Below are 72,089 nucleotides of genomic sequence, written 5' to 3'. Positions count from 1 at the left end.
ATTTTCAGAGAGCTTTTCTCTCCACCAAGGTTATCTGCTGCCCTCTGTTAGGTTCAGAGGAGAAAGGCACCTACCTATTAAATGTTCATACACATTACTCTATTTTTCCAGGAACTGACTTCTTGTATTTTATTCCGATCCCTGCATATTATTTTCTCCTTTCCTGTCAGCCTCATTAGATGAGTCCCATTTCAGCAGACATCAATTAGCGTGCTTTCTCTGAGTAGTTACAGATGCTGATGCTTGACGCCAATATCCAGAAATGGAGTAGGTGAGGACTGTGCGGAGATGAGGGTTTTGAACACCTGAGCACGGCACAGGCCATTTCCTGGAGAAGAAAAAGAGAAGGGACCACTGATGAGGTATATGGAACCAGGTCCTGCTTAGATGCTGACAGCCTGTAATCACTGGCTGGGAGCATCTGAAACGCTTTCATTGCATAGATCACATGAACACTGCAAAGGATGAAGATCGGAGTCTGTCTAGTTAGAGAGTGAACTCTTCTTTTTGTCATGTCAGATTCATTCTTTTGCTTCTGTGTTTTTTCCTTTGTGTAGAAGAATTAAATTATTCATTTTCTCCATTCTTTCTCACGTTCATTTTTTAAAAAGTCCTCATGCCAGCACTGAGATGACAGAGTTGAATAAAACCCAGTCCCCGCCCTCAGGAAGTACCCAGTTTTATGTGCACCCTTGCTGTTGACTGCAAAGCTGTCTCTTCCTTTTCAACCTCATTGGCTGGCCCTTCCTGCCATGTATGTGTGATAGTCAAAAGAGCACTAAGTAAAGAATCAAGAGTACTTTGTTCTAGAGATTGACTCCACCCATTTTTTCACAAATAAAACCTGCTATTTAGAGAAGTTTATGATTTACAAACTATGCTTTACAAAACCCTTGGTCAAAACTTGATTTCTTTCATCTTGACTAAACTGTGGGGCAGGTATTAATGTGTTTCTTTACTTAACCTCACTGAGGCTCATCTTATTCCTATCCCAGTGAGCTTTCTGATATGAGCTCTCTGGCTCATGACCTAACCCAAAAAAGCATTTCAAATACTCCTTAATTCACCAACCTAAGACTATTCTTCATACATCAAGCTCTAGGTGTGATGTTATAGATGAAATAAAAATAAATAAATCATTCAATGAAAAGGTCAGGGTATCTGTGCTCCTGCCTGGTTTGCAGGGATTCATCCCCTTCACCTGATTGTCCAGATCCAGTTTCTATCCCCCGATATTGCACATCCCGGAGGCCTCATACAGACGACATCACAGAGCGCTGTGCTCAGACGCTCCATCCAGACCCTGAAAATATCCCTTCCTCAGTCACTGGAGTATGGATTCTTCCTAACTGTCCCTTGCCTGATGGATTTAAATGATTAATTCACTGATTGACTTATTCCCACAAAACATATTTATTGAGCCTGTGATCTGTGTCTGGAATTTTTTTAGGTGATGTAGGCATAAAAATTCTAACTTCAAGTGCCTCAAGTCATTGGGGGACCATAATGTATTAAATGCTTTCCCATGGACCAATCTTTACATAAATGATTTTATATAATAGGCTCAGCAGTCTTATAAACAACATTTAACTACTCGTAGAACATCTATTTATTGCATACTTACGATGTGGTAGGCACTGGACATGCTTGTTTATAGGGTGAAAAACCATGAAGAAATGAGAACTTCAAAAACTTCCCTAAGACTTTCCAGTAGCCAGAGTTAATCCATATCTGCTTGACACCAGTCAGCTCCCTTTCACCAAAATAGATAGACACCCGTATGATCCAGCAATCCCACTCCTGGTTATATCCCCAGAGAAAACCATACTTATTTACTTATTTAAAAAACAGAAACAGACTCACGAACTTAGAAAACAAACATACGGTTGGTTACCAAAGGGGAAAGGTGTGTGGGGAGGGATAAATTAGGAGGTTGGGATTAACATATACACACTACCATATGTAAAACAGATAATCAGCAAGGACCTACTGGATAGCACAGGGAACTCTCCTCAGTATAATAACCTATAATGGAAAGAATGTGAAAAAGAACAGATATATGTATATGTATAACTAAATCACTTTGCTGTATCCCTGAAACTAACACTGCATTGTAAATCAGCTATTCTCCAATATAAAATAGAAATTAAAAAAAAATAAGACACCCAGAAGCTTTTGTGAAAGGGATACTTCAATCAAGCTTGTAGGATGTACAACAACTAAAATTGAGTTGAATTAATATTGAATGTCTACCAAATGCAGACAGTGGGCACCTTCTGCAGGCTGAGACCAGGGGGACAGTGGATAAGAGGTGAATATACAACAATGTGCTAAGAAATGGGGGAAGTTGGAACAAGACACTATGGGAGAAAGTTTTTTTAAAAACTCTTTAATTGGGATAGAATCAGGAAAGACTTTTCAGAAATAAGCTTCCTTATACTCAAAGAGGAAGGCAACAGAGCTGTGCAGGCAGAAGGAACTAAAGAAACTGGTGTCTGGAGATGGACAACTTGAGACTCATAAAATGATTCCACTGCATGTAACACTTATTATGTGAATGTGATGGAGAACATCAAAGATTTTATTGGAATAGAAAGCTCATGCCAACAAATGACTGAACTCATTAGACTAAAAAGCAGGGTTTTTGAAATTACAGCCTGCAGGTAAAATGAAGCTGACTCCTTGCTTTTGTGAATAAAGTTTTATTGGAACCCAGCCATACCCATGGCCCCTGTCACATTACAGCAGCAAAAGTGAGGTGTTGTAACAGAGACCATAATGCCCACAAAACCAAAAATATTTACTATCTGGCCCTTTACCGAAAAAGTTTGCTGACCCCTGCCTGGATTGGTATTTGACTCTCTTGACCTGGAGATCTAGGGAAAGTTTTTGATCATACCTCTTCTTTGTTGTTCTTACTGTATTTGTGTGTGTGTGTGTGTGTGGTGGATTCTTGGAGGACTGGACATGTGGAGGTCTGCGGGCTGACTTACAAAGGCAGATAAGATGGTAATCATCAGAAGAGATCAATTCAACCATCACTGAGAAAACAACTTTGCCTTGCTGGACTCGGGAGAACAAAGTTGACTAACGCTGGCTTTTTATCCTTATGGCCGTGTAGTGGCAAGGGTGATGATAATGCTGTAGCAAACAGAGTAAACACTGCACAGACAATAGTGTGGACTGTCTGTGGACTGTGGATTGTGCAATCAACAGTACAGAGCGATGCGTGCTATGGGTATTGTTTCCAAAAGGCAGGCTGAACATCAGAGCCAGCTTCCTGGAGGAGGTGGCCTTTTGAACTGAGGATGGAAGGACTGGTGGGGTTTCAACAAGAATAGATCTGGGAAAAAGCATTGCTTTATGAACAGAGTGAACTAGAAGCACATGTCCCACCTCTAAATGTTGCCTTCTGGACCTCAATGAAATGTATCAGCACAGTAGGAGCTTGAAGCCACCACCCAATTCCTTTTACACTTTGTTTCATTTCTTTCTGGCCTGGAGCCAATCTCCACGTTTTCATTTCTTTACATGTGCCGATATCTCATGAGTAATTCTCATAATGAAAGCAAAGGTAAAGGGATGATGAGGGAGCCATTTCATCCAATCCATGCTTCTTGGTCACCGCATTTGGTAACTTACCAAGTCAAATCTCAGACTAATTGGAGTTGTGTTGGATGCAGACAGAAAATTGAAAATGTATTTCTACTACATTAAGGAAACAGTCATTTTCAAAATGAATCTCTTTATGAGAAGCAATCAGAATTATATAAGGATGGAGAGCAAATGCCCACAGTACTTAGATGGTTGCGATATAAGGGTGATTAATTATCATCTTAAAATATCACAGGCAACACTTGCCTCATCTGTTTGCCTGAATTGATCTCTTCCGTACCCATTATGCTTCTCCTTGGTTGAAATGAGTTTTTAAATGGGCCTTGCACAAGCTGGTGCCCCACACGTTTGGCAGTGATGAATGGAACAGAGTGGATGGTGATGCTCCTGGTCTGTTGATTACTGTCACTATGGAAAGAAAGATGGTGGGCACTAGAGTCAGACCAGAATTAAAAACCTGGAAACTCACTTCTCTTTGCCTCATTTTTTTGGGTTGTTGTAACAGTTATTTCATTTGGTTGTCATAAGGACTAAAGGAGAAAATAAATACATTAAAAAGATATATTTTTAAAAAGTACCGTGTCTAACACACAGTCGTAACTCGATAAATGTTCATTTCTACCCTCCTTGTTTACACAAATCGATTTGCTTTTAGAAACAAAAACAGCAGTGACTTGGGAAAGGGGGGACCATTTTCCTTCCTGAGATAGTTGTAAATAAGCATCCAAAGAAAGAACAGAACTCTTATATGAGGTCCCTTTGACGATCATTAGAAACAATGGAATAAAGCCATTTTAAGTATTTACACTCTTTGTAGAGGTAATGAGAGTCATTTTCCTACAATAGTTCAATACTAGAGAGTAAAAAAATATGTTAATTGAGTGCATCACATAGGTCAGGTGCCATAATTCTGGCAAGGGCTTAATCCTCACAACAGCCTTAAGATAAAGGCACTATTACAAATAAGGAGAAAGAGAAACTGTCTTGTCTAGGCACCAGCAATCAGCAGACCATCAGCCCAAAGAACTAGGTCTCCTCCACTCTTTTCCAGTTTTGATGTAGGAAAAAAGGGAAGCAATTCATTGATGATAAAGGCATAGAAAATAACAAATAGGACTCAGAGCCTTAAAAACACAGTCATTATAGAGGAACAAAATGCTCAGCAAAATTAAACCTAACCATCATCTTCCATATATATTAACGACTACCAAAATAGCAGCAATCAAAATTCTCGACCAGCCCAAGACAGTACAGAAAACATACTTCAGGACAAAATTATGAGAATCCCAATTATCTCTGATTATGTATGCACAGTAGGAAAGTGGCAACATTGCACACAAAGCATTGCATGGCAACCACATTTTTTGTTCGAATACTAAATTAGAGTCTTCAGGAAATTCTAGTTACGCAGTAATTTTAGTTTAAAAATATTAAATATCAATCACCTTTAAAACTAATTTTGGGGCTTCCCTGGTGGCGCAGTGGTTGAGAGTCCGCCTGCCGATGCAGGGGACACGGGTTCGTGCCCCGGTCCGGGAGGATCCCTCGTGCCGCGGAGCGGCTGGGTCCGTGAGCCATGGCCGCTGAGCCTGCGCGTGCGGAGCCTGTGCTCCGCAACGGGAGAGGCCACAGCAGTGAGAGGTCTGCGTACCGCAAAAACAAAACAAACAAACAAACAAAAAAAACAAATTTTGGAAGGTTGCTAAAAATTTGACCATAAGCATGTTAAAATATTAGTTGCTGGAAATATGTGTTGTCTGCTGATAAGCGACACGGGTAAGGCACGCATTGTTGGATTTTTTTTTTGCAGTGCATAGGAGGATCTCATGGTCTATCAGTAGACGTTCATGACATCATTTATGCTCCTACTGCCAAAATCATGTTTTTTTTACGAGTCCAAGATCGCTCTGCTCGCCACACGACAGGCCAACGAATCAGAGAGGAGGTGCTGAGGCAGGGAAGGCGACTTTATTTGGGAAGCAGGCAGATGGAGAAGACGGCAGACCAGTGTCTCCGAAAACCCATCTCATCTGGGTCTGGGTGCCAGGTCCTGTTATAGAATCAGAGAGGGGGAGGAGACGAGGAAGTAAAGTAAAAAGACCATAAGTTTTGCAAATGTCCCCTGGAATGGCCAGCCTCAGGGAGGGGATGTGCTAATTTCTTCTTTCTTGCAGCCATCCACAGGTGGACAGGGTCCGGATGTTTCCCTGAATAAAGGCACTTTGGTTTAACGTTCAGGCAGAGAAGCAGGGTCCCCCGAGGCAGGCCATTGTGTATAGACGGTATCCTTTTAGTGAACAAAAGCAACGAGAAGCAAAGGTTAAAGTAAAGGAAACAGATCCAGCATGTAGTCTGAGAGACTTGTCTCTTCCCTGTTCCAGTTTTAGAGCAAACAGCGTATCTCTCTCATACCCTTCTTCATCTGATCTGATCTCACTTAGACAGAACTGGATTTCAGCTGGAACTCTCAGATTGGTTTCCAGATTGAGTACTGACCCCCTACCTGATGTCCACACAGTTTCTTAACAGCTATGCCCTTAAGTCACTTCAGCTTAGTCCTAGCCAGCTCCATTATCCAGCATTCCTGCTCTTTCCTGGAACAGACTGGAGGTCAGGTTCTTATACTGTATAAGCAAGGTGACCTTATGCTAGTTTCTTAATCTCTCTACCTCAGGATTCTTATCTGTAAAATCAGGAAAATGGCAATGACACCCAGTTCACAGTGTCCACAGGATTAAGTGACCTGCTGCACCGAGGAATGAGAAGGCTTCCAGCCAGTGTATGCAGGATGAATGTGAGTTCTGGAGGAGGAGAAAAGAAAGAACATTTCAGCAGTGAACAAAAGGTAGAGAGACATGGGGACACCTGTTCGAAATGTAGATCTCAATTTCATGAGGTGATCAATGGATGAGAGAAGACAAAATAACATGCTATATATAATATTCAATGATACTCCTGTTTGCTTGGTTCACATTTTTCAAGGGACATTCACAACTAGTTAAGTATAACTCACAGAACAATTTATTCTACCAAAGTTGGCAAGCAGGAATTATTTCCAAAACAAGCCTTGGAGAGGGGAATTAACTTGCCCAAGTTAAAAACAACAACAACAAAAACTCATCAGTAGTGATTCAGAAATCAAGCATGTTCAGATCCCAAATAATTGCTCAGTCTACCATGCCAATGTAAGTTATGTGGTTTGAATTAAAAAAAAATAGGCGGTGATGAAGAGATGACTATAATGTTTTTAAAATGATAAGGAAGGTACTAACCAGAATTTACAAGTGGCTAGACTGTGAACTGCATGGGAACAGCGACTACACGTTTCTCTCTAATAGTTACTTATTTAATGGTTTTTCATCACTAGACTTGAAGTCAAATGAAAGTCACACCCAAGCTTGATTATGCCATTGGGTTCCCAGCCTATAGTAGGTGTTCTATAAATGTGTTAAATTAATAAATGACAGAATAGATGTCCTAGTATAAGTACTAAATAAATGAATATTTAAATTGAGTTGATAATTTTATGTAAATTAGCAGGGAGGTAGGATATGAGATAAAGATGTAGCTTAAAGTTCAATGAAAATTATTGGATATATTCTAGATCTTGGTTTGGATGGTTGATGTAGGGGTGTTCATTTTGTTATCTTATAAAAATCATTTATATGTATACATTATATATAATCATATAATAAATAGCAATACACTATTATATCATTTTTAAAAGAGAGGAAGGTTGGAAAAGTGAACAACATCAAAGAAATCTACACTTGAACCAATGTAGTGTCATGAACCTGGAGTTTGATTAATGTGACTCTGAGTTTCAATAAAAAATACAGAATAGAAGAATGTGATATTCTATTTAAAAAAAACAAGTTTAACGTACCTTTGATGAACCTTACAGCATTAAACATTTCTGAGTCCTTATTATGTGTGAAAACATTCTGTGAGATCCAGATAACTAAATGTGATTATGTCACTAATTATAAAAATGTGGGAGGATTATACTGGCCATATGGCTAGAGAGCTACAGGGGCAACAAGAATTCGGTGAGTAAAATACAGCAGAGGTGAAAGGCAGAAGTAATTAGGAAACTTTTACATAGGACATTGCTGTATAATCTGGTTGACCAAGGGCTGTGTGTCATCTCCAAAGAAGGAGAAATTTTCCCACAATTCTCTTTTCCAGAATGAAAATGCATATATTAAATAATTCCTCTTTGTGTAATCTCAACCAACTTATCCTTGTAGATGGGACTTTCCCCTTCTCCATTGCAATACATTCTAAAATAAGTTCTCTTAGCTACTCAGTGTTGATTGATGGTCCGTGATCATTTCAGAGGCAGGTCTTTTTGGAACTCTCTCACAGTTATCCCTGAAGGCAAGAAGTCTTCTTTTAGATAATTTGGAAAGTCCATTTAATGTGAATTCTCATTATTGATTTATAAAAGTCTCTCTTGCTCGTATAAAAAATTAAAAAAAAACAAAAACAAAAAACTGGGAGTATATCTATAAAAACCTAACGACCATGAACCATCTCTACAGGTCATCCTTAGTAGCCATAATTTGGTTACTTCTCTAGATATGCCCTTAGAACTGTTATGAAAGTCATCTGGCATTTACCCTCAAAACTGGTAGCTCTTAATTTATTCACCCATTGAGCATGATTTACAAGACTGTTGATGATATCACTTGCTGTGTCCCTCCTGGCAGCCTATACACTCTGGTCAGAGAAACTGTCTCTAGGCTTCCGTTAAGGCTCTGTAAGGCTCTGTTAGGCTCTGTTAAGCACCCCAGCAAAGGTCCTTCTCCCTAGAATTCCCTTTCCAAGGTGACTGCTTGGAGGACACCTCTTCATCCTCCAAGACTGAGTGTAAGTACCACGTTCTTCCACATTCTTCTTCCATCCAGACTGACCTGATCTCTTCTGTGGTGGTCTGGGTTTGCTGAGTATTCATCCATCAAAACACTAAAACCTAGTTCATATTTAATTGTTTATAAGTCTCCATTCCCATCACTTGATATGTGAGCTGGAAAAGACCAATGAGCAATATCCTGTTTCTGAAGCAAGCTCAGAAACAAGAAACGAAAGTTAAAAAGTAGATGGATGGAGATTAAAATATTAACTTCATTACAAACAAAATCTCATTGGAGACCATGGTTTTGTCCCTGGGCCAGATTTACAAATATGTCAACTGGTATTGATTGAATGCATTCCTGATTTCAGACTTTCTTTGTCTTTCTAGAATATTCTTAGTGTTCCTGGGATTTTATTTTAAGTGCCATTTCTGCCTGGTAGCAGAGAATGCAGCCTAGGCATTTACACACAGAGTTAATCAAATAAAGTAGAATTTTGGTCACCTTCCCCATCCATGGGGTTATTGTAATTTCTGGGGAAGGCTTTATGAGTCCCCCAACATCCAGGACCCAGAGAGGGGTTCATCTGATCCTCACTAACTGAGATGTGATTTCACCCGCTTCAAAATCTTGGATGAATGATTTACTCTGCCTCCTCTGACATATCCGTTCCTCCTGATAATCTTTTTTTCATCCTATTGGTTATCTCCATCCCTCAACTAATTTTGAGCTCACAATGTCCCCTCCCTCCAAGCACGAGGGTCCATAGGAGGTATGGGCACTCACTCTCCTTTGCTATTCTGAGGCTGTGGAAAACACCTGGGACTGTATCCAGTCTTTCCTGCCTGGACATGTCACAATAGATATAAATCACCACCATTCTTCTTCTAAAGTTGCTGCAATAGGGGGACTTTCTTATGAAAATTGGCGTATATTTTAGCCTTCTTCAGGAAGCAATGGGCAAGTCCAACTTACACTTGGGTCCCTCAGTCTTTCCATCAGTTCAGCCCTGGGGTACATGGGGATGGGTGGAGATCCCAGATACTACATCTAAGTCTTCTGTGTTCTAAGCATTTTCAGTTGCTGCTCTGGCATAGGTGATTTTCTCTTCTCACTGTGGCAGTTTTTAAAAAAAGGATTTTATTGAACCCATTGTTTATGCCAGAAAACTGGACTATTGGAAGCCCAGAGCTCAGAATGAGAAATCTTGACTTGAAGCGTTTTTGTTCTCTACAACTGACAGCATTAATCCTCCCTTGTAACAATGTATGTCTGCTGACTAAATATCAATGGATACAGCTGGGGAAGATTCAAACCTTAGCTAATATCTAAAATTTTCATACTTCTTGAAATTGAGGGGAATAAATGTTTAATATAACATTGGGAAAAATCTATGAAACTGGAGAAATTGCTATATCCATAGTGTTAAACATATTGCATGGTCCAGTCCCTTCTTAAAATCCCTCAAAATCTGTCGTTACGTAGGAAGGAAATTCAATCTTCTCTTCATGGAACACAGACATTTTCTGGATCTGTTCTCTAGCTACTTATACCACTTCCATCTCATATGTGCCTGTCATAATGAACCACTGGACTCTCCCCCAGTTCCTCACCTCTTGAGCTTGGGCTCAAGTTTGGCTTTGCCTCTAGAATGATTTCCCCATCCTTGACTATATCTCCTCTATATATCCTGCAGGGCTGAACATAGAAAATACCACCCTAGAAATCTTTCTCTCTCCACCTCTCCATCACAAATGAGCAAACCCTCACCGGGTATCTGCAGGCCTGGAGCCTAATAGATGCTGCTCCTTACTCTCTTCTGTTCTATAATTACTTCTGTAACTGTAGTTGTAATACTTTATAACCTGTGTTCATTTTCTTATTAATTCTCCCAGTGGACTAAAAGCTGTTAAATATCATCCTTCTCATTTTTGTGTCCCCAAGCCCTAGCTTTGAACCTGGAAGAGTCTCAATCAACATTTTTTGAAGGCAGTTTTCATGATCATACCCCATATCGACTAATCAACACATGCAGTAAATTAACAAATAACACATTTTGCATAAGACTAATAAGTTGTAGGGAAACCCATTATTTTAATAATGGTTTATATCTGCATTAACAAAATACCAGCTTGCCAGTTTTTCATTGTGCTGTGCACTGCTATCTATAGAGCAAAAAAACCCTAATTGAACAACATCTCTTGATCTTTTCTGACTTGAAGAAACCTAATTGAACAGCATCTCTTGATCTTTTCTGACTTGAAGTTAATGAGAACTGCAATTAATGAGGACTATGTTAAAGATAAAAATTGTATATTTGAATCTGATATTCAGACTCTACTAAATTTACACGAGAAGAAAGTCTCCATAAGAAAAGGATCCAGATATAACATAGATCACAGACTTTAAACACGGAGGAGATAACACTGAAACTCTAGCTAGGAGCTCTGGACTTTAATATTTTTTGTTTTTTAAATTTCAACAATGTATTTTCTCTCTCTAGTTTTTGTTCACTCCCTCGATCATTTATTAGGTATACCTTTAATGAGTATACATCTACAATATACCAGGCATTGGGCTAGGAAAATACCAATAATGGAATTTGGATGAATGGATTTTATGGTATTAACACATCATAATTTACAGAAATAGCATTTTCAAAGTTTACCTTATGTAATAGTCATAGCACATCTATCAATTTATTGTTAATATTATTATCTGCACTTCCTCAAGGAGAAAACAGATTCAAAAGACTAAATGACTTTCCTGTTATCATGTTGTTGATTTCATGCCAGAGCTAGGGCTTGAACTCAAGTCTCATGAAGAATAATCCTATTGTTTTTTGGGTGTCTTGTGGATGCTTTCTAAAATCTTCGGTTGATACTTCATGTTATCTGGCCCCTTATTTCATCATTCATTCTTTTTCCCTCCTTCCCTTCCTTCCTACCCCTTCTAGAATATTTATTGAGCACCTACTTTATTGCAAAACCTCTTTTAGATGTCCATTATCATTTAATGACTCATTGGTTCTTGAGAATTAATAGGAACACTGCTGGCCCTCAGTTGTATAATATAAAAGATAACATAAGTTCAGAAAAAGTTAGAAAGCCATTTATCTCCCAGAATATTAAAAAAAAATAGACAGTATAAAGCAGCAGTCTGGGGGCAAAAAATAATGATTTAAAAAATGCTTTCATTCAAAATGTTAGTGCATAATAGAAGATGCTCCTGGGGAAGTAACTTGTACTGTGTTGCATTCCATTTTGAAAATAATGAGCAGTGATATGAAAGTTCTTATGTTTTTACTTTGCTACATGAGAAAAAATAGCAGGTGAATATGAAAAGGCAACATCAGTTCTCTGTTAGTTGTTTTTGATATTTTTACAAAAAATTTTATTAATTTTATTTGGTTTTGTTCTCCTACTCACACATAATATTACATATATGTTTTTAGAAATTTAGGTAAAATCAGAAAAGTACAAAGAAAGAAACAAAACTTCCTTTATACTTAAAGAACAGAACCAACTACTGATCATTCCCTGAGCTCTATACTTCTGTCATTTATCTCTGCATATGGTGGTTACAAATTTAATATCATGTCCTCTACCACTTCTAAATTGCTCTTTCCTACTAAATATTATGAGTTTTTAAAAATATATATTCTATGATTTATTTCAAAGTGAAAGTGAAATATTCTCCCTTATTTCAGTGAGATGGCTTTATCAGGCTCTGGTCTTCAGTTCTGGAAACTCATGCCTTGGTTTCAAGTCTTCCAGTGTGTGCGTTGCCCCGGGCAAGTCCGTTCATCTCTTTAGATACCTATCTCATCCTCTGTATAAGAAAGAGATTGGAATTGGATGATGTGGCATTCAAGTGCTAGTATTCTAGAATTTTCTAATTCTCCATCAGTGCAAAGCCTACCGTCCATGTCGCAGTGGAATCTGGGACCCTGTGGAGAAAAAGCAGGACTTTGTACATCCCGGTGATGTTTAAAGGTGCAAAAGGGCAACCTTGGCATGTCTGCTGCCAGAGTTTTGTGTTCTGTCCTGAGCATTCTCGGAATCTGCTCAGGCTCACCGACAGGGGGCGTTATGAGCCTGCTCACTGGAGTTGAACGCCTGGATCACAATTCAGCCAATCCCTAGCAACAAGTGAATTCTCTCTACCAGAATGGTTACCAATAGATTTAATCACCCTTCCATCTTTTGCTTTTATTTTTGAAGTGCCTACGACTATCTTCCTAAAGTCTTCTAAGAGGAACAAAAATCTCCATTTGGTGAGCTGCGACGATAAATGGCTTTTTTTCAAGTGCATATAAAGTTGCATACAGAAAAGCCCAAACTTAAATACTTTTCTACCGATGTCCCTGTGGCTTTGACAAATCGATTAACCACCAGAGGGGCAGTATCCTTCTAAGGGCAGAGCACAAGTTTGGAGTCCAATGGACATAGCAACTGTCTGGGTTTGAGAAATTCACTTAGCATCTATGAGCAGAATCATATCATATTATATTATAATAAAATATAATGTGTACTAAATGAATCATTATTATTATTTTACTAAAGTTGTCCTTGTATTATAGTGTCTTTTGGGCACTTTGTGATGTATCCTCACAACCTCTTTGACCCATCTTCTACCCGTCCCCCCGCCTCACTTTTTTTTTTAATATAAATCTATTATTTATTTATCTATCTATCTATCTATCTATCTATCTATCTTTGTTGCGTTGGGTGTTCATTGATGCGCGCGGGCTTTCTCTACTTGCGGCGAGTGGGGGCTACTCTTCGTTGTGGTGTGCATGCTTATCATTGCGGTGGCTTCTCTTGCGGAGCACGGGGTCTCTTCTATCTGCTCGCCATTCATCCCTGTCTTGTTATTCCTCACTCCCTCTGGCAAGATTGGTCTTTCCCCAGATCTACAGGGGCTTCTTACTTTTAACTCCTTGATTAATTATTATCTCCTCTGATACCCTCTGTACAGACACACTCTGTACCAGCGTATGTCACTCTTTCTCATGACTCACTAAATTTTTAAATCTTTGCACGTATCACTATTCAAAAATAGCTTCTGAAAAAAAAAAGCTTCCGACTCTAAATACATATGTCTGTTTCACTTATTTGTTTGCTGACCCTCTTCCCGCCCTCTAGACCAAAAGCTCTGTGAGAGCAGGAAACCCCTGTGCTATATTCCCCTCTGTATCCACTAAGCTCAGTGTGGTGCCTGGCACAAAGGAAATGCTCAAAAAAATACTTGGTGAATAAATGATTGAGGGAAGGAAGGATAACAAGAAGGAAGGAAGGAAACGAAAATTGGAGAAAGATTGGAAGGTGAGGATTAAACATTGTTTTTAAGAATGTGTAAACACTTTCCTGGTATTTCTCTCTGAAGCGTTCACCCAGGCTCCCAGCCTGTTGGGGTCCTCATGTTTCCTGAAGCAGCGGATGGCAAGCATGACCTTTTGTTTTGTTTTGAAAACCTTTCTTAAAAGTTAATTTCACTGTTGCATTATAATTATTTACACATCCATTTGTTGCAATATTTAAAAATACATTCACTTACCATCAATTACAGGATGCTTCAGGAAGATGCTCAGTGTCTGTTCTGTGGATGCCCCTTGTGACTCGAGTTCTCTGCTTGTTCCCCAGCTGGGGAAGATGATCTGCATGATGGAAGTCTACGAAGGTCTCCAGGCAGGGGTATTCTGTAAAGTGCATGACCAGAAATAAGCTTTTTCTGAATAACAATTGTGTTTGTGAAGAGGATGGATTGGAGGACAGAAAGATGATCCTGTGAATTGGATCTCTTCAACTACTATCTGCCAAATGTGCATAAACAGAGAAAAAGAAGGCTCACATAATATATCTCAGTTACTAAAGGATTTTTTTTTAAGTAAATGCTTCTTTTTACACGTAGGCTTAACGCTTACGTACTGTTAAAATTCTCTCACTAATTTGAAATATTTGAAGGAGGGTCTCCTGTATTTGTAAGTATGCCTAATCAGTCATTGAGACTTTTACCACTTAGTGCTTTAGAAAGAACCTGGATGACGAGTTAGGATGGCTGGTTCAGACCCCTGGCACGGACCCTATAAGAACCTCAGTTCCTACCCCCAAAAATACACATTTTGGCTCTGAGATTTTTAGTCTTCCTTCAAGCCTCAGTAATAAATATTTCTAAGGATTTCCTTACATAATTTCATAAACTGTCATCAGAGCAGAAAGGATTTTGTCATCCTGGCCAGGGGCTTAGAACTGGACTCCACTTTTCACTGGGCAATGTGACAGCATAAGGCCATGCCAGAGCACACGTTAGGTGTACAACAGTCTCCCAGCCTTTAAAATATGAACCAGGGCTTCCCTGGTGGCGCAGTGGTTGAGAGTCTGCCTGCCGATGCAGGGGACACGGGTTCGTGCCCCGGTCCGGGAAGATCCCACATGCAGCAGAGCGGCTGGGCCCGTGAGCCATGGCCACTGAGCCTGCGTGTCCAGTGTCTGTGCTCCGCAACAGGAGAGGCCACAACAGTGAGAGGTCCACGTACCGCAAAAAAAACCCCACAAAAACTAGTTCACCAGTGTTGGGAGCAGATTATGCTATATGGCTCCGGAAGGGAAGGCATCCACTACCAGTCAATTATATCCTGTCCAACCTCATGTAACCCATATCTACATAAACAAACATTAGAGCAACTAAAACTGAGGGACATTCTAGAAAATCATTGCCCTGTACTTTTATCCCCCACCCCAGAGAAAAAAAATCAAGGTCAAGAACAGAAAGATAAAGGGAAGGGTAGGAACAGCTCTGGATTAAAGTAAACTAAGTGAAATTGACACCTAAATGTATTGTGAGGTCCTGAACTGGATCCTGGACCAGAAAACACAGCTAAAAAAATTACTGGGACAACTGATGAAAATGAAAGAAGATAATAATATTGTATACATATTAAATTTCCTGATTTTGATCATTGTACTTTGGTTAAGAGAAGGTTCTTATTTTCTAAAACTATACAGAATAAAGTATTTAGTAGTAAAGGAGCACAGCCTTCAAATGATCTGTAAAGTTTAGAAAAAATATAAAACGTATATAAATTATATTATTGGGATAATTTATGAACTCTAATTTGGGTCATGGTTAGACAATGGTATTATGTCAATATTAAATTATTAGTTTCCTGATTTGGGGAGTTGTGCTTTTATGTATATTAGGCCCAGTGCCTCCATTTTGCTACGTTGTATGTTAACTCACCCGTTTTTTGACTTATTCACAACTGATTTGTTAGAAACATGGGTCTAGCAACTGGGTCTCCTGAAAATTGTTTCAACTATCCTATCTTGTTAAATAAACATTTAGAAACAAACAGTAACAACAATTTTAAAAAAAACAAACAGAAAGCACATACTGATGAGCACTGAGAATTATCTGCGTGATGTCTGGAGTCACATTGACTAGCTCTGCAATTTTCTGACCATGGAACACTGAGCCAGGTGCTTTCATTTTCTGTGCCTTAGTCACCCCATCTCTAAAATGGAAATAATAATAGCTACTGACTACAATTTTTAAAATTAGAGTTGATAATAAATGGAAAGGACAGAAAACCGTACTTTATGTTTCACATGGTTACTGTTTTTACCTTCTTGCGTTCTGCCCTGCATTCTCCACCTGCTCTTCTAGGTTAGCTTTCCATCCTGTTTCATGAACAACTTTAGGAATGCAGTCATGAGCTCACTTGCCCCTCAACTTCTGGGTAGATTCAGAATCAGCAAAGCAAAACACAGGTGTGAGCAGAAGGGCTGTTGGATACTTACCCTCTTCTTAAGAAGCCACCTTTTGGTTGTTTCTCCCTGTCTTAACCTAAGCTCCTGTCAGGCATCCCCCTTTTATAAGTTCTTGTGACTTTCCACTGACCTTTTCTAGGAGAGATAAATGGTCTCAATGTTACTTTCCCACAAGGTTTTACTAACTCATGCTGGTTTTCTCCAATTTTGCCCAGACTTCTGTCAATGCCCCTATTATTAACATTTCTTAATTAACTTAATTGAGGGTGGCATCTAGTTCTTGACACGATTCTGACTGACATACATTCCTTAAGTAAAGATTTTCCGTATTTATGCATTCATTTATTCATTCACCAAATATTTATTGAGCATCATCTGTGTCAGACTCTGTTATAGGTTCTGATTTTGACAGTAAATTCGCCCTCATCCTTTCTTTTTCCAAAGATGACATAATCCTAACAAATATTCTTCAAACAATATTTTTATACTGAATTCTACACAATAATTAATGCTATGTCTCAGGGAATAATATAAAGAGAGAAAGACAGATGTATAAATGGGAAATATTGATGCAGTGGATAAATGGCATGATGGAGGCATGGACAGGATATCATGGGGACAGCAGGACTGAGACTGATTGACTCTGGGGTTGAGAGGATGGGATAGAGATGAAAGAGCAGGATTTCATCAGACAGAGAAGAGAACAGATTCCTTTGCCAAAGGAGCAGCATGGAGCATATGGGAACGGTATATTCAGGAACTGGTAAGAAAATCACATGGCTGAAGAATACAGTGTGGGCAAGTGGGAAATCATGTGGGAATTTGTTGGGAAAAGACTGAGGACATTTCATAAACATTGCACTTTGCTTGAGTATCAGGAGCTAAATTAGGTGCCAGAGATGTAACAATGACAAGATAAATATGATCCCTGACCTCATGAAGCCTGTGGTCTAGGGGAAGATAGGAAACAAAATGACCAATGACAAAGAGTTAAACAAACAAACCAAGAAAAACAAACTATAATTGTAAAGTATAATTTTTCTATGAATGAAACAACTAGAACTAAGGTAAAGTTCAATGGGATGGTTTGGAGACATCTCTGAGGAAGGAGATACTTGCCCCATGATCTCTAAGAAGAAAGCATCATCCATGAAAATACCTGGGAGAGGATGCTTTCAGACAGAAGGGATGGGATTCTCATTGCTTTCTCGCCAGCTCATAGCACAGTCTGACACAGAGCAAGAGCCCGGCAAATACCTGCAAAATCTGGATTATTAGGTGACTATAACCTCTCTGGTACTCTGATTCAAACTTAATATCAAATAAGGGTGCTGGTTCCAAGTAAATAGGAATGCTCCTTCCTACACCCATTTGATATATTCATAATTTTATGAAACTGTACAGCCTTCAAAAACATCTATTGAATTCAATCAAATGTCCAAGGTTACTCATCTGTATTAGTTTCCTAGGGCTACCATGATGAAGCACCACCACACACCGGGTGGCTTAAACACCAGAATTTATTCTCTCACAATTCTGGAAGCCAGAAGTCTGAAATCAGGGAGTCAGCCAGGTTGGTTTCTACTGGAGGCTCTGAGGGAGAATTTGGTCCATGCTTTTCTAGCTTCTGGTGGGTGCTGGCAATCTTGGTCATTCCTTGGTTTGTAGGTCCATCAGTCCAGTCTGTGCCTCCATCTTCACATGGATTCTCCATGGTGTTTCCTCTATGTCCAAATTTCCCTCTTATAACGACAGCAGTCACTATATTAGCCCCACCCTAATGTAGTATGACCTTTCTTAACTTGATTACAACAGCAAGGGCCTTATTTCCAAGTAAGGTCACATTAACAAGTACCAGGGGTTAGGACTTCAACATATCTTTTTCTGGGGGGAACACAATTTAACCCATAGCATCATCCTTTCAAATGGCTCCAGAGTGGCTTGGGTGAAAACTTTGGTAATGAAAGACTACTTTTAGAAGATGTATTTTTTTTTCTCCTTTTCTTTTTTAATCCTCTTGAATGAAGACCATATCTCAGTCCCCTGGCCCCATGCTAACATTTTGCACAGATGGTCTTCATTAAAAATTCATCTCCTAAAAATAGCTCAAGAATTTTATTTGTGGAAAGAGCCTGTTCTGGTACCATAGTTAGAAATGCCAGTCTCTGTTCCCTGCCCGGAAGAACTGAATGGCCTCCCATAAGGAGAGTTCCTTAGGACATCAGGGTGCCCTGAGCTGATGGAGGGAAGTCCAGCATCAGGCTGGAGGCAGCAGTCAAAAGGACCCCCTGTGGCATTTAATCCTATTTCTCTCCTTCGTTATCACTAGACCCCAATCTGGTTAACTGGGGGGTCTCCTGTCTGCATTCTTTAGTAGATGCATTTTTAAAATCTCACTCCAACATAGCGCTTTATTATGCACATGAGCATTGTAGACTTTTGTTTGTTAGTTTCTGTTTCAGCTAAATGAAAGAATATTTTAGCAGGGGCTTCTTTCTTCCAGCAGTCATATGCTGCTGATTAATCACACATAATGGGCAGGCAGCACATGGGGTAAAGCAATTTCATACTAACCATGACCCATTATTTAAGATCATTTTGACACATTGCTTCACTTTATTATGATGTCCTTGGGGGTGGGAGGGGAGGAGAGACACATGGAGAAAGAGAGAGGGAAGTGAAAGGAAGGGGTATAGAGAAGGAAGAGAGGAAGAGACAGCAGAGAGGGAGACAGAAAAATAATGCAAAGTTAAAGGAATAAGAAGAAGTAGGGAGGATGTCACATGCATTTGGAGGAATAGGGTAATCAGATGACACCTTCATGCGATCATTCAACAAGTAGCACCACCCTGTGGAGTCCAGGTCTGTAAAGCCTGAAGCAAATGCATAGATGTGATAGAGGAGACAAATGAAGACAATGCATGAGGACCATTGATGTGATCCTTGGGAGCAGAGAAGGAGACTCCGTATCCGAGGATGCAGAGCTCAGGGGAAGCTTCCTGGCACAGGAGATGTTTGAAATACATTTCTGCTGGACAAGAAAGAAGCCACCTCTTTGCTGGCTAAGAAGAGCTCCCATGCATCCACGTTTACTGCGTTGGGCACTGAGCCCAGGGCATCTCTACATTGTCCAGTTTTCACAAACAACCATTTGAGGTTGGCAGTATCATCCCCAGATGAGACGCAGAGAGTTTAAGTAACTCATCCAAAGTCACACAGCTTATATGTCACAGTGCAACACAGGAGGAGTCCAGGTTTGGATGATTTCCAAAACTGGCTTCTTCATCAATGTTCTTTGTAGGGCCTTCTGTAGTTTATAATTAACTAAACTTTTTTGTGAAAAAGTCAGGTCAGTGGGCTGGCACTTGTTTTGGATTCAAACCACAGGCCCTGGGAGAGCAGGGCCCTCATGGAGTAAATGCACATGGAATCACCAATGACGGTGTGATGTCTGAAGCCCAAGACCTGCCCTTCCACAGCCTAACCCCAGTCTTGACACTAGTGCCAGTTACCACCCCAAGAAACTAGTTCAAATCTTGTTCATCACCATCCCCAAAACATCAAGTGCCTTGGAATTGGTGGGGTGGAGCTGGAGGAAAGGAATTTCCCAGTGTGACAGAGTATGACAGCTTTCACTAGTGGGTCTCCTTCATTTCATCCTGTCACTCTAATCCCTCTTCACTCCAGTCACTTTGAAAGTGCTCTGAGATTTCCCATCCCTGAGCTCACCTTTCCTCTCTCAGAATTATTTTTTCTGCCACTTTCTCCTACTAATGATCCTTGCCTTCTCTTTCAGCCTCATATCAGATGTCTCTTCCTTTTGGAGGCCTTTAATCTCTTGGGTGTTAGGATGGTGTCCAGTGGCCAGAGCAGAAGTGAAAGAGGAGGAAGAGGAGGAGGGAGAGCCGGGGGGGACAGGGGAAGAGGAGAAGCATCAGTAAAAGACTTGGATGAAAAGACAATGGCTTCATTAATTAGTATTTTGAATGTTTTATTTTGCTTTATATTTTTCTTCTCATAGCACGAGGAATTCTGAGCTAGAGAGTCCAGGCTTCATGATGGACCACCAGTCCATCCTGGACTCCGAATATTCTTTTTTTTTTTTTTTTTTTTTTTTGCGGTATGCGGGCCTCTCACTGTTGTGGCCTCCCCCGTTGCGGAGCACAGGCTCCGGATGCGCAGGCCCAGTGGCCATGGCTCACGGGCCCAGCCGCTCCGCGGCATATGGGATCCTCCCAGACCGGGGCACGAACCCGTATCCCCTGCATCGGCAGGCGGACTCTCAACCACTGCGCCACCAGGGAGGCCCCGAATATTCTTATGTTGTGTACTCACTATGCTCAACATGCAGCTTTGGCCTGCATAGGAATCCTTTGAAATATACATAGACCAATTCTCTGCTGGAAACCCTCCAAGGAAGCCCCACTGGCATCTATTCTCTGGAGGCCATGTGGTCTGCATCTCCTGTCCCCACGTCCCCAGCTCCTTGCTGCTGACCCCCACCTCCAGCTTCCCTGGCTGCTCCAGTCCAGAAGCACCTGCCTCTCACAGGACGACAGCCCTACTCTCGAATCTTCTATGGTCCAGCTTAATTCCTCTACTCTCACTCATTTCTCATCTAAGCTCCCACCGAAGTTAAATCTAACTTCTGTAATAACATTTAGTTGCCATCCTCACTGTCTCTCTAGAAATACAAACACAAGAACTAAGACATCCTTCATCCAAAGTATTTGAAGAGATGCATAAAATGTCATATCTAATCGTGTACTGTTCCAAAGAATATTGTCACTATTGGCACTGTCGGGGCCATGCTTTCTATTAAAAAACTTAAACCATGTAACGGTGCAAGGCCCATACAATGCTTTGTAATACTGGCCATAAGTCTGAGTTGTACCCCTTTCCTTACCAACCGTTCTTGAACTGAAAATTATTTACTTTTAAAATTTTATCTGTGAGTTCTTGTCTCACGTTAATGCCCACTATTTTATTTTTTTTTTCTTTTTTTTTTTTTTCTTTTTTTTTTTTTGCGGTATGCGGGCCTCTCACTGTTGTGGCCTCTCCCGTTGCGGAGCACAGGCTCCGGACGCGCAGGCCCAGCGGCCATGGCCCACGGGCCCAGCCGCTCCGCGGCATATGGGATCCTCCCAGACCGGGGCACGAACCCGTATCCCCTGCATTGGCAGGCGGACTCTCAACGACTGCGCCACCAGGGAGGCCCAATGCCCACTATTTTATTAATATGATTTTGAATTTTCCATTTTAGATAGGGATCACTATTTCTTATTCCTTTTTTTTTTCTCTCTCTCTCTTTTCTCTCTCTCTCCCTTTCCTTCCTTCCTTCCTTTCTTCCTGGCCTACAGTTTATGGGTTTGGCCATCCTGACATTAGATTTCAAAATCAATTCTACTAAACCTAGAAACTGTACATGGTTTTGTATAAATATTTGGCTGTCAGAGTCAGGCAAAGCCTCATTATGCTTTGCTAAGGACTATCGTCCTTTGAATTATTCAGCTTTCTGCATCAGTGTTTACTTGTCTTGGTTGAGTAATATTGTTATTTGCTATTTATTTGTCTTTTGTTTTTCTATTCTAGCCATGGTATGGGTGTTTTATTTCACACAAATATCTAAGGTCACAAAATCTGCATTAATGAAAGTCAGTCTTGAAGATTTATTGTGAAACACATAGGAGTAATAAAAATGTTATCTTTAAACTTAGTTTGTAAAAGCCAATTGCTTTCTACATTTGAAAAAACACCTTTTTTTAATAAAATCAAATACTAGACTTTTTGGCATGGTTGACAAATGGAAATTTTCTATCACTAATTTAAACCAGAATTACATTGTATTTTTTTAGAAACTCTCTCACACCATTAGAAAGGCGTGACAGCCATTTTCCAGGACCATGATCCATTAAAATCACAAAGTTCATGTTGTTTAATTTTTGTTGTCCAATCTGAGTATAAATTTCTTCAGTTTATAGTGAGAAAGCCAGTCTCATGATAAGAATTATTCTCTTTTACAGTCTCCTGGTTTTAATCAGTAATTAAATCTTCATTAAGAATCTGTAATATCCTGTACATGGATTTTATATGGCTCATACTTCATAGAAGTCTGCTCACTTTCATTGTTCTGAATTTCTTAAAAATTTAATGAGAATTCTGTGAGGATTTTATTTTTTCTTTTAAGCATTAATTTTCCTTTTCTCACAAGACTTTGGTATTTCTATTTTTATCAGGATCCAAATTTGTCCTCATTATTAACTATCTATGAGTCAAAAAATAAAATGTGTTTATATTAAAAGAATATAGATTTAAATATATTTATTTATTTATTTATTTATGGCTGCGTTGGGTCTTCGCTGCTGTGCATGGGCTTTCTCTAATTGTGGTGAGCGGGGGCTGCTCTTTGTTGTGGTGCATGAGCTTCTCATTGCAGTGGCTTCTCTTGTTGCAGAACACGGGCTCTAGGCATGCGGGCTTTAGTAGTTGTGGCATGCAGGCTCAGTAGTTGTAGTGCACGGGCTTTGTTGCTCCACGGCATGTGGGATCTTCCTGGACCAGGGATCGAACCTGTGTCCCCTGCATTGGCAGGTGGATTCTTAACTATTGCGCCACCAGGGAAGTCCCAAGGTTTGAATATATTCTCATTTAAAATTAAATCAAATAGAATAATTTAAAATGTAAATTTTAAATATATTTTTTCAAATTGTACTTTTAAAATATTCAAGACTACTAATATCACAATGCAAAATACAAATTATGCCAAATTAAAATAAAATTTTACACTTTCAATGTATTTTTAAGTTTTGAAGCAATCTCAAATTTACATAGGAGTTGCAAGTGCATGCGAATATTATTCTTTTTCTTAAACCTGATGCTTCATGATTCCAAATTCTTTAGCGTGTATTTTGTACAAACAAGGACATTCTCCTACATACACACAACACAACAATCAAAATCAGGAAAGTAGCACTGACCATTATACATCTAATTGACAAATTTAGTCTTTACATCCCATTAAATTTTTGCCAATCCTCCCAATGATGTTCTTTAAAGTAAAAGTTTCTAGTTCAGAAACACACTGTTAAACTAATACAATAAAACAGCCAGTTATTTTACCAGCCAAAACGGGTTTATTAGGGAGCAGTAAAGAATTACAATTTGGGACATGCAACTATAGCAAGTTATAAAACAAAAGAAAGGAAACTCTTTCATAGAAGAGAAGGGGAAGTTGTGAGGGGCTGTTATAAGCAAAAAGGCCATTGGAGGAAACTGAGAATTTGAAGTATAGTGGCTTTCCATTGGCTGAATTGTGACAGTCTCTCATTGGCTGAGCTGTTGCCAGGCAAAGGAAAGTTTTCTTCCTCCTGCAAAGGGTAGTAAAGTAGTGTCATGTCCTGCCAGAGCTGCAAAGTAGGTCTCTTTCTATTGAAACCGGTATAGACATGGGGTGGTACCTGCGTGAGAGCTCCCCCTTCTGGCCTCCTGACTCCGTTTTAGTGAGGTTCCTCTGTATTAATTTTCACAGCACAGAGCATTGTGTTGTCAGGTCATGTTTTAGCTTCCTTCAGTCTGGAAGAGTTTCTAATCTTTCTTTGACTTTAATGACTTTGACATTTCTGCAAATCGTAGGTCAGTTTTTTTGGAAGAGTGCTCCTCTAGTTGTGTTTGGGATTTTCTCATGTGTAGATTCAGTTTATGCATTTTTGCACAGGAATGTCACTGAAGTGAAGCTGAGTCCTACTCAGTGCATCCTATCACATGACATGTGATTTCGAGTTGTCCGGTGACAGAAGAGTTTCACACTGATCGCTTGATTTCGTGTGATGTCTGGCAGCCTTCATCATTGCATGATTACATGTTTCCCCTGTTTAGTTAGTAAGTATTTTGTGGGGAGGTACACTAATACTCTGTTCAAACCTCTTTCTTCTTCATACTTGTGATTTTATTCATCTACTTACTGGCATCAGTATGGACCCATGGCTTCCTATTTTATTCAGTGGGTTATAATCTATTATTGTCATTACTTTGATGGCTAACTTGACCCAATTTGACCAGGAGACACTCTTTCTCACCCTGCTCTGTTGAGGGTCCCCTTTTGGGGCTACAGCATCCTCAAATAGAAGCCCTCCTCACCCCACTTGGACTCTGACATCTTGCACTGGGACTTCCCATGTGACAAAGAACTGCTCACACTCGACTTTAACACCCCATAGTGGGCCACCCCTTCCTGGGGAGGTCCCCTCACCCCTTTCTTTCTCCAACACTCTGTGCCAGGCCACACACTCTTATGGCTTTTCCTGTACCCCATTGGGTTCCAGCACCCCATATTAAACAGCTCTGCTATGCAGATGCACCTTTACCTCGCTCAGGCTCCAGCACCCCATGCTTGGAAACCCTTGTTAGGGGGTGCCCTCCTCATCCTACTCAGACTTGGGCATTCAGCCCCAAGATGCTCCATGTGTGATGCCTTCTTCACCCTGCCCCCGGCCCAATGCTTCGTGTTCTGCCACTTGTCCGCCCTCCCCAATAAAGGTGCCTACTGTGCATAGTCCCATCTAATGGCTTTAGGGTGATGGAAGGGAAGGGAAATAAGAGGAAGAACATATATAATATTTTAAATAAAAATTATTAAATCTGACTTTTTGAAAAATGTACTTACATATCAGTTAATATTTTTGTTTAAAATCCATTAATAATGTTCAACCTCCAGCAATAAAAAGAATCAATGCCACAATTTATGGCTGCTATATCTATATATGTCAGTTATGTCTAATTCTGTAACATTGAATCAATTCACAGTACTCACTGCACATATTGTTCTTGAGTCTTCTGCTGTGAGTTGCAACTGATGAGTCTTCTAGAACCACACATAAGAACACAAACAGAAGAAGAAAATGGGCGCATGTGTGGCACTTCTGGAAAGTTTCACGTATAAGGAGCTGTTGCATTTGATACTGAAGCTATCTGATTTTTTTCCTATTTTGACACAAGTGTTCCTGCTGTTTCACCCTCTCTGATATCCAAAGCAGATCCATGTTCATTTTGGGCACCAACCACAGACATCATGACATTTGAATGCAGTCTTTCAAGGCAAGATATTGAAGCCATGTCTCCTTGGGTCCTGAATGATGTCAGTTACAAGAGCAGATACTTAGGGTCATGGGTTACATAGCAGGTGTCAGTGATGAGCACCAGTTCCTCAGTGACAAAAGTGGCCATGTGTTCTTGTAATATAATTTTTAACTCTTGGAGATTTTCACGTGTAGGGACCTCTAAATCATGGGCCCAGAGCGGAGGCCCCCTCTTGCTCAGGGCTAAGGCCAACACTGTTGCTATGGAACTTGAGCAATCAGAAATATAAATAGCTTCCATTATTGAACACTAACCATGTGCCAGGTCCTACGCTGAGTGCTTTTGTGAATTATTGTGTGTAATTTCTCCAGTTAGCCTGTGAGGTAGCTATGGGTAACCCCATTTTATATTAGAGGATACTGATGCTCAGATGAGAGAGGTGCCAGGGCTGGTAAATGAGGAACTGTAATTGGAACACGGGTCTTCTGACTATAGTGCCTGAGCTTGAACCACACTGTCAACTGTCCTCTGCAACAACCGCCTCAGAGTGTCTTTGGGAGGAATAAATGAGATTATACATGCAAAATACTGGGCAAACTTTAAGGTACACAAAAATTAATGATAGATTGGCAAAATAGACTACTGACCAATTTGCGTAACCTCATCTTTGATTAACCAAACCAATCATGTCACCCCCCAGCTTTCTACCATCAGTAGCCAAGATCCCTTCCAATAGTCATTTCTTTGAATAAAGCTTTGAAGACCAATTTTATTAATAAATGCAAATCTATTACTAGGGAGCCACCTGATGGCCATTCCTATATGTCAATGTGGATGCAAAGCAGGATGCAAAGGCAGAGGCCCAGGGTGGCAAAATTTTAAAGTGGAAGAAAGCTCTGGCACATTTCTGCCCCAAAGTACAGGATCCAGGAGCTTAGGAGACTATAGATCAAGCTTCAGTGGATGTATTTAGTCTGTTCCTGGGAAAAGAGTCGGGTATTTGCTATAGTTAGTCAAGGCAATTACTGGGCTGAACACTGATATTCACAGAATCATGTGTGTCTCCTTACTTCTTTCAGCATGATAATGTCTTCCCCTACAGACTGATTTATACATGAAGATAGATTAAATTGAGAATCCTGACCTCATTATTCCAGCTCAAGTCCTTTTATCCTTCTCTTTTTCTCACACTCCTCCTCCCAAACTACTCCCTATAAGTCAGAATGCTTTCCTTCAATTTATGGAGATTCTGAATCACAAATATAGAAAATACAGTTATAGTTATTTTCTAATATGATACTTCTGGAAAAACCATTCTATATGTCTAGAGAGATCCACTGCTGTTCACCACTGATTCTCCTCACTAAACTAACACTGATGAAGTACTCTCTAGTGATCCCATTCCTGTCCCCTCTTATGAGCACCAAGGCACCTGCAGTATGTGGTCCAGTGACCGGTACTTGAAAATATTTATTGAATTGATAATCCAGTGATTTTATACCTCACCAACCTTCACAAATATTCTTTGAGCCAACAAGTATTCTCATCTTTTTGTAGATTTGGAAACAGAAACTGAAAGAGGTCAAGTCATGAATACACCATATTGGAAATCATATCTTAGGATTCCATGTCCAAGACTCTCTTCATTACCCTGTGGTTTCCTTCCTGTTTTATTAATATGAAAGACAATGTTTTTAGCTTACTTAAAGAAAACAAAACAAAAACTCTACTTCTGAAGTTCCCTTCAAAACTGGGACACTTCAAGTTGACAATATAATGATTCACAAGCTCCCTCCCTCCCAGGGAAGGATCTATAATTTCTCATCAAGAGCTGCAGAGACAGACACTCCAAAAATGCATGGGGTGATGGGCAGAATAGATTACCTTGTAGCATCTATGAATGTGAGATTGCAATGTTTGACCTATTAGATTTTCTTCACCCTGATGAAATTTTGGATGGCAGCTTCACTTAGAAACTAAATTAACCAAAAACCTCCATCCTGTTCAGGAATAATTTAGATTCTGGATGGATTATTTACTTTTCTGCTTAGTCAGGCCTTTGGCATCAAAAAATGAATGGGGAAGGATCAGCTGCCTCATCGTTTTTAGAGTCCACCTGAACAAAGTATCAAAGTCTTATTTCACTCCCATGGTGAGAAAAATTCATTCATTCAGGCATTCATTATTTACTTTATTCACTAATTCATTTATTGAATCTCTTAATAAATTATTAGTGTGATAGAATGCAACGTTTAAAAATGCAGGGAATTATTATTTCCATACTCTACATGAACTTTTCGAGAAAAGGGGAAGAATGGGACCTGTGGTTTCTAGATGTTCATTTTTTGAAGCAATCCCCACTTCCAGTCCTCTTTAAAGCAGAAAATGTCCGGGTCATATTCACAGCAATGAACCCTACCCCAACCTTCCGCGATAGGAATGAATATGCATCAAGAATAAAGTGGAGGAATCTCAAGAAGTTCTTGCTGCATAGGTTTTCCAGGATCTGGGAAGACAACTCTGGTGACAAATGTGATTGGGTAATACAGGTACATCAGGCACTTCTTTCTTCTACTAGTGCCCCATTGGCAAGCTTAGGGGGCTGACTGTGTCTTTTGCCTGGGAGGTTACCCAATACTTAAAAGACAAAGAGGAAACACTGTGGGGTTCAGAAGAAAGGAAAATTATTGGGTTGATTTGGGATGAAATTTATCTGGATTTATTGGTTTAACATTTAATTTTATTTATTGTCAAACTATCACATGCAATAATAAACGTAATTTATGCTAAAGGCTTGTAACACAACAGATTCAAAAAATAGTGCAGTTTTTTTTTTCCATTCTCATTCCTATCCTTCTCCCAGAAGCAAACTCCTCCCTTACTTTTAGTTTCATTTTGCTTATACTGGCTTTATTTTTTTTTCCATCAGTTTATTTATCACTTTAGAATCTTAGCTCATTTATACTGCCTCTTTCACACCACCAATACCCCCATATATGTTTCTACAGCCTTAAATACGTGCTTGCTGATTTCAGTATTCTATGAAAATATTTTCTGCTGAGTCAAGTAGTATACCATCATTAAGTTTCTCTTCTTGTACAACTATTGCATTATCTCTGAAGATAATAATCGCTTTACTTTTTTGATCTTAGATTTATTTGCCATCTAAGCCTTTCGACATACTCCAGAAACTTATAAAACATCTCTTCAATCCATTTCCCCTCCAGTCTAAACTGTCAGATATTTTAACGTTCCATTTTCCCCCCTAAATACATAATTTCCAGAAACTTCCAACATACTCCAGAAACTTATAAAACATCTCTTCAATCCATTTCCCCTCCAGTCTAAACTGTCAGATATTTTAACGTTCCATTTTCCCCCCTAAATACATAATTTCCAGAACCTTCCAACTTGTTAGACTGGGTGGTCTTGGGATCTGCTTTGCAGTTATAATTAAGACAATCTTTTAAAATATCATCCTGGGAATTAATTTGTTTTACTTCTATACTGTGTTGACTTTCATTGTCTTGAATTCTGTATCCCCACCTCCACCCTTTTGTTTGTTTGTTTATAGCATATATTAAAAACCTCATAAGTGATAATATGAGTTGGTTTAAAATTCCAGATTGAAAAATATATTTAGAGTTTGGATGAAGGAAGAGAATTAACTAATGTCACTGATAATAAATTACCAGAGAGGCAGGAGAAAATACTGAGAGCATCCCAGACCAATGAAGACAGTGTCTCATCCAAAAAAAAAAAATTGTGATTATTTGTGTAGAATGCTTTCTAGAATTCAAATAAAAATTCACAAGCCCACACACAGCTCTCTAGATCCATGCTTCTATAGATGAGTCTTTTCTACATCCCCCTAATTAGTAATGACTAATCTCATTCTTCAATATTAACTCGTGTATACTTTAAAATATTCTTTATTCATTTTATCCTGCATGTACATAAAAAGTGTTCTGGATCAGAGACGGATTTCTTATTAATAGGGTAATTAATAAGCGCATTGGTTCCCCTTGCCCCAAACCTTATACCAGAGATGAGGAGATAAAAGCCAAATGAAAATATCTTCTGCAAGGGTGTCTGGATACCCCTAAGGGGGATGTAAAGAATAGCGTATTTTCCCCTTTTACATGCAGGGGAAAGATAGCTGCCCGCTCATCTCCATAAAGGAGAGAAAAAAAAAACTTGGTTTATTAAGGCAATGGCAGGGACTGTGGGTTCACCCTTTGCCCAAATGTTTTGGAATGTAAGCCTGTCTTTCCAAGATCCAGGTAAACCCAGGGGTCTCTGTCTCTTAAGACCTAAAGGTATCTCCTAGATGTGAGCTTCATACTTTTTTGAGCTGCAAACATCTGGAGAAATAGCACTTCAATCCTTCTGGCACCTCAGGGCTTAACCTAGGGACCTAGTCTGGACTGTAACTAGTTAGCCCTCTGTGATCAGAGCAATTAACTAGAGAAATGGCTACAGAGCTCAGTCTCATGGTAGATAAGGGAGTAAAGTGCTTCTGGGAGAAGTAAAAGCAAATGCCATCTTTCTATCATATACATTTCCAAGTCTCCAGAAGCTAGGGCTTTTTACAGGAAAACAAGGAATTCCAAAGAAGTTTTATTTTCCCACACAGGCAGCTCACTACCTTACAAGGCAGTTAATTTCATTTTTGAAATGCTCTTGTTGAAAATAATGGAGATAGTAGTCACCCTAACCACCATTTATGGACTGTTCACTGATGGCCCAGGAATTGTGCTGACTGCTTCATAGACATTTGATCTCCAGACAACCCTATGGGACAGAAACCACTATTACCCAATTTTAGAGATATATAAACTGAGATGCACATTGATTATGAAATTTTTCTGAGATCTAGCGCTAATATGTCCTTGGACTCCCTTCTCCCTTACTCCCAAGTGGCTGTATCCTGTACCCTCTCTGAAGCTGGTTCTAGCACACTTCTTCCCCCAGGGCTGAACACTATTTCTGTAACTTTCTTTCATCCAATTTCCAGACCCTCAGTTCTTTATAACATTTATCCTTTCAGGATTTGAAGACCCTCTATCAAACTTGTCACTGTCCTCTAAATGTACTTTTGTTTGTCAAAGTCCTTTTTGAAAGGAAGTGTTCTGAATTGGATCCAAGTGCTTTTGGGTTCAGATAAGGAGCTGCATTTTCTCTCTTAAAAGTGATTGAGAGACTTTGAAGGGTAGTACAATACGCAGATTTGCATTGTATAAGGTCACTTTCACAATACAATGGAAACTGGCCTGGAGGGGATCCAGGCAGTGCAAGGAAAGGACCAGTTTGATAGTCATTGAATCAATATTGACTAGAGATGATGGCAATTTAAAAAAAGATCTTGGCAATGGAGATTTCCCTCTCTGTTAAATGGGTCTTAATCTGCTCACTCTAACTATCTTAGACTGATTTTTTACCTTTTGATAACTAGGGTCTTATTAATTCTTGGCATTCAGACTATTAATGCCTGGATCTCTCATTTAATATGAACTAATACAAACAAAAATGACAAAGGGAGTCATGGAAGGAAATCCCCCAAGACTAGGAGTGGTGTTGTTTGGGAGCTGATGAATCTAATATATCTTGGTAATATTACCTCCACCTTGTTATTCAACACAGATGGGGATGAAATCTGAAGACCATAAAAATGCTATTCTGGGGGAGAGGGGTTCTTCTGGTCTATGTAAATCTGAGTCACAGATCTTCAGTTTTGGCTACTCTTCTTCCTGTCACCGTTGTAGAAGCTTCTCCAGTAGCTCAATACCCAACGGAGGGAAAAAGATTCATCACCCTTCATTTTCTCTAATAAAAATGCACACACACATCGATCTAGACACATAACATATGGAGTCTATTGTATCCATACATAGAAATACTCAGTGTCTGCTCAGACATACTTCTACACACAAGCACACAATAATATGTATATCCCTATATATTCCTTTGACACAATGTAGCCTTTGTGGAGAATTGAGGGGTGTCTACAAGGCTTTTCCCTTGGCCCTCCAAGGATGAGATCATTTTAATGATTTCAGGGCAAGGACAAGTCTGGCTACAAAGTTTTCAAGTTGAAGAATAGGGTTTATTTATTTATTTATTTACTTACTTATTTACTTATTTTAGATTCTGCTTATTATTATTATTACTTTTTTTTAGTTTGGAATTACAGTCTTTAGAAATTCTATGACACTGATGTAATAAGATGTTCCTAAGCTAGCCCTCAATTTTCAGGACATTTCCTACCCCAAGATAGGAGTCAGGGATGAAACCAAGATGGAACCAGGTGGAAGCTGCTTAAAATTGTCCCTACTGTAGGCAAAGGGATGGTTTCTATCTCCTATGCGTCCCAGCAGAGGCCAAGCAGAATATGTGTAATGCAAAGTCTCATATGATAAATGGCATGATTTGCCTAGCATGTCTCTCAGGAAGTTGCAGTCACTTGGGGTTTGAGGATCTGCCCTTTTCCTCTTTTGTTCTTTTCCCCAATTCTCCCTCCCTCTCCCTCTTAACTCAAAAATTGACCCCTTCTCCAGCTCTGACCTCAATGCACATACTTCCCTGTTGGGAACTCAGCTAATGTAGCAGAACCATTGCCTACAGAGTCCTGAAGTCAAGGCATCTATCTAACTTCTCCTTAATGATGTCACTAAATTAAACACCATATTGACCAATTCAGATGTGCATTTGCAAGATCTCTCACACTTAAAATATGTAGGAGAAAGAGCTAAATCACAAACTAACAGAAGGTTGTTACTGATTTATTCTAAAAGGAAAATTCCTAGGGATTTCCTATAGTAACTAGGTACCTATAAAATCAGAATTACAATTTTCAGTGCTTGACAGACATTGAGTGAGATACTCAATAGTCTAGGGGAGAAAATAAACATTATAAGTAGATTTTACCAAGGAAAGCAGGCAATGTAGGGTAGATATTCTGAAGAATTTAGAACAACAAAAGTTTGCAGTAAAATGATTTCTTGTTTAGCTCTTTGTTTAAACAAAAATACTATGCAACTGTCAGAAAGAAAAAGGACAATGTTTGAAGAAAAATGGTTTTGAAACCCAGCTGAGATGGTGACTAGACATGTGACATTGGACAATTTCTCTAAATATGTCAGTTTCTTTTTTTGAGGAGTATAGATAATATTTTCTCAATATGTTAGTTATAATAATGAAACATGCTAATACATACATACATATATATATGCAAATTGTATGAAAACTTCAAGATGTCATCAACACTTATTGAGTGAAAGTGAAATGACCAAATTTATATGTCTCCTGAATGTTAATGCATTAATATTATTTTCCATTTGATACTAAGCCTCAATAACATGTAAAGGTAACTTTGAGGATGGTAAAATCTAACTACCTTGTCACCTACAGGATAACTTTGATCTGTTAAGAAGCCACACATTAGTTTATGGCACTCACAAGGGTCTATAGAATAAAAAAGAAAATTGTAATTCTGATTTTACAGAGGAGCAAAGCAAATTTGTCCCACATTTTTATTTTGGTACATGTTTAAATTAATCTAGTTTTTTTCCCCCTTGAGAAATAATTACTGCAACACACTTGTGCAAAACATCATGGGTAATATGAATTCTATCAGGGTCCTAATGTTAGTAGATTTGCTTCCTTTCCTGCCTTCTTTCTTTCTCCAGGGCTAAGCAAGAATGTGGCTATTTGGTATTCAGGGTAAGAAGTTCAGAGGAAAATAAATTTTAAACTATTTACTTTATTTCCTTAAACCTTGACATCTAGTTGTAGCAAGAGTCACTCATTTGCCCTCCTTCCTCTTTTAATGTAATTCTGTGTTTTTAAAGGTAGACACAAGAAAACTTAAGAGAGTAATTGATCCCCCCTTTTGTAGCTGGGTATAATTACACAACGGTAAACACTGCAACGATGCCCTGAGTCCATCTGGTTCTGTGGGTCTTTCTATAACAGTTGAGGCATCTATCAAAGCAATGTCTTCCTTTGTGTATTTCTGAGAACTAAGAACATTTAATAAAGCCCATCACAGTCATAAAACCACAACAATTTTGAAAATAGAATTCATTTGCATAAACAAAAGACCAGTGCAAAAGAACACTGAGGTTTCCAAATAACTATCCTTAGAGTAGTTTATCTTTTATAAAAGTGATCAGAAGTAATCGAGTTCTGTGGTTTTCCTCAATTTATTAGATACAACTGAGTTATAAACCTAGTCTGTGACAAGGGAATTTTATCTCTCACTAAAATGCTGGCAAAGTAATAGAGCTAAAGTAAGATTTAAAATGGAAATTATTCATATTAAGGCTACAAGACTGGTTCCTCAGGAAATGAGTAACAAGATACCCTGTGACTTAAGGAATAGATTTAAGAATATGTCATTGTTCCCAACTTTTGATGGGCATGCTATTCATCACCACTTTTCTATTTATAAACTTTAATATACGCCTTAGATTCATTTCACTCATTCACTCATGTATTCAACATTAATTGAAAATCTTGTAGCTTCTACACGATGTGGCTGAGGATGTAAAGGTACAAAGATACAATTTCTACCTTCAGGGGAGCTATAGGACATCTGTAAAGATGCCCTTTAAAAAGATTGCTAGAAGAAGAGGAACAGCTGCTATGGCGAGTATAAAGGATGCTAGAGAAAGCAGATTCTAACTCTGCAAGGATTGTGGAAAGCTTCCTAGGCCTTCAAGAGGCCTTAAAGATGTCTGGTGAAAGAGAGGAGGATGCACTATTCAAATAAGTGATTCTACCTTCTCTAACAAATACTTTCGAATTTTAGGGCTTAGCACAATAAAGGCTTATTTCTTGCCCACCTCGCTTCCACATTCCACTTCACCCACAGCTCAGCTGGAATCTGTGGTTAAGCCTCTGGCCACTTTCTTCTCCTTGGAGTCCCCTGCCTGCTCCCCTGGATCCCAACAAGTGGTTTTAGAGGCTTGTCCTGGCAGTGACATCCCTCACTTCTGTTGGAATCACATGGCCCCAAACTTCCTACTGTGGCCCATGTAGAAACAAAAAGCGAGGGATTGTATCAATAGTTTGGTAGTGGGTCCCGGGAAGGAACGGTTTCTAGTTACTGGAACACACTGGTAGTGCTTCCAGAATGGATGGGGATCCAAAGAGAGGAAACAGGATTTACAAAAGCACAGAGGAGGAGAGCATTGCCTGATCAAGGAGGAGTGGTGCAGTGGAGGCAGGTGGAACCAGGACTTGAAAAATGACATTGATGTTGGCTTTGTAAATCAGCTTCGATTTTATTATGCAGGCGTTGAGGGTTCAATAAAAAACGTTAACAGAGGAATAATGGGATCATATTTTCATTTATAGCAGGACAATCTGATGACAACACGGAGAGCAGATTGGAAAATAATAAAATGGAGTGGCATGGGATAGACATTATAGAGAAACATAATTAAGGACTAATGTAATTCTTGTCCTGTTGGGTGTCACTATATATTTGAAGACTTGAATTTGAGCAGAACTGTGAATTTTCAAAGCACTGTCCCACTGATCACTTTTTATCTTCATGGTAAGAGTGTGAGATAAAAAGAATGGACGGTCCTCTTTTACAGAGGAATAAACTCAACTTCAGTGATAACTAATAACATTTGTTAACATTTTACTAACATTTTGCCTTAGACTATTCACCTAAGAGAGGACAGAGAAGAGATTAACCCAAGCCTTCTTTCTTGCAGTCATCACTTTAAAACAATTCTTGGGACAATAACTCCTCCGGAATCCACAAGCCATTTCATGCGTGCCACACAGTCACGTTGGATCTTTAGACCTTTGATACCTTGGAGAGAAATTCCAGGAGTCCTTCTAAGGATCCATAAAGTAAATTATTTCTCAGATGGTCAAAACTTTTCTAGAACTTTTTGGTGGCATTTTCCTAACACATCCTCAATTTTGTAATTGTCCATTAGTTGTAATCAGTGATCTAACAATGAATTGGCCACAGATAAATGAATTGGCCATCATTAAAATGAGAACACACGTAAAAGCCATAGTCACATGTATGTTAATAAATTTCGGGTTTTATTGGCCTGAAAAGTGGAAAAGGAAGTGGATTTAATCAGATTAGAAAGAAACAAAAATGCAGATCTGAGTCCACGAGAGAAGCCTAATTGGTCTTTGTTTTCTGCATTCCTCAGAGCACCGTGCAGGAGACTGTGGTAGTTCCTCATGCTTCTTTATGAAGCCTCCCTAAAAACTTGGGGGCCAGCGAAGAAGAAATTCTTTGGAGTATACAGGGTACAACCATTGGAAATTTTTCCAAGAACTAGTTTTTTCTGGGACCAAACACAAACATAATGGTTAACGTGGGAAACACTGGAGGCACTTCCTTTAATTAGAAGAACAAGACAAGAAGCCCACTCCACCACTACTATTTATTACTGCATTAGAGAAAATAATTCATGCAATTTGAAAAGAAAAATAATGAAAGGTACATAAAAAGTCATTACACCGGGCTTCCCTGGTGGCACAGTTGTTGAGAGTTCGCCTGCCGATGCAGGGGACACAGGTTCGTGCCCCGGTCTGGGAAGATCCCACATGCCGTTGAGCTGCTAGGCCCGTGAGCCATGGCTGCTCAGCCTGCGCGTCCGGAGCCTGTGCTCAGCAACGGGAGAGGCCACAGCAGTGAGAGGCCCGTGTACCACAAAAAAAAAAAAAAAGTCATTACACATATCACAATCTGGAGATGGTATAATTACATTACTAAAACACAAGAGAACAAACTGGGAAACTTCAGTAAGATAGCAGAGTATAAAATTAATACCCAGCAATCCATAGCCTTCACATATATAAACTGTGCCAGCAAGAATATAAAGCATTAAACAAGACCTCATTTATGACAGCAAAAAAATTATTTTTTTAAAAAAGCATCCTTGTAGCATGGTCTCTCTCTGTATTCTAAGATAAGGAAACCGGGATGCTTAAATGCAACATTATTGAACGGCATTCTTCTAGGAGAACTCGCTAAGTTCTTGGCCGATGTACGGTGATCTAGTTCATTCATATATTGACCTTCCCCTGTGCTGTCTTGTGGATGACCCTTTAAAAGTTGCCTCATGTGCTTCAAACTGCATCTCCCCTGCCCGAATCAGGAGTAAGACAGCAATTTTAAGAAAATGTAAAACTCTTTCATGTCTAACTTCATGCCCATATAAATTTCTTAAAACACTTTTATTAGAGAAATTCATTTGGCTGAAAGAGAAAAGATAAGACGAGATAAAATGTTGCGTTGGTATAAACAAATTGAAGCTATTATATTTTCTATTTCCTTAGCATCATCCTAGCATTAATAGATCCCTGACCTCGAAAACTGGGGGTCTCGTTACCTTCTTATGCTCATTACTATTGCTAAGGCTTCCCCATCAACCATATTTATTTGAGAAGGAAACTTGAAAAAGCTTTCTCATCAGGCTTCACAGCAATATTTTTGTATATATTGATTTAATTCATTTGTTCCATGTCCTTTGTTGCTGTGGGATTTGTATTTTTGGTTTAAAGTGGAAAATCATTGTGCATTGCAGAGCTACTTGTCCTCAATACCAACACTTACCACCTGTGGTCTTAGCATTGTTTTCTTTTCTTTTCTTTCTTTTTTTTTTTTTTTTGCAGTACGCGGGCCTCTCACTGTTGTGGCCTCTCCCGTTGCGGAGCACAGGCTCTGGACGCGCACGCTCAGCGGCCATGGCTCACGGGCCCAGCCGCTCTGCGGCACGTGGGATCCTCCCGGACCGGGGCACGAACCTGTGTCCCCTGCATCGGCAGGCGGACTCCCAATCACTGCGCCACCAGGGAAGCCCGTCTTCTTTTCTTAATGTTCAGTGTGCACTATCTACATTTTCTGGAGCCAAATATTTATGGAGTCTCTCATTGGCTTGCCTACCTTAAAATTTACGTTGTATCTTATCTGTTGAGTACTGCACCATATTTTAAAATTTATTTTGCTGTTGTCTAACCATAAATGTAATAAACAAAAAATGGAGATGTAGGAGTAGAAGCCAGGAAGGAAGGAAGGAAGGAAAGAAGGAGAGGGAAATAGAGAAAGAATTAACCCTACTCACAGAGGTGTGATAGCTGATTATTAATATCTTAGTGGGAGGGCTCACAGACTTGTGCTTGTGCCAGAAGTACAAAAGGAAACCCATTTACCGTGTATTTAAATATCTACAAGTCAAATGAAATCAATGAATTGACACTGAAATATATATTTTCCTCCTACCTTGACAGATATATCTAAATAACGACGTGGCCGTTTAGGCTTAAATAGTGACATCTCAGAACCCTAGAAGTGTTTCACCCTAACACGGCAGCAGAACCCATCCCCTCCACTGACCCCAGCACTGGCCCCTCCCCAAGGGCTTCACACAAACATGTGCTCTTTCCGTGTAATCCAGCCAGCAAATCTAAGTTCCTCTTCATTGACTCCAAAACAGGTGGTCAGCTCTTGGTGGTATGGTTGATATTTGGAAGGACAGATTTGAGAAAGAGGCTAGAACCACTTAAGCAGGGACTTAATGAGAGACTAGAGTCTCTGGTAAGTAAGATCTTGTCAGGACCAGGGAGTTTGAGGTCTCCAGGTGGGCACATCTTCTTTGCCCCACAGACAGTTATGAGGACAGAGATAGAGTCTGAGGAAAGCCCAGAGCAGGGTCCCTCTTTCAGGAGACTGATGCCTGAGAGCATTCCATGTGGGTACATTTTCTTCCAGGTTTTCTAAGTACAGGATATTACATAGCTGTGATCACATTTATACACACACACATGCACACATACACACACACTATATAAATATATATATATATATACATATATATGCGTATTTTGATTTCTTAAAATTAATTTCTAACAGCATTGCATGTTTTATTAAACCTTTATATGGCTACAAAGACAACCTTGGTGTACTATACTTTCATTACCCAAATTCCCTTTATAGAAAATTTAAGTTATGTGCATTTTTATCTGGTATGAATAATGACAACATAAATATATGGTGTGAAAAATTCCTTCTCCCCCTTTTAAACAATATTTGTTCCACATAGATTCCCAGTAGTTGACTCGAGGAATGTGTGGAAAGTAAGACACTGAAACCAAGAAGAGTTCAGACAATTCTTGCAAGAAGCATGGTTATGAGGCAGTAAGAAAGAAGTGGGTGGTATTAGGACTGGAACCTGGAGTTGAGTTGGGTATTTAATAGTATGTGTGTATTGTGTGTGTTTCTGTGTGTGATTATTTGATGCTATTGAAAAGACGCCACTAGAATTGAAATCCCTGTATCTGTGGAGGAGGGGAGGCAATGTGAGGTCCTTGAAAATGTAGACCTTGTTGGGATCTGAAACTCTAGAAGAAGAATAAAAGGAGACGGAGGAGGTGCCCTGGCTTATTCCAAAAGTGGAAGAGGAAATGCAGGGCATGCATCCCAAGCATTTTTATATTTGTTCTCAGGAGGTTAAATCAGAGCCCCAAGCACAAAAGCAATTCTCAATTAGAACTTATATGGTCATTGAACTGGAGTTTTATCTTCTCTGTGGATTGGAGCTGAGGTCATCAGCTGAGACTCTGACTGTACAGAGAGATGCGAGGCCTGAGGAGTTATGAGACTATAAAAAACATTTATTGAGGAAAAAGGGAGAAGTTGTTGGCTAAGGAATCTCTTCAGGCTTCTCCGGACAAGGTCAGCATTCCTTCGCATTTGAGATCAAGTTTCAGAGTAGCACAGTAGATAGAAATGTATGATTTTTCTCTTGTATATCTCTGTGGCCTAGAAGTAGTCATGGATCCTACAGAGAAGGGGCATAGGGCACAGTGGTGTTGTTCCAGCAGAGGAAAAACAAAACAAAACAGCAATGAAGCAAGTTGGTTTAGATCATGTCCAAAGGGGTAGACCATGAATGCTGGAAGTAACTGAAGACAGGAGATGTTTTTAAATAGAAAAAAGATTAGAAATGGAGTAAAGGACTAAGGAATTTAAACAACATTTGTATTGCAGGCCTGAAAGAATCTTATCCTCATCTGTTTCTTTATCTCATGGAAGGCCTCCCTACGACATTTTTTCCCCGTCTCCCATAATATCCTAATCCCTCTTCAAACACTATTATGTTGTTAATGATTTTGTACAGTCCCCTTCTGCTCCCTATCTTGGGTGCAGTGCTGTCCTCTGTTGAGGACCACATGTCAGCTGCCACCTTGCAGAGTGGATGCTAGTCATCTTCTATTCCCTGTAAACCACATGTTCAAGAAGATGACATGTGAGAGCTTATTCTCTTACAGTAGCAACGACAAAGGCCCAGGTGCTTGCTTTACTTATTATTTCCCATAAACAGAGGCACTATTTAAAGAAGAAGAAGAATGTTGGTGCAATTAAAAAGCCATACTATAAATCAGCTGACCTGTGTCTATGAACTCCCCATCACATGGGAATCGAGTCATCCTGGTCATTATTAAACCATGAATGTGAAGCTAGTCGATGTCCTCATCCTCCACAATGTTACCATATATGCCCTCACTTCTTGGTCCTTGAAAGTGGTTTTTGAACAAGCTTTGAACCCTGCAGTGTGAGGCTGGCTTCAATATCAGTAAATCACAGGGATGTTTTCATGCATTATTGATTTTCTATTGTCAGTCACTACTTCATTATGTTTAGGGAGTGTATTATTTATAATCACAACTAAGCAACTCAACAAGGGTGCCACAAATCAAACTAGAACTTCTCCAAGTAGCTGTCATGTTTCTTTATGACCAGTCTGGGAGTTTACATGATCATAGTGCGTTCCTAACTCCATTTCAAAGCATGCCACAGATAAACCACCGTAATGTCAGATACTAAGTACTTGACTTTGAATATAAGCCTCAAGGCTATGCAATAATGCATTATGAAACTGCAGGTGCCAAAATTCAGTTCTCTAAGAAATGAGTCCAAAAACACTTCAGATTGTTTCAGGCTACGTATCCTGGAAGGGAGCTTGCAGTTTGTCCTGTTGGGAAGAAAGTCTTGGGACGGCACTAAAGTACTCCATAAGGGTTCAGAAAAATTAAAGTACCCGGAGAACCCAAGACTCTTGGGGACACCATGACAGCCTTGCGATTTCTGAAGGATTAATATGCAAACTACGGCTTAGACTTATTTTCTTGTATTCCAGACAGGAGCAGCAAAATCATTAGATGGGTTCTCAGAACATGACTTTTTAAAAATCACCACAAGGAGAGGAATTTCTAGTTAATAGAAATAATAAAGAGTGGGAGGGCTTTCTTATAAGTTATTGAGTTCCCTAATACTTAATATTTTTAGGACAGTGAAAATTCACCTTTTGAATTAAGCAAAGTGAAAGTGCTCATTTTTGTAGCTGTTCTGTCTTTCCATGATTCTTTTTTTAAATTTTATTGTATTTTATTTTTTTATACAGCAGGTTCTTATTCGTTATGTATTTTATAATTATTAGTGTATGTATGTCAATCCCAAAAAGGAATAGGTGTGAGAATATGTAGGAGATCATGGGTAAGATAAGAATGGCACTTGTGATTACAAAAGTGTGTCTAAATAGCAAACAAGACTTTTAAGACATTTTATTCTGTGTGGGAGATACAGCTTAAATAAGCAAACGAAGAAGACTTCTGTATCAGTCTCAATTCAAACAGAGAAGCAGAACCAGTTCATATATATATATATATATATATATATATATATATATATATATATAGTACATATGCATGCGTGCATATATGTACATGTATGTATATATGTGTGTGTACACACCCACAAACAGAAAAAGAGGATTGAGACAGAAATAGAGACAGAGGTAGAGATTTGTTAAAAAGGATTTGGACTTACACAACTGTGGAGCTGGGAGATAGCTCTTTAAGGCTGTATCTCTGCATATGATGCTAGAGCTTGAAGCCTATAGGTCAGGTAGTCAGGAAGGAAAGACAGAGGTAAAGTAGGGCAGGATGGGATCTATAAGCATCCTGCATCTTGTGTTCTTAACCATGTAGTCATAGTTCCAGTTCGGAACCATGGGGATGGACTGAGACCTGTATCAGTTATTTTTGCCTCTGATATGGACGATTTGGGTACCTTGCAGAATCTGGTGCCCTCACCACAAACCTAAACATCCACACTCATGATCCAAGAGTCGGAGAAAGTGAAGAAGAAAGAAGTTAGAGCAGTCACTACTTTATACCAATGAAGTCAATAACCGGTCGGCAACAAAGCATGTGGGCTTAAGAGAGAGTTGTAGCTTCCTTTCCATCCTCCAGATCTCCCAAGAACTTCCCTGTGATCCACTTTAAGAGAAAACATACAAGACACAAGATGCTGAGAAATGTAGTTCAGTCTTGCCAAGTTGACACATCACAAAGCCACCGAGAAAGCATATTTCAGCCCACATAACAAGAATAGTGATGTAAAGAATATTTAAAATGATAAGTTATGCCCTCATTGTTAGAATTTGGATGGGACTCTGCCACAACATTCAGCAGGAGTGAAAAGATCCCAGCTTCAAACATATAAACAAACTCAAAACTAGACCTAGCCAGATGGTTTTATTTGTTCTCTCTTTCCTTGGACTAAAAAGTGGGTGCCTGACCAATTCATGCTGTGCCCTACGTGCCGGGGTTAGCTGGTGGAATCAACCTCATTCAGATATTTAATCACATAGGAATTATTCTCCCCCTTCCCAGACAGACCTGCTGTTCAAAACCTTGTGTCTTCTTGGCTTTCTGAGCCTCTGGCTTCTCAAGTTTGGGGAATCTGCCTGAATTCCCCAGTTCCTTTTGGTCCCTCATGTCCACATTCTCATCCTCCTCTTACTTCATCTTCATCTCTCCATTTCATGGCCACTTAGCTCTGGTGTAATTTGAAATCTAGGGAGGGACGCTTCCCTCCCTAGACTAAATCTTATAGAGCCTTCATTAACTCTATTATACTCCTGACCCCTTAGAGGAGAAAGATAAAACATTTGCCATTCCTCTGTATATTTCAGTGTTCCCTCCGATGTGGCAAAGCATCCCCCATTTAACTCTCTTTTATGCTTTTCACTGTGGCGATTTCACAGTTCCCTTTTTATTCATTTATTTATTTGACAAATGCACTGAGCATGTACCAGGCTTTAAGCAGTGAGAGTACTAAGATGAGCTGTCGTTAAGGAATGCACTTAGGACAGGGACAAAGAAGTAAATAAATGATTATAATAATGGCTATTATAAACTTAGATACGAGACAGGCTGGGACCTGGGGCCCTTTGCTGCACTGCTGCAATGCTTGCACCTGGACAAACCTCTCCTTGGGCAACAAAATACAAAAAAACAATAAGGGACTAAAAATAACTGCTTGCCTGAGAAGTTGGGGCAAATTCTGGACAAAAAGATACAAAAGACCAAAAAGCTCAACTGCCACTTCTGAAGAGCCCAGAGCAAAAACAGGATGTTGGGAGCAAAGGCAGGGTACTGCACATGCCCCCTGCGCTCAACACCACGAAAGGGGCAGGCAAGACACCTAAGCCACCCCTCTGGCCCGACCCCTGGACACACACCTACCCTCACCCCCAAATAAAGAACCATCTCACGCCTCCTCGGGGAGCGAGTGACCAAGGGAACCTGTTGTTTGTTCTCCCTCCTCCCCACACTCCCAAATAAAGCCTGGCCTGAATTTCTTGTCTGGCTTCTAGTCAATTTCTATTGACTGGGGAAAGCCAAGGACCCTGGTCTGTATCAGATAGAGAACTACTGAAACAGAACTCAGAGATGAGATACCTAAAACAAATAGTTGGGTGTGGTGTGGGTAAAGTTAATAAACCACAGAAGGCTTTCCAGGAGATGTCATTAAACTGAGACTGGAATGGAGGACAAGATACGCTTCTTGACAAGGGAAACAACACATGTAAATCCATAAAAATATACATAAGGAAGGGACATAAAAGAATATGAAGATGAACATAAGGGCATAGTGAAAAAGCAAAACTAATGCTTATGGTCTTTGAGCACTTACTATTAACTAAGCATTGTTCTAAGTCCTCACGTGTATTAACTACTGCCAGCCCAAACCTTGTGGGTTGGTCTGTTATTCATTTTCCTCATCCTCATATCACAGATGAGAAAGCTGTAGAACACCAAATTTAAGCAAAAGCTTAAATGGCAGACCCAGGATAGAAATCCACACCCCTTGACTCTAGAACTTGTGTTCTTAACCATTGTAGTCAACTTTCTGTGCCCCCCGGGTTCAGAGAAGAAGGCAAGTGTGGCTCAAAGGAGCTGTGAAATCAGACATCTTGGGTCTCGATCCTGGTAGCAACTGCCAAGTCATTTTAAACTGTCGAAGAATCTGATCAGATTTTTATTTCTACATTTTCTCCCCCCCACCCAGGACAGTGGGTATCTGGAGTGGAAAGAAATTAAAAACAAGGACCTCTGACGAAAGGGTCTTAATGTAAGCAAACAGAAATGTTGGGGTGAGAATAACAATAGAAGAAAAGATGAAGGAGAAAGAATAAACAGTAGGTGCAGATTAAGATAGGGAAGATGATGCTGGTTTGTGACTTTACAGACTGCTCTGTAAGATGGTGAAGAGAAGACACGGAGGTCTTGGGGGAACACCACTCATTCTGTGGTGGAGATGCTGACTTCGGGTTTCCTGTAGTCCAGGCGAAGCTACAGGGAGATGTCCGAGATACAGTGAGAAGGGGTGCATTGAAAAATCAGGAGAGTGGCTTGATTGAAGGACATGATTCCAGATTCATCAAAGATTGCAGAGGTGATGCAGCACCTAATGACCACTTATTGTTGCCTTTATTTCCCTCTGTAACCCTGGCTTTTATGCTGCACTTGGAAAATCCTGCCTGATTCTACATAAGCTAGTTTCTGCCCTGCCTAATCCCACTTCACACAGAGCACTTCCCGTGACTGCAAGCATTATGCTTTCAGGTTAGCAAACAGATGAATCCCATATAGGAAACCAGCCTGTCATTTGTTCTCTTGAGAAATCCAGGGAGAACAGAGAAGCACTCAGCTAATAAAGTTATACAAAAATACCAAACATAATTATTCATTATTCTCATCTTACATAATTCAGTCTGATGCCTCAATTCCCCATCTCTTATGCTCTGAAGACTGCTGAAATCACTATTCATGTAGGTATGAAAACATTTCTTTTCATTGACTACAACTAGTTTGTTCTGCACTTCCCAGTTTTGTTTTGTTTCCATCTGTGGTGACATGGCTTAATGAGGAAATCCATTCTTCTTGCTAGATTTTGGTGTAAATTTTTTGTGTTCTGTGCCAACTCTGAGGTGCCCGAGGAGTAGATGGTGCTACTTCATTGCTCCTCTAAATCGTATTTATGCAAAAATAAAATACAATAATAAAACATTATTGGGCTTCCCTGGTGGCGCAGTGGTTGAGAATCTGCCTGCCAATGCAGGGGACACGGGTTCGAGCCCTGGTCTGGGAGGATCCCACGTGCGGCGGGGCAACTGGGCCCGTGAGCCACAATTACTGAGCCTGCGCGTCTGGAGCCTGTGCTCTGCAACAAGAGAGGCCGTGATAGTGAGAGGCCCCGTGCACTGCAATGAAGAGTGGCCCCCACTTGCCACAACTAGAGAAAGCCCTCGCACAGACACGAAGACCCAACACAGCCATAAATAAATAAATAAAATTAAAAAAAAGAAAAAAAACATTATTGATGGTAGTACATCAAAATCCTGAGAAGTTGTAAAAAAAAAAAAAAAGTGTGTATGCCTGGTCTTGCAACCATACCCTTTAAAAAGCTCCTCAGGTGAACTGATTATAAGAAGTCTGGGAAGCCATTATTTTAAGACTATATTGCTTCGCTTCATGAAAAGACTCACATTTCAAAAATGTAGCAAAACCGAGGTCAGCTTCCTGTCTCTTCCGTAAACCCTGGATGTGCTTGCACTTTCTCACTTATCACCAAGACCACTCTCGCCATTTCCTTTACCTCCTTCAGTTTCTCCTTTAGATGTAGGTTTTCCTCATGGTTCTCACCCTTGTCTGATTTTCTTTTCTTTTCTTTTCTTTGGAATGCCTACTTTTTGTTGAGGAGATGTATATCCTATTGTGATTTCACCTACCACCTCTTGGCTGATGGTTTGGGAGCTAAAAAATCCAAGGTAGTCAAACAATTATGGTGAAGAGTGCTGAACACTCGTGTAAAGGGCCAGAGGTCTTTACCCAGTGGATTCTTCAAACTCTCCTTATTCTAAATGCTTCTACCTTCATAGTGCCCTCTGGAAATGGAAAATTCTCTTTCAAAATCCTGCATTTCTTTTTCCCACAACACTTGGCAATCTATACTTGTCAGTTTGTTTCTGGAGACCAAATCACGGGGTAGTGTGATCTTTCAAGAATTCACATAAGGTTAGATTTTGTAAAATGAGATGAGAAAGGCAAACACAATTGTAAGGCATTAATTTTTTGACAAGAGATTTGAATTCCTAGCTAAGTTTTGAGACTTTCAGGGTCAGGTGTGAAAGTTGATTACCACAAGATTCTAACATTTCCAGAAAAGAAGATGAGATTGTTGAAGAAAATCTCACTGACAGTGCATCCATATTGCGGTGAGACCTCCTGATCATATCTATATATGGCCTTCCTAAAATATAGAGCTGAAAATGTCATTCCAATAAAATTTAAGCACCACAAGGACAGGGATTTTCATGTATCCCATGCACTAATATAAATGCCTAGCATATAGCAGACCCTCAACTACATTTGTTGCATAAGTAAGTAAAAACCCCCTAGAAATGCAAAATACTTCCTCATCAGCCTCCAACTAATGGGACAGTCTTATCTCAGTATACATCTTTCCAAATTCCACACATATTCCCAAAACCACTCACATTTCTCCAAAGTTGCTTCTTTAATGAAAATTACATCTGGCACTTCTTTGTTGTAAATATGTTGTGTTTAATACACTTTGTATTTTAAAAAATGAGCTACATACACTGATTTTGGAATATAACAGTAAAGAAAATAACACCCTTGCCTTTGAGGTGTTTATAGTCTAGAAAAGAATAGAGACATATAAATCAGAAATGACTATAAGGAAAAGAACACACACAACATGACAGAGGACCATATAGGGAGGGAAAATAAAACATGTTTGAATGTCTAGGAAAGGCTTCTTTGAAGAAGTGATGTTTTAGCTGAAACCTGAAGTATGTGCAGACTCCTTTTATACATAAACCCAGAGGCAGGGCCCACTACATAATTTGTAGGGTCTAGTGCATAATGCAAAGGAAATTTCCCTTGTTCAAAGAGTCGTCTGTCACTTGTCACAGTGTTTACACTTGCTATTTGATGGCATTCTATCTAGAGAAAAACTAAAATTCTGAATTATTAGCATGAATTTATCCATTCACCTTTACATTATACAATACCGGGTTTTGTTGCAGATATAGAAGCATTAAACTGATATGTAAAATCACTAGAATTAATTGCGTGGTTTGTACACGCATAGGTATTTCATTTTTACCAGAACAGTGGAAATGCTGCACAAAACTAACTCATAGTTTTTATTTTACTTTGTGAAGCATAAGAGTTCTACCAACAACCTCTACCTTCGTTTTACTGATGAACAAGGAAGGACTTAAAGGAAAAGGCATTGCAGGTGACCTTATCTTTCCCTTTCCTTCTACGTCATCGTTTTCAGCCTTTCCTGGCAGCCAGCATCCCCCTCCCTCCCTTAGTTGCACGTATACTCACCTTGTACACTTTTTGAGTCTTGCTGAATTCTCACACATCCTGTCTACCAGACGTCTGTGTCCCCGAGGCATCAAGAAGGCTATATGCAGATGGGCCAGCAAGAAACAGTGGGCATGCACAGCACATGTATCTCCTCTGTTCACCTGCATGCCCCATTGACCCTCCCAACTTCACTTCCAAAATACAAGTTCAAAGATAAAAGTATTCAGAATTTCTAGATGGTGACAGAAGAGCATTTAACCCACTTTGCCTTTCTTGTGAGTGAGACCCTGCCTCTACTGTACAGATTGGACATGCATGAAGCCAGCCCTGCCAAGAGACAAGAGAGCAGAGTACATAAGGGAACTTTTCTTCATTTAGGCTGGTTGGAGCATGTGGTGTCATGAGAGCACTAAGAAATAGAAGATGAAGAGCATTTAGTGCATGTCAACAACTTGGTGGCTCTGCTCTGTGAAACTGGGCACCCTTCAGCCCTACATGTGCTTACAGTGTTAGCAGCATTAGAAAGTTGTGACGGTTTTCTCCTGGAAAGGTTTGGTCTAGCTTCTCCAGGGCCATGCTCTCCTGGTTTCTGCCCTTACCTCCTGGCAGGGTTTTCTGGGCCCATCTTCTTCCTCTCTGTTTGTAGATATCCCCAGGCTCTGTCCTAGGCCATCTTATATTCTCCCCAGCAATCTCATTCACTCGCAAGATTTCTACTGTGATCAAAACACGTTATCTAGCCCAGACTTCACACTGAAGCACCAAGACGATTTATCAGACATCCTCCTAGACATCGCCTACAGGTACATCAAATTGTTCATCTCTGCCTGGCCATTCCTTTTGAAGAGTGCCCTTTCTCAGCATCCCATTCTTCACTGTACAAATATGAGAATCATTTTAATTCTGCTCTACCGAATTGCTAATCCTTTACAATAGTCTTTAAAAGTCTACATATGGCCATCCCCATTTCTACTGCCCCAGTTCAAGCCTAAGTCATACAGGCTCTTATTTCTATCTGTGAACCCTCTTTTTTCCGTCATTTCATGCTTCACACAGAGGTTAGAGGGTCCTTAGAGCAAAATCTGAGTGTCATTCACCTGCTAAAACTTCTTCAATGCCTTGCAAACTTCTAAGAGGAAATGCAAACTTTGTAAGATGATTAAAAGACCAGCATTTTCCAGACTCGGACAACATTTTTCGTCTCACCTTTTCTGACCCAGATGGGTTGGAATCTATACTCTCTTGCTGTGTGATCTCAGAAAGTCACTTCACCATTTGCGCTTTAGTTCACTTGTCTGTAAAATTCAGGTAACAACATATTCTTCGTAGGGTTGTTGGAAGGACAATAACAAGGTAATATATATCAGGGTTTTAAATATTAAGTACTACCTCATTATAAGACATTGTCAGCTATCTCTGGGGTAACAGAAAAACACAAAATCTCCGTGGCAAACAATAGGCATTTATTTCTTGCTCACCATTATGAAAGTTGGCAGGTGGCTTGATTTGGATGTAGGTCACCTGGGCTTGGATCCAGACTGCAGGCCCACCCAAGGGCTCACTCTGGGACCCTGGCTGAAGCTGAAATGGTTATCTGAGCATGTTCTCATGGCAAAGGTGAGAAGCATCCAGAGAGATGAGTGGGAATATAAAATGCCTCTCAGTACTTGGCTCAAGACTGGCACTGAGTCAGTCCATTGACCGACGCAAGTGCAAGGCCATGGCACGCGAGGTATAACTTCTTGGGAGGCTATGGAGAATGATGGAATTAATATTTCCTGCATGTTAATCTGATTTGTCACTGTCTTTGTCACATGTCCTTAGTTCCCAGGCCTTGTGCTCCAGCCATGTTCCAATTACCTAATTTATGTCATTTATTAAAATGCCTGTGCTTTACTTTGCATGTGAAGCTTCCTACATGCTGCCTGGAGAACTCTCTCCACCTGTCCACTTTAGCAGGCTTCTTGTTTCTCTTTCACACTAAAGTTCTGCCTTATTCCCTTGTCAAGATCAGTTTGCCCTGCTCTCACTGTGCTGAGTATTTCTTCTATTCTATCAAGCATCTTGCTCATGGAATTGGATACATGATACCTCTATACAAATAACATGGGTCTAGAACAGTGCCTACCTAGCATAGAGTAGGTTCTCAAGAGATATTGGTAGAATGAATGATTCATGTTTGTCAATATTTATTCAGGACACTTATAGCCAGTGAGTAACAGAGATGTGATGCAATGTGAGGCCAATCTCAGGGCCCCTGAGAGAGTAGCTGAGTGATCACTGAACCGCCCCAGTTCAGGGAATAAATTACTAGCAGAAAATATAGGATATTTTAGAGCCTCAGCCCAGTGGTTGATATTTAAGACAAGTCCCCAATAGTATCAGATGTATTTCTAGTTTTCATTTTTAAAGTTGATGCAAACCAAGAAGGGATATAGCCTACATGGAGCTCTACAAAGGGTTGTCAGACATTGGGAGTCAGGGCAGGTCAGGATAGACTTTTATCATGGTGAGCAGTGTGGCTGAATGTAAGTTAAAATTGTAGCCAAAAAAGTTTCAATAAATTCAAGCCCCAAACTGGTGGTGGTAAGATGATCATAGGAGAACAAGAAACAAGATTAAGGGGAAGGAAATTCACAAGCAAGGATGTCAATGCAATGATGAGTGCATGAGTGCCGATTAGGTGCTTAACACGGAGAGAATGCTGGAGGCCAGGTCCTTCCCTCCCATCAGGATGTAATATTCCTGAATGACTTTGGTCCAGGAGACGTCTTGAACGCTTACAGGAAACAGTACATGCAGGAAAGAATAGGAGTAGCACCTTCATTATACTGCTCTCATTTGTGGTGTGTTGATGATGTACCAGGCAATGACCTAAGGACTTTGTATATATTATGCTACATTAACCTCATAACAGTTCCCATCAAGTACGTGGTCTTTCTACCCACCATTTAACCATTGAGGTGCCCAAGTCTCAGAGGATTTCAGAAATGTTGTCATGGTTATCGTCCTAGTAGTGATACAGTTGGGTGTAGGCAAGGACGCGTGTCCTGACTGTACCAGCCAGACCATATGTATTCCAACAATGCATTCACTTGGCAGGGTCTGGACAGGAACCCAAGGCTTGTTGGGCATATGTCTGTCCAGGGCCCATCCATCCACAGGCTTACTAGTAGGGTGATTACACTAATTCTAGACTCAACCCCAATGAATCTGATATCTACTCCTATACTTCCTACCCTGTCTAACTGCGTGACCTGAACAAACTGCCTGAAAATACTTGGAGATCCTAGTTACTAAAGACACTGAGGAAAGTAATTTCCAACTTTTGATATAGGACTTCCCTGTTAGCTAAGTAATATGGTCAACCCCATGAGTAGTAATCAAACTATGGTGGAATTTGAAAGAGACACCTCTTTGATTTCATAATAGTGTGAGTTTGTTGCTATGCCTCCGAAAAGAAACCCCCGAGAGAAGAGAATCTGCTTATGATTCATGTGTGTCTTTTCAACTCACCTGAGTATAGAATCTCAGATTCCAGCTAATGACCTGGTAGTTTTACTTCTAATGTGATCTTTCAGGATAATTAGTCTCTGTATTTATCACACAACTGTCCTATTAAGAAATATTGATTTCATTGGGTTTTAAAACTGTAAAAGGTTAAAGATATAAACTGTAAATCATCTATCAAAAATAATTAGCTGAGTGATGGTGTAATTAAGGATGGTACATTGGGTCTGAGTACCTTAGAATCTTTTATTTATTTTTTTCCTCTTCAGACATCTCTGCTTTACCAACATTAAGAAGATGAATAATAATAATAATAATAATAATAATAATTGAAAGATCAATATATAATTATAAAAGACCTGATCTGATATTAAAAGACTATTATCTGATATTAACTACTCCAAGGGTCCCAAACAATTTACAGTTGATGTGAGAAATTCAATCTTTTTATTAATGATTGACAGTCTGATCCTGGAGAGTATAATATCTATGGCTTCTATTACAAATTGGTCCACCTCAATTCTTCAACAGACAGCAGACAAGAAAGCAAGGTCTCTATAGTTTCATGGAGCAGCAGAGAATACAAACTTCCTTTCTTTCATATATCTCTCAATCAGAAAGGAAGTAGGCCCTTAATCCTCATTCTGTCATCGCTGTGTACTGTGTCATTGAAGGGTTGGTTTTATTTATCTCTGGGGTTTATCCCAGTCTCTAGAGTACATGGGCATGAAAAGGTCTTTTTTCAATCTCCAAGTTTGGATAGTCTTGAGAAATTAGCCTAAATTTGCCCTTTTTATTTTTCTTGACACCTTCCATAATAAGGCAAATTACACATGACCCCTGCTTTCTCTCAGAGCCTTTTGTATTAGTTATTTATGTATCAGTCAGGGTTCAATCAGAAAAGTAAAACCAGTAGGATGTATAAAAGGTGATTTGTTAGAAGGAATTGACTTGCATGATTATGTAGCTAGTTAGGCAGGTTCTCCAAGGCTGTGTCTCCAAGTCTGAGGTTGGAGTTTGGAGTCCGTGGGGCAGGAAGGTAGGGGGGATACCAGGAGCAGGTTGGAACCTCACAAGCATGAGTTAGAATCCCACGAGAGTGCACTGAATCCCACGTCTGCTCTTGTTTCTAACCTTGGTGATGTGGGTACCCTACGAAAGCCAGGACCCCTTGTCACAGAGCTAAACATGCACACCTGATGCAGGAGCCTTAAAAATTGAAGAAGAAACCAGGGATTGTAAAGCAATTCCCGGCCCAGAAGCTGCTTCATTCTAATGACGTGAGTCCATGTCAGTTATAAAACTGCTAATGCCTTTCTTCTGCCCTCCAGACCTCGTAAGAATCTCCCTTGTGGCCCATCCTAATAGGAAACACACAGGAAAGAGAATTCTGTAAAATGTAGCTCAATCTAGTCAGGTTGACACAATAGAAAGACATCCTACTGTAAAGAAAAAGCCCAAAAAATAGAGGCTTAAAATTATGAAATGATAATAGCAATTAAAACTATTATATGACTTGTGATTCTATGAGGCTGGTGGGCAGGTCTTCCAGTTTGGGATTGTTTGGCTGGGGCTTGATCATCTAGGATGTTCTTACTTCCATGGCCCGGATCTAAGCTGGGTGGCTGCACACCTGTCTTCAGTCCCTCATCCTCTGAAAGGCCAGATTGAGCCTCTTCAAATGATAATCAATAGGTTCAGGGTACCGAGGGGGGGACACATGTTAATGTGCAAGGCCTTTTCAGCTTCTGGTTGCCTTCATTTATTATTCAATTAGCCAAAGCGAGTCACCTGTCTAAAGATTCTTTCAAGGGTTGGGAAAAATACGCTCAGTCTTAATGGGAGGAGCTGCAAAGAATATGAGGCCAAGCTCCCCCTTCCACACGTTGATGGTGGTGACAATTCTCTCCAAGTCCATGGCCTCAGAGCTGGTCCAAGTTCACAAGCATATTATACATGGACAACTACACTCATCTCCTAACTACCTCCTCTTCTAAATTGTTTCTAAAACATGTGTTTGACAGCATCAAATTTGTGGTTTAAAAAAATCAGTCTGGACACAAAATACAGCAGAAAGAACCAAGAGGCAGTGATGCTCTTTCAGTGGCTTAGGATAAGGCTGGCTCTTATGGCCTGTTAATGAAATCTGGCCTGTTTTGTACAACTTCTAGCTAATATATGTGTGTGTGTGTGTATTATATATAATATATATATTATATATAATATTTGTAATGGATTTTTTTAAAAGAAGCAAGAAACAGAGAAAAAATATATGACAGAGACCTCATGTGACCCACAAAATATTTACTATCTTGCCCTTTACAGATAAAGTGTGCTGGTCCCTAGCCTACAGCTACTCCTCTTCTGAATGGTAATCCAGATAATTTTTTTAAACTGCAAACAGTCTTAACTAAAGCATTAGCATGATAGTTGATAGTGGTATCTGTGCAGTGGAACTGCAAGATAGAGAAAGTAAGTCAATTGATGCTGTTGGAACCAGGGTTCTAATTCTGAGGAAAAAAAAGAAAGATATACAAATGTGGGAGAGAAAACTGTAAGGAAGAATGCAATAGTTTGGATTTGATTTGTAGCTACTAGGATAGTCCAAGAGCAATACATCTACCACATAGCAGGTCTTGATTTCTAGATAATATTTTCCATGAAAAGGAATGTGGGCTCCATGAAGAAATAACCAATTTTCAGTCCCCGGCTGGAAAAATATAAGGTAAGCCTAGGACACCTTGTGCCAGAAAATACAGAAAGTATTGAAGACTGATGGGAACATGTCAAGTAGATAGAAACCAGTCTGAAGCCTAAACCCCAGCCAAATATGGAACAATTTTAACAACAATAATAATAATTATTACTATTACTGATATAACATACTGAATTTAAATATCAAAAAGTCCACAGAAATACTCAAAATAGTGGGTTGAGGTGCTGGAAGCAGAAAGAAAAGGCGAATGAGAGCTTATCAATGGCTTATCAATGGCTAAATAGGCATAGAACTGGAAAGTTATCTGTATTAGTCAGGGTTCTCCAAAGCAACAGAGCTGGTAGGATATACACTGATATATATATATATATATATATATATATAGATATATATATATATATATATATATAGATATATATATATATATATATATATAGATATAGATATATATCTTATATATAGATATAGATATATAAGTTGAGATATATTATAAGAATTGGCTCATATGGTTATGGCCAAGGAGTCTCCCAATCTGCCATTGGCAAGGTGGAGAACAGTGAAGTCCATAGTGTTTCTCAGTCTGAGGCAAAAGGCCTGAGAAGCAGGAGGGACACCTGAGTACCCCCCTGGGGCAAAAGAAACACAAGCTCCGATATCCCAGGGCAGGGAAGATGGATGTCCCAACTCAAGAACAGAGAGAGATTTCATCCTCCCTCTGCCTTTTTATTCTATACAAGCCCTCAAATGATTGGATGATGTCCACCCACACCCGTGAGAGTAGATTTTCTTGACTCGGTCTGCTGATTCAAACGCTAATGTTTCTAGAATGTCTACATAGAAACATCCAGAGATAATGTTTGCCCAGCTTTCTGGGTTTCCCTTAGCCCAGTCACATTAACCATACATCAACCCACTTTGATTATTGATCACCACACTGTGATTATAGATGCTCTTCTATTTCAGACAACTGATTTACCTAAGTGATACAAGTAGCAGAAATGCATTGGATTTTTAATCATAAGGTTGTGTCCAACAGACCATTTTGCAAATGACTGGCCTTCTTATTTTATTTTGTATAGATAATTTCTCTGAGTTCATTTACTATATCCATATTCAATCAGTGGCAATACTTATTTCAGCATTGCCGACTTCTTTGAGTGAGATTATGGATATAGAAGTTTCACAGGATGCTAGACATACATAAGGTATTATTTATAAAGACCACAAGCATTAGTTTAAGAAAGTATCAGTGAACCATTAGTCCATGAATAAAGCTTCACAATAACCTCAGAACCTAGAGGAGATTAGCACAGAGTAATAAGAAGTATGCTACACCTTTATTTATCCTCTCCCTCCCTCCCTCTCTTTCTCTTTGATTCTTCCTTCCCTTTTTCTTTATTGATGTTTATAGACATTCCTCAGTTGTGACACAACAAAATACACACCACTGGAAAATATTGATCTGAGAACATATGCAGGCAGTTCTTTTTCTTTTTCATTTATGGCAGTTCCTTCTTAGGCATTGTAAAATAGATTGCAGGGGAAGGTTCTGCTGATTTCAGGCTTTACACACAGGCAAGGTGGCAGTCTCTTGCAGCCACCCAGAAGGCGTTGCTTGCCAGAGATGATAAATGAATCCATATCGAACCTTCCATGCTCCTTTCAAGGAGTCAAGCATTTCTATTTCTTTTTTCTTGAGCAACATTTATTCCTGGTAAGGAAGTGCAGTGGTAGGAGATTTCTTGATTTATCATGTGCTTTCTCCTTGCAGTTTCTTTACTTCTGACACTTGTTTGTGGTGCAGAAATATATATTGTCACTTTGACATCGATATTTGACATTTTGAGAATCAACAATATGCCAGCAGCTAGAGAACAAGCAATTAGGGGAAAAAAGGTGTCTTTGTTGTGCTTCAATATTTCAATAATAAGGGAGAGAATGAAAGAATTAAGTTCAATCTGTTCCCCTCCAGTGGTATGATATAAAATTGTATTTCAGGAGAATACATTACAACCATACGCACTGAGTTGTTGAAAATTAATCTTCTTATTGCTGGGACTATTTGCAATGAACAAAGAATCCTTAAACCCAGATATGCTGTTTGCAAATTTAGCCTAATTTTATAAAAAACTGATCTATATAGGAGCTCTTATGAAAGATGAATCAAGGAAATAGACATGTCAACTTTGTAGATTTTTTTTTTTTTTTTTTTTTTTTTTTTTTTTTGCTGTATGTGGACCTCTCACTGTTGAGGCCTCTCCCGTTGTGGAGCACAGGCTCCGGACATGCAGGCCTAGTGGCCATAGCTCACGGGCCCAGCCGCTCCGCAGCATGTGGGATCTTCCCCGACCAGGGCACAAACCCGTGTCCCCTGCATCAGCAGGCGGACTCTCAACCACTGCGCCACCAGGTAAGCCCCAACTTTGTAGATTTTGATTGGCTTAGAAAGTCAGAGAGAGTTCTCAGCCTCCGGTGCATTTTCCACACACCCTTTGGGCAAGATCATCTTTTAAAAATTCATCTTTTATCATACTATGCAATTCAAATCTTTCAGCTAGCCCCTCTTGTCTTCCCATCTGAAGCTAGAGTAATCTGTGGCTCAGCTTTACCTATGCAAATTGATCATTAGACAGGACTCTCCAACCACACCTGCAGCTCCCATCAAACTAGTCTCTGTGCTCACACTGACATGCCAACTCAACTCCTCTTTGTAAAGTTCCTATATATAAAGTTGGTTTTATCTATAGTAATAACTGACTTCTTACATACCCATTAATATACCCTAAGGGTTGTAATTTTTATAACAACTCTACAAGATAGATGAGATTATTACCATCTTGTACAGATGAAAAAGCAAAGAAAAGAAGTTAATCTTGCTAATTCACAAAACTCCCACATTGCTGAATATGGATTCAAACCCAGTCTGACTGTCCTGTAGGAGCCTATCTTAATCATTGCAGTATTCCTTTAGAAAGGCAGTCCGTTGGAGAGAGAAAAAAAAAAGAGTCCTAGATTTGGAATTCAAATGCTGGTTATGTCATTTAGGAGCTAGTAAGCTAGGACAATGAGTCTCTTTATAAAACTAAGATTGTTGTCTGTGGAAGAAAATAACAATGTCATATCTACTTTAGGAAATGATGTGAAAATCAAGTAGACAATCTGTGAGAAAAACACACAGGAAGCAAATGTATAGGTAAATATAATAGACTTTTTCTTTCCCTCTTAAGTTTTCTAGGTTTAAAGGTGTTAAAAATTATAACACGGTTGAAGGAGGTTATAAATGCATATGGAGAAAATATTTAAGATGACTGTATCACAAATAAGGGTGGATTAAGGAACATAAAGGAAAGGTTTCTATGTTTCACTGGAACTGATAAAATGTCAAAACCAATATGCTATGATAAGTTATGTATGTATGAGATAATACATAGAGCCACCGCTTAAAAAGTTATACAAAGGGTTACACTCAAAAACACTATACAGAAATCAAAATGAATTCCCCAAACTGTGCAAGTAACCCAAATAATGACATAAAAATAAAAAAACAGGGAAAACAAGTTAAAAAATTAATAATATGACAAACATAAACCAGAGAATTCTACCAAATGTTTAGTGAAGAATTAGCATCAATTCTACAAAAATTTTTCAAAAAAACAGAAAAGGAGAGAACACTGCTTAACTTATTTTTTGAAGCTATATCACCCTGATATCAAAACCAAATAAAGAACAAAAAGAATTACAGATCAATATTGCTTATGAATATAGATGTAAAAATCCTTAATAAAGTATCAGTACATGGAATCACATGCAACAAGAACTATACAACATGAGCAGTGGAGTTAAGTGCATGATGCAAAACTAATTTAATACCTGAAAACCAATAAAAGCGTCACATAATCATATCAACTGATGTAGAAAAAGCATCTGGCAAAACTCAGCACCCATTCTCGGTAACACTCAGAAAACTAGGAGTAATGGGATATTTCCTTAACTTGATTTAAAAAATCTACAAAAAGCCTCCAGATATTATGATATTTAAAAATGAAGTGAAAAAGTTAATGTTTCCCCCCTAAGATTATGATCAAGGCGAAGATGTTTGCTCTCCCTGCTCTTATTCAACATAATACTAGAAGATCTAGCCAGTATGAGACAAGAAAGGGAAATCAAAGGCAAACAGATGAGAAAGAAAGCAATAACACTGTTCCTATTTGCAGATGGCATGATTATGTACATAGAGAATACCAAACAACATAGACAATAACTCCTAGAAGTAAAAAGTGAATTCAGTAAGATGACAGGATACAGAATTGACATACAAAAATCAATGTATATGTGTATACTAGCAATGAACACCTGGAAACAAAATTAAAGATAGAATACCATTTAAAATCATTAAAAAAATAAAATACTTAGGCATAAACCTAATAATACACATTCAGGACTTGTATGGTAAAAACTACACAATGCTGATTAAAGAAATCAATGAAGATATAAAGAAATGAAGAGAAATATAATGGTAATGAATTGGAAGACACCATATAGTAAATATTTCAATTTTCCTCAAATTGATAAATGGGTTTAACACAATGCCTATTGAAACACAGTCAAGATTACCCATAGATATAGACTAGATTGTAAAATTTATATGGGGAGACAAACTAGAATAGCTATAACAATTTTGAAAATGTAGAAAACGGTGGTGGGATTAAGACTTATTAAATAGCTAATACTCAAGGCAGTGTGGTATTGGCAGGTGGATAGACACATAGATCAATGGTACAGAAGAGAGAAACCAGAAAGAGACTCAGACACATATACAGTATATAAATGTTTTTTTCAAAAGGGTAAAAAGCAATTCATGTAGGGAAGAACAGTCTATTTACCAAATGGTGCTGAAGGAATAAAAAAAAAAAAAAGTAGTGGCCTTGACCTAAACTTCACAACTTACATAAATATAACTCGACATGGATCACAGACTTCAGTGTAAAACTATAAAACTATAAAAGTTTATGAAGAAAACAATAGGAGAAAAATCTTAAAGATCTAGGACTAGGCAAAAGTTCCTAGACTTGGCATTAAAACTATGAACCATAATATAAAATACTGATATATTAGACCCCATCAAAAGTAAAAACTGTTTCTCTACCAAAAACTATTAGATAGATGAAACGATAAGTTATAGACTGGTAGAAAATATTTGCAAACTATGTATCTGACTAGTATCTACCATAAATAAAGAACTCTGAAAGCTCAAAAGTAAAGAACAAACAATCCAACTGAAAAATGGAAAAAAAAGTATAAAATGAGAAGTCACCAAAGAGAGTTTACAGATGGCAAATGAGCCTATGAAAAGGTGTTCAACATCATTAGACATTAGAGAAATGCAAATTAAAAGCACAATGAGATAGTACTACAAACCTATCATAATGACTAAAATAAAAATAGTGACAACACAAAATGATCACAGGATGTGGAGAAACTAGGCTACTAATACATCCTTGGTGGGCATGTACATGGTACAGATACTCTGGAAAACAGTTTGCCAGTTTCTTGTAATAGATTCCTGTGCATTTATCATAGAAATGAAAACCTATGCTCACACAAAAATCTGTACATAAATCTTCACAGATTTATTTGTAATAGCCCCAAACTTGACCCAACCCAGATGTCCTTCAATGAGTGAACAGCTAATCAAGCTGTGGTCCATCCATAATATGGGATCCTACTCAGTAATAAAAAGCAACACACTATTGATACATACAAACATTTGGATGCATCTCCAGACAAATCTGAGTAGGAAAAAAATCATCTGTTACATCCAATTCCATTTATATAACATTGTTGAAATGATAAAGCTATAGAGATGGGGAAGAGATTAGTGTTTAGGAAGGGTTAAGGATAGTGCAGGGGTGTGATGGAAGGGGGTTTAGCTATAAAAGATCCACATGAGGAATCCTTATGATAATGGAAATATTCTGTATCTTGACTGTATCAATGTCAGTATCCTGGTTGCCACATTGTACTATATTTTTGCAAGGTGCTTCCACAGGTAAAACTTGGTAAATTGCACAAAGAATCTCTCTGTATTACAGTTTACAACTGCATTTGGATTTATAAATTATCTCAAAAATCTTTTTAAAGTTTAGTTTTAAAATGGCAAAAAAAATGATGCTCACAAAATTTGTCCTGTTACTTAAAACTTTCTACCAAGATAGGGAAATAGGGTAATTACTATAGGGGAATTTTGATAGAATTTTTTTGATTGAATGACTTTGGAAATAACATCAAAAGAAAGTGATTAAAATTATATTTTTTTCACTTGCTAATTATGTATGAACAAGTTCAGCCCTGTGACCCTCAACTTCTTCAACCGCAAAAAAAGGAATAAAAAGCATGGCATTCAGAGTTATTATGGGGCTTCAGGTGGATAGTGAGAGGGTATAAGTAAGATCACCTGGCCAGATGAATTTTCTGAAATATAGTATGCAGTTTATGCAATTAAAATGTACTCACATAAAATATGTATTTTAAAAATGTAAGTGTTAATCATATGAATCATGCATGTTTATTGTGTTTCAGGCACTAATCTACACATTTTTGTACACACTGTCACTTAGTCTTCTACCTATTATTATCATCCTCATCATCATCATCATTTTCTCTTATGAGAAAATTTATATTTAAATAGAGTTAAGTAACAATGTAAGATCACACAGCTAACAAATGTCAGCTTCAAGGCTTATGGATCCATTTAGTTCTGAGGTGTTAGTTATTAGAGAATCACATAACATTAATCCTTTACCACCTCTGGATTGTAGTCAATAAGTGACTTCCAATATCCCAACTGAAAGCTGGTAGGTTTATCTTGCAAGTACCCTGACATTTCACATGGACTTCAGGAAAAGTGTGGGTTAGAGGAGATGGAGAAACTTTATAACTGGCTGAGATGTGGAGTCCACCAAGATACTCAGGGAGATGAGAGTAACTCGTGTGGAGTTAAATAGCTGATGACAGGAGTAGGTATAGGTAATGAAACAGTAAACCCCAGAGGTAAGCATTGAATCATATCAGGAAATCATGTGGTCTCATGGATCAGATAGTGTGTGTTCAAGGTGTCTTATAGGATACATTGAAATAAACCAGAAAAATGGATAAAGATTCCCAGCTTTGGGATGACATGAAGGGGCCAGAAATCTGTCAGTTGCAGGCAAGCCTCAGGGTAGTGTTTGAAGGCAGGGATTCAGAGGGAGAGAACTAGGGAATGAGGTGGAGGCTTCCTCATAACACTGCTCTTAAACTAATTAGCATTGTTATTAATTTATCTCAGAATATGTAGTACGTACCTTCATATACCAGGCACTGTGCTAAGCACAGCATCTGCAGTTATAAATGACAGTCACATTGTTGTCCTCAGGAAGTGTTCAGTCCAGTTGAGATGGAAACTATTAACAGAGAACTGGTCATGTACAAACACCTAGTATTCAATTTAATAAAATGGATTATGTGTATTGATTGTGAGTCAGGCACATAACCAGGTTCTGAACCTGTGTCCAGACCACCTATGGCCCCTCAGACCTCCCCTGAAAAGGAAAACCTGAGGGGATTTGGTAGCATTGCTCACACAGGCGAGTATAAGTGACCTCAACAATGGGAACTGGAGGACAGGTAAGATCAGGATGCTGGGAAGATGGTGTCATTGACTTTCCTGAGTGACACTCCCTCTTTTAGTCACCTGTTTTTCACCTTTGTCCTCATTTAAAATGGCAAATCGGTGCAGAAACCCATACTGGCTCGAGGATATGGTGGGATTGAGGGCTGGGGTGGGAACTTAGTCTAGAGGCTCTTGGTAGCCTACCAGTTTTATAGAAGTTTGGAAATAAATTAATCTGACATAAAGGAGTGTTTGGCATTTATATCAAGTTTAGATTTGTATTTTCTGGTGAATCCAGGTGGAAACCTGTGTAAAATGTTAGACTTCATTGAGCAGCCAGATGCTGCACCCAAACTGAGATTTTGTGGGTCAATAAATAACACAGACCCATAAAGTATCTCTGGTGGTAATGAAAAATACTGTAATTTCTTTTAAAAGATCAGAAAACAGCTGGTAGGTTTTCCCTTTAAGAAAAAAAATTCCTTTTGTATTTTTTTTTCTGAAAAAGTCAAATATCAACATATCAGCACAGTTGGAAATATTGAGCACATTGTTCTTATCAATCAAATGTAAAAACCACAGACCTTTGCCTTTCCAGATCATTGATCTAATGGGGGCGCAGAGTGAGTTTGTTTCTCAGAGGGGCATTTTGAATCTTCACAGGGTCCATGTGTCTAGTGAGAATTTGGGGTTAATGTGAATGCATTTGAGAGGAATGGCCATCAGAATCTCAGATGGATGGAGGGGGGTTAATTTTTTTTTCTCTTGTTTTATAGTGGATTCAGTTCTACCTGCTATTTCCTTTTCTTCAGTTCCTACTTAAATTTCCACAAGTCTCTCCCATTACCATGCAGTTTATAAAACACTGTCTGGCTATGTCTTCTATATTTGAGCTCATCTTGGAATGGGGATATTGTAGGTAGAAGGGCAAATAAGCTTAATCGTAGTGTAATAGTGAGAAAGCAGTCATCGAGATAATAGTGGAAGCAGGGGGAGGGGGAGGAACAGCAGCTGTAACAAAATAGAAGAACTGCTGTCATGTAGTCAGAGCTTAGACCAAAACCCAGTGTTTCTCATTTCTAGTCCTGGACTGCCCAAAAGTTCCTGTGAGACCCAGTACAAAGTACATCCCACTTCTCTCTCCTGGCCGTCAGCACCTTCCACCTGCAGAGATAACCAGAGATTTTCATTAAATATAAGAATACATAGATAGTGTAGCAGGAGTGTCTGTTGCAATCCATTCTCTCTTGACCACCTTTGAGTTCACCTGCATCTCTAGGAGATAATTACCAGCAAGATGACAATGTATCTCTCCCTGACTTCTTTGTTCGAGGGCTTGCTCTGAACACACAAGCTTTTTCTGTCCTGCAAGTAGCAGGAAGCTAATACTGCCAGGATCAATGTTGAACAGTGAGGGGATTGGAGTCAGTGATAAATGACCTCAGCCTCTCCAGATTTTGGTAGGAAAATGCTAATGTTTCTCAAAGAGACCTCTGTGGGTTTGAGTTGCAGTTGTTCAGAGTGGTAAAGCTACTCACTGATGCACTCTTTATTGGTTTTTCCCATCCCCCTTTTCACTTTCCCACTCCCTCTCTTGTACTTCCTGAAATCGTCTCCAAACAATCTGCCTGCTTCCAAGTCCTTGTCTCAGAGTCTTCCTTAAGACAGTCAGATTAGACAGACTGACAGACAGACAGGTAAATAATTGACTGTAAAAAGGGGTAAGTGACAGGCTTCCATAATAATCCTCATATATAAAGTACAATAGGCAATGTTTTAAAACACTATTTCCAAGCTTGCTAGGAAATGCAATTTTTCATGAAATGTATGGACTCCAAATACCAAATGTAAGGACAGGTAATTACACACACTTACCTCAAGATGCTGAGCTCCATGAGGACATGTTTGAGTATTGTCAGTTTATAGACCACTACCGGGTCTGCCTGAGGGTAGAGATATAATTATAATAATATGAACACATGAATGAAAGAATAAACAATAGAGGGGGGACCTTCAAGATGGCAGAGGAGTAAGATGTGGAGATCACCTTCCTCTCCACAAATAGATCAAAAATACATCTACATATGGAACAACTCCTACAGGACACCTACTGAACGCTGGCAGAAGACCTCAGACTTCCCAAAAGGCAAGAAACTCCCCACGTACCTGGGAGAGGGGATTAAGAGCGCTGCTTAAAGGAGCTCCGGAGACAGGTGCGAGCCGCGGCTATCAGCGCGGACCCCAGAGATGGGCATGAGACGCTAAGGCCGCTGCTGCCTCCACCAAGAAGCCTGTGTGCGAGCACAGGTCACTCTCCACACTGCCCCTCCCGGGAGCCTGTGCAGCTCGCCACTGCCAGGGTCCCGTGATCCAGGGACAATGTCCCCAGGAGAACGCACCGGCGTGACTCAAGCTGTTGCAATGTAACGCGGGCCTCTGCCACTGCAGGCTCGCCCTGCATTCCAATTATAACTACCATACACCCCCCACATGAGTGAGCAACAGCCCCCTAATTAACCGCTGCTTTAACACCCTCCTGTATGGGTGGGAACAGATGCCTGAGGGTGACCTACATGCAGAGGCGGGTCCAAATCCAAAGCTGAACCCCAGGAGCTGCACAAACAAAGAAGAGAAAGGGAAATCTCTCCCAGCAGCCTCAGGAGCAGTGGATTAAATCTCCACAATCAACTTGATGTACCCTGCACCTGTGCAATACCTGAAGAGACAACGAACTGTCCCAAAATTGAGGCGGTGGACTTTAGGAGCAACTGTAGACTTGGGGTTTCCTGTTTGCGACTGATTTGTTTCTGATATTTATGTTAATCATAGTTAAGTTTTTAGCGCTTGTCATCATTGGGGGATTTGTTTCTTGGTTTTCTTGCTCTCTTCTTTTTTCTTTAATTATTATTTTTTGTGTTAATAATTAAATTTTTTATTTACTATTTACTATTTTTATTTCTATTTACTCTTTTTTTTTTCTCCCTTTTCTTCGAAGCCGTGTGACTGACAGGGTCTTGGTTCTCTGGCCTGGGGTCAGGCCTGAACCTCTGAGGTGGAAAGCCAAGTACAGGACATTGGACAACAAGAGACCTCCCAGCCACATATAATATCAATCGGCGAGAGCTGTCCCAGAGATCTCCATCTCAATGCTAAGGTCCAGCTCCACCCAACAGCCAGCAAGCTCCAGTGCTGGATGCCCCATGCCAAACAATTAGCAAGACAGGACCACAACCCCACCAATTATCAGAGAGGCCACCTCAAATCAAACTAAGTTCACAGGTACCCCAAAACACACCACCGGATGCGGTCCTGCCCACCAGAAGGACAAGAACCAGCCCCACGCATCACAACACAGACAACAGTCCCCTCCACCAGGAAGCCTACACAAGCCACTGAACCAACCTTACCCAGTGGGGACAGACACCAAAAATAACAGGAACTACGAACCTGCAGCCTGAGAAAAGGAGACCTCAAACACAGTAAGTTAAGCAAAATGAGAAGACAGAGAAATATGCAGCAGATGAGGGAACAAGGCAAAAACCCACCAGACCAAACAAATGAAGAGTAAATAGGCAGTCTACCTGAAAAAGAATTCAGAGTAATGATAGGAAAGATGATGCAAAATCCTGGTAATAGAATGGAGAAAATACAAGAAACGTTTAACAAGGAACTAGAAGAACTAAAGAGCAAGCAAACAATGGTGAACAACACAATAAGTGGAATTAAAAATTCTCTAGAAGGAATCAATAGCAGAATAACTGAGTAAGAAGAACAGATAAGTGACCTGGAAGATAAAATAGTGGAAATAACTACCACAGAGCAGAATAAAGAAAAAAGAATGAAAAGAATTGAGGACAGTCTCAGAGACCTCTGGGACAACAGTAAAGGCAATGACATTCAAATTATAGGGGTCCCAGAAGAAGAAGAGAAAAAGAAAGGGTCTGAGGAAATATGTGAAGAGATTATAGTTGAAAACTTCCCTAACATGGGAAAGGAAATAGTCAATCAAGTCCAGGAAGCACAGAGAGTCCTATACAGCATAAATCCAAGGAGAAACATGCCAAGACACATATTAATCAAACTATCAAGAATTAAGTACAAAGAAAAAATATTAAAAACAACAAGGGAAAAGGAACAAATAACCTACAAGGGAATCCCCATAAGGTTAACAACTGATCTTTCAGCAGAAACTCTGCAAGCCAGAACGGAGTGGCAGGACATATTTAAAGTGATGAAAGGGAAAAACCTAGATTACAACCAAGATTACTCTACCCAACAAGGATCTCATTCAGATTCGAGGGAGAAATTAAAACCTTTACAGACCAGTAAAAGGAAAGAGAATTCAGCACCACCAAACCAGCTTTACACCAAATGCTAAAGGAATCTCTTTAGGCAGGAAACACAAGAGAAGGAAAAGACCTAAAGCAACAAACCCAAAACAACTAAGAAAATGGTAATAGGAACATACATATTGATAATTACCTTAAATGTAAATGGATTAAATGCTCCAAGCAAAAGACATAGACTGTTTGAATGGATACAAAAATAAGACCTGTATATATGCTGTCTACAAGGGACCCACGTCAGACCTAGGGACACAGACAGAGTGAAAGTGGGGGGGATGGAAAAAGATATTCCATGCAAATGGAAATCAAAAGAAAGCTGGAGTAGCAATTCTCATATCAGACAAAATAGTCTTTAAAATAAAGGCTATTACAAGAGACAAAGAAGGGCACTACATAATGATCAAGGGATCAATCCAACAAGAACATGTAACAACTGTAAATATTTATGCACCTAACAAAGGAGCACCACAATATATAAGGGAAATGCTAACAGCCATAAAATGGAAAATCGACAGTAACACAATAATAACAGGGGACTTTAACACTCCCCTTTCACCATTGGACAGATCATCCAAAATGAAAATAAATAAGGAAACACAAGCTTTAAATGACACATTAAATAAGATGGACTTAGTTGATGTTTATAGGACATTCCATCCAAAAACAACAGAATACACTTTCTTCTCAAGTGCTCATGGAACATTCTCCAGGATAGATCATATCTTGGGTCACAAATCAGTCCTTGGTAAATTTAAGAAAATTGAAATCATACCAAGTATCTTTTCCAAACACAACGCTATGAGACTAGATATCAATTACAAGAAAAAAATCTGTAAAAGATATAAACACAAGGAGGCTAAACAATATGCTAATAAATAACCAAGGGATCACTGAAGAAATCAAAGAGGAAATCAAACAATACCTAGGAACAAATGACAATGAAAACACGACGACACAAAACCTATGGGATGCAGCAAAAGCAATTCTAATAGGGAAGTTTATAGCAATACAATACTACCTCAAGAAACAAGAAACATCACAAATAAACAACCTAAACTTACACCTAAAGCAATTAGAGAAAGAAGAACGAAAAAAACCCAAAGTTAGCAGAAGAAAAGAAATCATAAAGATCAGATCAGAAATAAATGAAAAAGAAATGAAGGAAACAATAGCAAGCATCGATAAAACTAAAAGTTGGATTTCTGAGAAGATAAACAAAATTGATAATCCATTAGCCAGATTCATCAAGAAATGGAGAAGACTCAAATCAACAGAATTAGAAAGGAAAAAGAAGTAACAACTGACACTGCAGAAATACAAAGGATCATGAGAGATGACTACAAGCAATTACATGCCAATAAAATGGACAACATGGAAGATATGGACAAATTTTTAGAAAAGCACATCTTTCTGAGACTGAACCAGGAAAAAGTAGAAAATATAATTAGACCAATAACAAGTACTGAAATTGAAACTGAGATTAAAAATCTTCCAACAAACAAAAGCTCAGGGCCAGATGGCTTCACAGGTAAATTCTATCAAACATTTAGAGAAGAGCTAACACCTATCCTTCTCAAACTCTTCCAAAATATAGCAGAGGGAGGTACACTCCCAAACTCATTCTACAAGGTCACCATCACCCTGATACCAGAACCAGACAAAGATGTCACAAAAAAAAGAAAACTACAGGCCAATATCACTGATGAACAGAGATGCAAAAATCCTCAACAAAATACTAGGAAACAGAATCCAAGAGCACATTAAAGGGATCATACACTTTGATTAAGTGCGGTTTATCCCAGGAATGCAAGATTTCTTCAATATACACAAATCAATTAATATGATACACCATATTAACAAATTGAAGGATAAAAACCATATGATTATCTGAATAGATGCAGAAAAAGCTTTCAACAAAATTCAACACCCATTTATGATAAAAACTCTCCAGAAAGTAGGCATAGAGGGAAGCTACCTCAACATAATAAAGGCCATATATGACAAACTCACAGCTGATATCGTCCTCAGTGGTGAAAAACTGAAACCATTTTCTCTAAGATCAGGAACAAGACAAGGTTGCCCCACTCTCATCATTATTATTCAACATAGACTTGGACGTTTTAGCCACAGCAATCAGAGAAGAAAAAGAAATAAAAGAAATCCAAATTGGAAAAGAAGCAGTAAAGCTGTTACTGTTTGCAGATGACATGATGCTATACATAGAGAATCCAAAAATGCTACCAGAAAAATTCTAGAGCTAATCAATGAATTTGGTAAAGTAGCAGGATACAAAATTAACACATGAAATCTCTTGCATACCTATACACTAATGATGAAAAATCTAAAAGAGAAATTAAGGAAACACTCCCATTTACCACTGCAACAAAAAGAATAAAATATCTAGAAATAAACCTACCTAAGGAGACAAAAGACCTGTATGCAGAAAACAATAAGACAATGATGAAAGAAATTAAAATGATACAAACAGATGGAGAGATATACCATGTTCTTGGATTGGAAGAATCAACATTGTGAAAATGACCATACTATCCAAAGCAATCTACAGACTCAGTGCAATCCCTTTCAAATTACCAATGGCATTTTACACAGAACTAGAATAAAAAAATTCACACTTTGTATGGAAACACAAAAGACCCCGAATAGCCAAAGCAATCTTGAGAAAGAAAAACAGAGCTGGAGGAATCAGGCTCCCTGACTTAAAACTATACTACAAAGCTACAGTAATCAAGATAGTATGGTACTGGCACAAAAGCAGAATTAGAGATCAATGGAACAGGAGAGAGAGCCCAGAGATAAACCCATGCACATATGGTCACCTTATCTTTGAGAAAGGAGTCAAGAATATACAGTAGAGAAAAGACAGCCTCTTCAATAAATGGTGCTGGGAAAACTGGACAGGTACATGTAAATGAATGAAATTAGATCACTCCCTAACACCACACACAAAAATAAACTCAAAATGGATTAAAGACCTAAATAGAAGTTCAGACACTATAAAACTCTTGGAGGACAGCATAGGAAGAGCACTCTTTGACATAAATCACAGCAAGATCCTTTTTGACCCACCTCCTAGAGAAATGGAAATAAAAACAAGAATAAACAAATGGGACTTAATGAAACTTAAAAGTTTTGCATAAATACTAACAAACAGAATCCAACAGCACATTCAAAGGATCATACACCATGATCAAGTGGGGTTTATTCCAGGAATGCAAGGATTCTTCAATATACGCAAATCAACCAATGTGATACACCATATTAACAAAGTGAAGGAGAAAAACCATATGATCATCTCAATAGATGCAGAGAAAGCTTTCGACAAAATTCAACACCCATTTATGATAAAAACCCTGCAGAAAGTAGGCATAGAGGGAACTTTCCTCAACATAATAAAGGCCATATATGCCAAACCCACAGCCAACATTGTCCTCGATGGTGAAAAACTGAAACCATTTCCACTAAGATCAGGAACAAGACAAGGCTGCCCACTCTCACCACTCTTATTCAACATAGTTTTGGAAGTTTTAGCCACAGCAATCAGAGAAGAAAAGGAAATAAAAGGAATCCAAATTGGAAAAGAAGAAGTAAAGCTGTCACTCTTTGCAGATGACATGATACTATACATAGAGAATCCTAAAGATGCTACCAGAAAACTACTAGAGCTAATCAATGAATTTGGTAAAGTAGCAGGATACAAAATTAATGCACAGAAATCTCTGGCATTCCTGTACACTAATGATGAAAAATCTGAAAATGAAATCAAGAAAACACTCCCATTTACCACTGCAACAAAAAGAATAAAATATCTAGGAATAAACCTACCTAAGGAGACAAAAGACCTGTATGCAGAAAATTATAAGACACTGATGAAAGAAATTAAACATGATACAAATGGATGGAGAGATATACCATGCTCCTGGATTGGAAGAATCAATATTGTGAAAATGACTCTACTACCCAAAGCAATCTACAGATTCAATGCAATCCCTATCAAACTACCACTGGCATTTTTCACAGAACTAGAACAAAAAATTTCAAAATTTGTTTAGAAAAACAAAAGACCCCGAATAGCCAAAGCAATCTTGAGAACGAAAAACGGAGCTGGAGGAATCAGGCTCCCTGACTTCAGACTATACTACAAAGCTACAGTAATTAAGACAGTGTGGTACTGGCATAAAAACAGAAAGATAGATCAATGGAACAGGATAGAAATCCCAGAGATAAACCCACGCACATATGGTCAACTTATCTTTGATAAAGGAGGCAGGAATGTTCAGTGGAGAAAGGACAGCCTCTTCAATAAGTGGTGCTGGGAAAACTGGACAGGGATATGTAAAAGTATGAGATTAGATCATTCCCTAACACCATACACAAAAATAAGCTCAAAATGGATTAAAGACCTAAATGTAAGGCCAGAAACTATCAAACTCTTAGAGGAAAACATAGGCAGAACACTCTATGACATAAATCACAGCAAGATCCTTTTGGACCCACCTCCTAGAGAAATGGAAATAAAAACAAAGATAAACAAATGGGACCTAATGAAACTGAAAAGCTTTTGCACAGCAAAGGAAACCATAAACAAGACCAAAAGACAACCCTCAGAATGGGAGAAAATATTTGCAAATGAAGCAACTGACAAAGGATTAATCTCCAAAATTTATAAACAGCTCATGCAGCTCTATAGCAAAAAAACAAACAACCCAATCCAAAAATGGGCAGAAGACTTAAATAGGTATTTCTCCAAAGAAGATATACAGACTGCCAACAAACACATGAAAGGATGCTCAACATCATTAATCATTAGAGAAATGCAAATCAAAACTACAATGAAATATCATCTCACACCAGTCAGAATGGCCATCATCAAGAAATCTAGAAACAATAAATGCTGGAGAGGGTGTGGAGAAAAGGGAACACTCTTGCACTGCTGGTGGGAATGTGAATTGGTACAGCCACTATGGAGAACAGTATGGAGGTTCCTTAAAAAACTACAAATAGAACTACCATATGACCCAGCAATCCCAGTATTGGGCATATACCCTGAGAAAACCATAATTCAAAAAGAGACATGTACCAAAATGTTCATTGCAGCTCTATTCACAATAGCCCGGAGATGGAAACAACCTAAGTGTCCATCATCGGATGAATGGATAAAGAAGATGTGGCACATATATACAATGGAATATTACTCAGCCATAAAAAGAAACGAAACTGAGCTATTTGTAATGAGGTGGATAGACCTAGGGTCTGTCATACAGAGTGAAGTAAGTCAGAAAGAGAAGGACAAATACCGTATGCTAACACATATATATGGAATTAAAAAAAAATGTCATGAAGAACCTAGGGGTAAAACGGGAATAAAGACACAGACCTACTTGAGAATGGACTTGAGGATATGGGGAGGGGGAAGGGGAAGCTGTGACAAAGCGAAAGAGAGGCATGGACATATATACACTACCAAACGTAAGGTAGATAGATAGTGGGAAGCAGCCGCAGAGCACAGGGAGATCAGCTCGATGCTTTGTGACCGCCTGGAGGGGTGGGATGGGGAGGGTGGGAGGGAGGGAGATGCATGAGGGAAGGGATGTGGGAACAGATGTATATGTATGACTGATTCACTTTGTTATAAAGAAGAAACTAAAAAAAAAAAAAGTTTTGCATGGCAAAGGAAACCATAATCAAGATGAAAAGACAACCTTCAGAATGGGAGAAAATATTTGCAAATGAAGTAACTGACAAAGGATTAATCTCCAAAGTATACAAGCAGCTCAGGCAGCTCAATATCAAAAAAAAAAAAAAAAAAAAAACCCAATCCAAAAATGGCCAGAAGACCTAAATAGACATTTCTCCAAAGAAGAGATACAGATTGCCAACAAACACATGAAAGGATGCTCAACATCACTAATCATTAGAGAAATGCAAATCAAAACTACAGTGAGGTGTCACCTCACACTGGTCAGAATGGCCATCATCAAAAAATCTAGAAACAATAAATGCTGGAGAGGGTGTGGAGAAAAGGGAACCCTCTTGCACTGTTGGTGGGAATGTAAATTGATACAGCCACTATGGAGAACAGTCTAGAGGTTCCTTAAAAAACTAAAAATAGAACTACCATATGACCCAGCAATCCCACTACTGGGCATATACCCTGAGAAAACCATAATTCAAAAAGAGTCATGTGCCACAATGTTCACTGCAGCTCTATTTACAATAACCAGGACATGGAAGCAACCTACGTGTCCATCAACAGATGAATGGATAAAGAAGATATGACACATATATACAATGGAATACTACTCAGCCATAAAAGGGAACAAAATTGAGTTATTTGTAGTGAGGTGGATGGACCTAGAGTCTGTCATACAGAGTGAAGTAAGTCAGAAAGAGAAAAACAAATACTGTGTGCTAACACATATATATGGAATCTAAAAAAAAAAAAAAGATTCTGAAGAACCTAGGGGCCAGACAGGAATAAAGATGCAGACGTAGAGAATAGACTTGAGGACATGGGGAGGGGGAAGGGGAAGTGAGAGAGTAGCATTGACATATATACACTGCCAAATGTAATATAGCTAGTGGGAAGCAGCTGCATAGCGCAGCGGGATCAGCTTGGTGCTTTGTGACCACCGAGAGGGGTGGTTTAGGGAGGGTGGGAGGGAGATGCAAGAGGGAGGGGATATGGGGATATATGTATACATATAGCTGATTCACTTTGTTATACAGTGAAACTAACACAACATTGTAAAGCAATTATACTCCAATGAAAATGTTAAAGAAAAACAAAAC

Source organism: Mesoplodon mirus (assembly GCF_964341445.2).
Source record: "Mesoplodon mirus genome assembly, chromosome: 16".
NCBI classification, from domain to species: domain Eukaryota; kingdom Metazoa; phylum Chordata; class Mammalia; order Artiodactyla; family Ziphiidae; genus Mesoplodon; species Mesoplodon mirus.
This window is presented reverse-complemented; position numbering follows the sequence as displayed.